Source organism: Spodoptera frugiperda, chromosome 6 (genome assembly GCF_023101765.2).
Source record: "Spodoptera frugiperda isolate SF20-4 chromosome 6, AGI-APGP_CSIRO_Sfru_2.0, whole genome shotgun sequence".
NCBI classification, from domain to species: Eukaryota; Metazoa; Arthropoda; class Insecta; order Lepidoptera; family Noctuidae; genus Spodoptera; species Spodoptera frugiperda.
This window is the reverse complement of record NC_064217.1, coordinates 8,943,229-9,015,317: the sequence shown is the minus strand read 5'-3', so window position 1 is coordinate 9,015,317 and position 72,089 is coordinate 8,943,229. Positions and strand designations below refer to the sequence as shown.

Sequence of the window (72,089 nt, the reverse complement as noted above, 5' to 3'; positions counted from 1 at the left end):
GTTTTGTTTAGTTTGATAAGTAGCTGTGTTGTACTTATTCATGCTGTATGTACGTAGTCGATCACGACTGTCAATTGGAAAATTCTTGGTGATCTTTGTTCTGTACATATGTGTCATTTAAATAACGTTTCACACCGTTTAGCTTTGCTTTTGAAGATATGCTAAACACTCAAAAAGAAGTCAACTAATGTAGCTTGTAGCTTCTTCATATTATAATATTCAAATTAAGATCTGTAAAAGGTGGTCTTATAATGAACAGCAGTCTTTGAGAAACAAATTGTATAAATACACATCAATTAAACAAAGTAACGGAGCTTATAGAATCTTCAGCTTTAAATACGTAACTTCTGTTCATCAACTCGTTTCTAATTAGTATTAAAATTACAGCATTAAATGGCTAACAAGACAATTAATTAGTCCCTTCAGAAACAACAAATTAGATCTAGATAAATTGTAGTAACAAATCAATATATTTCAAACGTGTTTATTAACGTCAATTTTGAGCAAGTTCGTGCGCGCACGCAACCAATTACTGCAGATTTTTCGTAACTGGACAAACTAGTGTGAACGGTGACCTATATTTTGTGGAGCGTCCCTTTTACTTTCAAATTGTTAAGGTTATAAGGATATTGTTTGATTTTATTGTATTTGTTGGAAAACAATCACATCATCAGCCTATAAGTGGTCACTGCCGACCAAAGGCCTCTTCTCACACGGTTTGAGCATGAATCACCACGCTTGCTCAATGCGGGTTGGCGATTTCAAACTTATAATTAAATATTATAAGCCCAGGTTTCCTCACGTTTGTCAGTGGTGTCTAAATAATCTTAGAAAGTACATATAACTCGGAAAATGTCACATTGGTACTTGCTGTTAGAAGTGGTGGTTTTGAACCCGGCCGCACTCTCATGCGTAAGAAGCAGGCGTCTTAAACCATCGGGCTAGATGGCAAACCTTCAGTTCATGCCAACAAATAGTAATTAAAATGCTCATCAAGTTACAAAAAATATTCGTGACAGTTGGAAATACGCTTTCTTTCATAACCCGGAAGAATTCAATGTGGAACAGAAAATGAGCTACCTGGTTGCTAATTTTAAACCCAAATCTCTTCCTTTTCCATCCTTTTTTCGAAAGCTAGACCACAACCTGAATTATTTTTAATTGTGCTTTTCAATTTAGAAGTTACTTTTAATTGTTTTATCAGACCGCAACAGAACGAAGAACGAACATCCCTGACTGACTGACAGACGATGACAGAAACCTTCTAAAATATTACACACATGAGACCTGCTTCCCACAAAATATATGTAAAATGTATGTGAAAACTGAAAACATAATACTCGCCGGCGGCTACGTACATTACGTACATTCGTGGAAGCTATTTGTTGGAGTCATTAGGCTAGTGATGCGCCTGATATTTAGTCGTCCGCGGCTCTTGCGACACCGGGTGACACGTTGGCGCCCGGTGACACTGTTGCTAAACTGAGATTAGTGAACACAGATCCTACTGATTTTTTTTTAAGAAGGCAATATTGAGGATGGCTACAATTATTATGGATGAGATTATAAAAGTTTTGTACCGTATGTCTTCTCGTGTTACCGATGTATGTTAATTATATAACCGATAAACACTTGATTTTTAACCGATTTAATTAAATTATGCACTTGATTTGACTGTTACCTAATCATTAGAAATACGTTGAAATTGTCTTCAATTGAATAAAATAAGAACAGTTACATAGCTTTTGGAGATTGAGCAATGCTTTCATTTGTAGTTTAAAAAAAGATGTTATCGACTTTATTCTGAAGTTCTACAAACTTCTAAGTCAACTTTAAACCAAAAGTTTAAGTTGACACAGTGCAACTCATCCCACAAGGCCTCCGCGGGCGGCGAGTTCGTGTGGTCGTGCCCGCAGCCAGATTAAACTATTGCATTGCACCTCACCGACATTTCGGTCGCCATGGTAACCGAAAACACACGACTTTCCGTCACCTCACCAGCAATCAAGATCCAACCCTAATCTAGAGACCATAAAGTTTATTTCGCTTTGTTTAAAGATTGTTGTAAGTAAGTTTTCTTCGTGAGTTTATGAAATAGGTCGGTGGTGCGGGTCCTGTCTGCTGATCGTACGAATTTATGCTCGCTTGCTACAATTGTTTAGGCGTGAAGAGTGCGAGCTTGTTATGGATTATTAACCTTATTAATCTATTAAGGATTATTATTTCATTCATTTACAAGTAAAAACCCTCTGAAAAACCTACCAATCTTCTTATAAATAGGTTAATAGAAAAATCTTTCCAAAAATTACGGATTAGAATTGAAAATCAAATCTCATGTCAATTATCACAACTACATATTCTGCTTAAATAACTACTACAACTAATAACAGTAACAAGAACGAACCAATACCTCAAATCATCGAATCAAACCAATTTCCAAATCTTAACTCCAGCAACAAAATTGCAAAAATATCTCAACCTTTTAAACCGAACAACATTGAATGGGGCATCCAATTATAATCGTGCGAGAACAAAGATGTACGCAGCGAGGATACAATAGAAGATCATCTTAGTATTCAACACCCTAACGGCTATAATTGAACGAATTTATTTATAACGCGAAAATTGTACTCTTGAGCATTTCGTCCGATTGTATGCAGGAGGGTTGGATAGTGTGTTGCAATTGTTTGTCGGTATAGAGAGGATGATACCTTCAAGGTGAGACGATTTACAATCTTCAGCAGACATAAATGTTCATAAAACTGTTCCAAATAACCATATTGAAGAAGAATCGAGGATATTCAAAAGGGGGAAGGAAGGTGTTTATGATATGACTAGGTGATTGATCGTCTTCGAAATGAAAGTACTGCCTCAAAATTTTATATTCTCATTTGTGGACTGGTATAGACTTATTACATGAAGCAAAATACCTGTCAGTACATTCCATTCATTTATACGGGAAACCTTAAGACAATTTCACAAAAAAATCATGCAAAACACCATAAAAATATCCAGGAACACAGTCCAAACCATCTCTAAGCACTTCCATTCGTGACCAAAGCCCGCTAATGTGTGTATTCGACGTAGTATGACCGCAATGAAGATAGCAATGCCACTATTAATTCATTGCCCCGCACTAAGAACACGCCGACACTCATTATCTGCGCTTGCGCTTCCTGCGTGCCCCTATAGGTAACGTGTTCGCACCCCGAAGTCTCACGGACTTAGGGAGATTGTATCAATATTACGGAATCCTTTAATTAATCATTAATTTAAATATTTGTGCTGCAAAAAGGTTTTCTGCATCATTTAACAAAGATTTTATTTCATTGTCGAAGAATGGAAAATTATCTGATACAAAAATTGCAACAATAATATTATGTATCACTTACTGCCTTGCCAAACTTAATTAATTTCATCAACGACAGTTCAAATCAATTTGTTGTTATTGAAGCATCATGTTTGAACCAATTATTCACCATTCATCATAACCCTCATAACAGAACTACTTTGCTCAAATAATTTCATATCATTAGCTAAAATATTAGCAAAAGAGGGAACATTTAGCTTCCCTACTCTTGAAGTGAAGCTCACCAACACATACGTATCTAAAGCAGACTTTGACGGACGATGGTGTGCCTGGATCACAGCGCTGGCGATTTAAAGCCGGATTCCTTGAAATGTATGACCACTTACCTGGTAAGGGTGACTGCATACAACACAAATTAGATTGGGAATAAGTAATTTTATGAGATAAGCATTGAATTGATAAAGAATGAACGAAGAATGAGACGAATTGAAAAGATCAAAATACGAAAAAGGAAGGAAGAATCTTAATATTTTAATGGATATTATTATAGAGATGGCTCGTAAGCTTTATATTGCGTTAGAATGCTGGCTATTTCTTCGGTCAGAAGATAAGCATTGCCATTCAACGTAGCAATACTGCCAGTCTTCTGAAACGTTCTTCAGTGACAGTGAATTTTCTTTATTTCAGTTTTAAGTTATAGTAAGTTGTTCATATTTATTTATTTTAGTTTTCGTTGCTTGTGAATACTTAATAAATCGACATTTTATATGAAGCAAATATTAGAATTTTGTGTAAATGATATTGCCCAAGCAAACTCACTTTGTTAGGACTCAAATCCCCATTCTTGATACTCAAATCTCTCCAAATCCACATTCCCTTTACACTCAGCCTTACAAGTATATTTAAATTAATATTTCGCATTAGAATCGTAATCACCAGCACCGTACATATTTATGGCTAGTATGGGAGTCGTGAGCGTCGACGGGGGCTAAGTGCGAACCATCATTGGCGCACTGATAGTGAGCCGGACTTTGGCTAAGTAGCTCCAGATCTGTTTTAATGTGCAAATGTTGTTAAGATTGTGTGTATAGAAGCTGGTAAGAAAGATAGTGGAGCCGAAAATGTTCTGTAGGATCGTGTGAATAAAGACTATGGATTGGATTAAGATATTCTAGAATGAAAAATGGCTAAGATAGTGGATTCATCAGATGAAGATAAATTACATTCTAAAACGAAAAAGTAATGACTGTATGAGGTTGTGATAGAGTCATGTAACAAACAAAGACAAAAGATATAGACCAATTGGTAGAAGTAGATGAAACTGGAGGCAATTGAAATGCACCTCAAATGCTTAATAGGCGAAAGAAGAAATGTGATGAGTATGATAGAATCCAACCTTCTACAATACCAAAATAAATAATTTCACGCATTGATACAAAGTCATCGTCATCATAGCTCCACACACAATAATATTACCGCTCATATTCAAACCAGCAATTTGAACACCGAAGCCAATTCACAAGCGAAATGAATAGCTCAAACATTGAATAATAACCCTGATTGATTTATCTGCCGCAAGATGGCGCACGTCGTGCGTGCTCCGGCGCCGGTCGGACATACGATAATTTTCAATAAACACGCCTCCATTAAATTACTCATCTTCTCCTAGAACTGAGATTATCGAAGGGTATCAGTGTCAAGGGAAAGTGGAAAGGATGTGCGTATGTGTATTTGCTTGCGATAATTTGTTCGTGTGCGCCTACGCGGGTAATCTTTCAATCAAAGGTTGGCGGAAGGTTCGATCTGTTTGGTCCGGGTCAAATTAAACGAGTTTCATCCTTGGAGTTAGTTTATTTGTACGTATAGGTTTATCAGTATTGGTTTTAAGTACCGTTAGTGATTTGTTGAAACAAGCAATGAAATGCAAATTTATTCTAATTTTGTCGTCTTGTTTAGTCTGCCCTTATGCCAATTTTAATATCATCAATTAGAACTAAAGTCGTCGGAGAATATCTAAAGTAGTAGCTATAGAGCAATATTGTCCAAATGTAACTAGGTACATACATTCATACAATCCAAGTTTACAAGACAATTTTGCAAACAAATTTTACAGTAATAATTAGTCAAATGGGTTTAAACAAGACGAATGGGCGCGCGGCGCGAGCGTGCGTCCACTCACGCGCAAGCTTGCGCGCATGCGCGACCTCCCACCCCTCGCGTCGCGATGCCAATTTGTTAGTTGCACATCTAGAACTTTCTACGGGGATTTGGCAAGCTGAATATGGTTTAGTAAGCGAACTCTGTGACACGTTTTCAGGTTATAAAACTGTTTTATGATGAGAAAACGAGACTTCATATGTAATATGTACAAGTTTACATACACGAGGAAAGATAATAAGTACATACTGCAATTTTGCACTGAGATCTGATAATGTATTTTGGAATTAATTGTAAAAAGTTTTGTCTTTCTCATGTATACTTTTTTCATTTTCTCCAGTATGCAGCATTTTTGAGTTAAACAAGTAAAAACTTTAAATGCAGCCACTATAATAATAAGTTAAGACTAAATTGCATTTCTTGTAAATATTTGCAATCCGTCCCAAACTACAACTAATATATCAAGTTATAAGTTTAGTATAATATCAGGTAATTCGCAAAATATTCCTGCGGTCTGTGGACATGTCAAGTTGATCCCAAAGCGTCAACTAAATCAAACAGGTCAGATATCTTGTCAAACTATTCAAACATCAATAAATATGAATCATTTCCGCTCCTTGAAAATTAAAGTAACGGCTATTTGAAAACAAAAAGCGATTGTGTACCCACACTTACAAGTTAATCACTATTTAATGGATGCAGATGCGTGGGCGCAGTGTTTGTGCGAACACGACGCGTGGTGGTCGACATTGTGGAGTTTACGCCCATGGACGTATACACGTATTACACGTCCTGGTATTATCGACTGACGAAGTTATTAATATTTTCTAATTACTAATTTATCTGCGTTATTGGTCAAGTAGTAGAACTTTATTTGGGGTTTCTCGGTTTTTCTTTAATAATGATAATAAAGCAAGATCCGCGACTCCCAGACCTACCTTAAAGTATAAAAGCTGATCATTTTTTACATAAATGCCCCCTATTTTGGTATAAGCAAACCCACAATTTTTTTTTTTTTTAATCGTTGCCCCACATTAGGATTTTCTCCTGTGTCGTGGGTGCGTTTACAAACATACAAGTTCACATACACATGACACCCAGACCCGAAACAACAATTTGTGGATTACACAAAGAGTTGCTCCGTGCGGGAATCGAACCCGCTACCCGTTGCGCGGCAGCCAGTTGCCCAGCCACCGCGCCAACCGTGCAGTCAATCAACAATAAAATAACCTGAGTCGCGGTGGCTTTGGTAGTTAAAATTGTGGTTCAAATTCGTCATAGCATAAAACTTAGTTTTCAGGAAGGTCTTGGAGTCACAAGCTCTTAGCCTATTAGACCGAGTCTAAAACACCTTTAAACCCAAAGGCGTCGACAAATGTGCAAAATACATATTATTATTATGTATATTATGTACATACTTTACTTAAAGAAATTAAAATTCAATTCCCAATATAGCACTCTGACTCTCACACTTTTCAGTTATAAATTAACGACCATTCTAATAAAATTAACGATTTATTTTACAAAAGTCGAGGATACCAGACCATAGCAGACAGTGTGTCTATGCTCATTTGTCCACAGTAATTACCTTGCACAAATTGTTCCAGTATAATTTATACCGACCGACTAGTGTTCACTGCATATAAATTAATCTAGAGAAAGTGTTTATACTTTATATTAACTGGTTTTTGATATTATACTATATTTGTTTACTATGTTCATATATTGGGAGGTATTTGTTGATCAATCAAGGAAACTTGTAACATTTGCAAGATTGTATAAATCATTTTTACAGAAAGAAAGAAAGAAAAGGAGAAAAATAAATTATTCGGGCATGATACACTAAAAACACAACAAAAGTAATAATTGTTAAAGTATAACATTTGAAATAAAAATATAAATAGCACAAACAGGTGGCAACACAACACGAAAAGGATTGCCACCTCAGTCTGAGCTAGGCACAGAAAGTACCCAGCACTGGTTTTCAGTTTGCACCCTTTGAACTACTATCCTTTCTTACTGCTATCTTTTCTTCGTATATCAAAGAAAGAATATTTTTAAGACTTCGTACACAATCTCACCACTTATTTTGGGACATACCTACATTAGCACATTGCGCATTTTCCCAAATAGAAAGTGCTAATTTTAGATACTTTCAGGCCTTGGACAAAATACTCAAAACAAAAATCATCTTTGGCTTCAAATATGTTACTTGGTGATGCAATAAAAGATTCACTATTTAAAACAGAAAATTTTAACAAAGAATAACTTTAGATTAAGCATTTTAAGAGAAATACGCTACAAAATTAATGAGTTTACGTAACAATACAATTCAAAAGAAAAGGTTATTACAAACCCACCGTTTAACCAAAGAAACAAAACTATAATTTTTACTAAACATTTCATTACCATCTGACATTTTTACTAATATTACTAAACTACTCCCACGCACTCATTGTTCCGTTCAATCATAAGTATGGCTCAATAATTACCACCTCTAGAAACCCTCACAAACAGAAACTCAACCTTAAATCATTTGCGATAAGATTCACAATTGAATGTCTTATAATTTCAGAACAGCAAAAGCAATATGGTCGAAATATTGCTAACATTTTGGAGTTGATTTGCAAATTTTGAAACTGTGACTCATGGGAAGTAGGCAGGGATTTATAAATAGATTCCTATAATAGATTTAATCGTCTAATTTATCACTTTATGGTGTAATACAATTACCATTGACTACTTAAGTGGATGTTAAGTAGGAAGATATGAATGTATTACCAGCTAACACTTAAACTACCTGATTTACTTGCGCCAATAAAGTTTTAGTATCGACAGTTTTATTGGTTTCCTGTCGAGTTATTGAATATTTGATCTAAATATTATAGTTGAATAAGACTGGTTTTTCAGTGCAGGTGGTGATGTGGTGGAATGCTGTTGGGTAGTGAGAAACGATTTACAATAAGGATTTACGCTAAGTTAAACAAAATCATCATGTACTGTTGATGTCCTAGACTCTCATTATTCAGGAGGGCAAAATCATCTAATGCCAAGGCCCTCCCACCTTGGTGTTAGGCCAGAGAGGGAGTGTCAGACTCTTACTGACTAAAATCCACCCGGTTCCTACTCCTGCTTTTCGACCGGAGCCTTGGTAACCCGTTAGGCAGTCTGCAGGTCCCAGTCATGTCCTAGATTAGATCTAAAATTTACAAGCTGTTCATTAGAAAACTAATAACATATTTAATATCATTTATTATTTTTACTATCTAAATCAATAAACTTTAATAATCATAAGTGACTTAAACTAGACAGTAACATTGCCCTAATTTTTACATTTAAAAAAATCCAAAATCATGCAAATCATAAATGTACAGTTAACAACAATAACGAGGGTTTAAATGCTATCGTTTTCACACACGGTGGTCAGATAACCGCAGTAACACTACCGTGCTTAGTTACTAATCGCATATTGCACGCACGCTTGCTTGCATACACATTTTGTGTCGATGATGTTACCTTTTTAGATTGTTTTCGGTTGACGGATTTGTAATTTCTTGTTCTACTTCTGGGCTGATAATTATAAATATGACAACAATGTGGGAGAGCCATGCTTTAGCACGAATGGGCCGGCTCGTCCGGAGTGATACCACGGCCTCACAGAAAACCAACGTGAAACAAGGCCTGCGTTGTATTTCGTTGTGTGAGTTAGGTTTCCGAAGGCCCAATCACACCCCCTTACCCTAAAATCAGTTCCAATTACTGTGCATTTATAAAAGTACCACATTAAACTACAACATTTATTGTCTTTTCATCAAGAATTAGCAACCGAATTTTATAATCTTGTACACTACCAACTGCACAATACAATTATTTACTTTTACTTCCCAAATTTGCAACAACGAAACTGAAAAACAATCAACCCAAACAAAACCAAATGTACCAACCAAACACATCCATTTCTCAGCGACTGTCCCGGTTGAGACAGAGACAGCGATGACCATCTGCTGTACCATCGGTGACCTTACGACGGTCATTTATAAACACGACCATGGGAACTTGGAGATAACACATCGCACGTACCACCACGATTAGAATACGGACGGTTTTGCTCGCAATTACGCTAATTTACCACTTACAGGAGCTGATTAGGTTTTTTATTTGAAGTTGAAGATGATTTCAAAGAGGTAGGGTGTGCTAATGTGTTTTGTGTTACTTTTATTTGCTTCGTGTTTTATTTCATGTATTGATATTCTGTAACTGTGTTTTGTACTTTTTTATATATTAAGTATTTGATATTGTTTTAGAAATAATACGGAGGAAGTTACACATAAAGTTACTTTCAGTGCATTTTACCTTACCTACACTATATTACTGAAGAATAATGTTATTGTCAAGTAATGAGCCTAGTCGTTAATTATGTTTGTTTAATAGATTTAAAGTATCTACTTAAAGTTTAAATTATGAAAAATAGACAAAGTATTATTTATTTTATTCTGCTGCTGAGTAAGACCCTGTCACAGGAGTATGACAGAGATGGGACATTACACTAAAACTATTAAAATTATTAAATAAGAAAGCAAAAAAAACTGCAATTTGTCCAAAGCTTACTACAATTAAATTACTTCGAACCAACTTTTAAACCACCAACAAACTTATCCTTATACATTGAAGTAGTGGTAGTAAAAATTGACAAGAGCGTGCGCCTGTGCATGACACGTGTTATCTCAATCGGGACGTGTGCGCGAGTGAGATGCCGATACGATCTGTTCTCATGCTCTCTGTACGCGTGTGTGCGGGCAAACATGTCACTTCCGAATAGACATATCCTTGTCATTTAAGGATTTTTCCTTACATTATAGCATGTAAAAAGAAATAAGGTAAACAGGTTAAAATTATTATATAACTTAGTAGTTGCAATTTCCTTCCATTAACTGCTAAGAACATTTTGTCGGGATAACTATTATAAGCTTCATGGTTATCGAATTTTTCATTTATACCACGATATCTGAAATTATATTTAAAGTGCAAAGCAGTAACTAGAAAGCTATATTTTATAATAACTATCGTGAGACATACTAAATTAATAAAAATCACGGTTAAATCACGTAAATTAATGGAAAAGAGCTCTACTAATTTCGAGTCACAGAGGGACTTTTCTTCATGAGCAACGTGCGCAAACGCGGCGACGTCGCGCAGCCTACTATAGTACTGTACTAATAGAGCATTTCTCTATTAATTTATGAGTAAACCGTGATTTTTAGTTAAACTAGAAAGCTAATTGATAAAAAGTTAACATGATAATGATACTTGAAACAACAAAAACCGAAAGCACTCCACAGTTATCCCTATTTCAAAGAATTAGAAAATACAAATCTTCCACTACACTGTTAAATAAAGACATCAAATCACTACCCACATAGAATCACTAGAAACACACTAACAATAAGGTATTCTTCAAAGACCTAAGCAGGATGACAATGTCCTACGGTGTATGACATCATTAAGTTGTTAGAACCATGTCGCGGTGACGGACAGACAAACAGCTTTCGATGTCAACCCACATGTTGGGTAACGTGACAATAGACCGCGGATGTGTGTGACCTAATGTATGAGAGCTGATGAAAAAATCGTTGACAGTTATATTAAAAGTTATGTACCTATTGTAGTAGATGTTAACTATAACTTGGAGAGCTTGGTCCAAGGAAAATTACCTATAGCAGTGTGGCCTCTGTGTCTGTATCTGCTACGATTGCCATGGTGATTGATCAGAGTCTTATCAAACTACCAATCGCTTCTGGATATTTATATATTAATACGTGATGCAAAAACTTTCGGAACCTTTTTACGATGCGCGGACGTAGGAGCATAAAATTTGATACACTTATAGTTTATGTGTAGGAGAAGTGAAAAATGCTATATTTTTCAAAAATAATGCTTATAAAGTACATTAAATCAATAAATAAAACATTACACACACTACCATGCATAGCATCTATATGACAAAATTAAAATTGACAGGCATTGCGATGATATTCTCACGTCTCATAAAAAGAGGTTTCTCATTGAAGGAGGTTTTTATTCAAGATCCGCCGGAATATATTAATTTGAATTTCAAAAACTAATAGAATTTGTTAAATAAAAATTATCCTTGAACGTATGGAAAGTGGTATTGTAAATTAAATCGTATATGGTCGAATTTCGACCACTAGGCGACCACTAGTAAACAGAAATATTTTAAACTGACATGGCATGCCTCATACATGCTAACAATATCATTAGAACACAACAGGATGTTTATTAATTTCTTTGAGTTTCATCAGTACATCCATGATCATGGCGTTGCAACAGTGCCGAAATATCGGAAACTCCCAGAAATTAATAAACATGAAATATCCCATTGCATTCTAATGATAAAACAGACACCTAAATTGAACCTTATTTTTTAGCATTCTGTGTTGTCCATGGATTTCTGTCACAAGTACGTCCCGCCTCTATGGATTAAATCTTCAGTAACCTCACTCACACAATAAACTGTACATCAAACAACAAACATTTTAGTGTTTTTTACATTTGCAATTAATTCGTGACCCTACAACACTATCATTGCATAAATTACTGATCAACTATGTAATAACTTACATATTCTTGGATGCATTATACAAATTCATGTCTATTTGAAGTATCGATATCTACTCGCATCCTTTTAGTTTTATCAGCATAAATTAAAGGCTTGTTGGTATTTAAGTCCATTCAATGCAGGCATCTTAGTTGGTATTTATAAGGTCTCTGAAAAATATTGTTGTTGCACATTAAGCAACCTAAATAGTATGATGACTACAAAATATTTTTTTTGTTCCTATCTTGTGACATCCGCGTAATTACATTTTTTTAACATAAAATGATTTTTAGAGTAATCTACATATCATCGAAATCATGCATCACATCTTTCGTATAAGTTTGAGTCTGATTCCCAGAGGTTTTTAATCACCATTATCATCTAAAGCTAGATCATGTATAGTATTATAATTATTTCATTTTTATATTTAGGGCAAGATAAGCCGTATATTAGTATGTACTAATTTTGTATTCTATAATGGGGCTGATATTTTTATTTTAGGAACAAAAACCCTCCGATTAAAATAAATACTTTAACAAATTATCGAAATCAACTACTTGAAACAGTCCGCAATTGGACTAAGGGCCTTCTCTACATCTTCCTTAATACATAACATCAATAAACCATTAACAAAATCAACAACAACAAACCTGTGTTACTACTACGAGTAAAACCAGGGGACCGCCAAACACCAATTCTCGTGAACACAATATGGACATTGTAGACAAAAATACTTTTCATACAATTGTCACATATCTACATAACAATGTAACATAACATTGACCTCCGTGTCCCGTATTGACCTCAGACCTCACATGGGTGACCTCGCAGTCAATGAGACGTGTGTTCCCTCCTAACCTTAGACCACAGACTAGCAACACCCCATACATTGATATCGACCTATTGGCATATCGTAAAACATTATCTAGGGAATACTTTTACACTGTGTCCAATAATATTGTGTTTAGGTTTGTATGAATGAGTTATGGATCTAGTTTGACCTGTGGCCCAAGATTTGCGTCAGTCCATGGAATAATTATGTCGTGTGTCTCTTGTTCCTAATAGTGTAGCGGAACTGGATGACGGTGATATATTTGATGCTGTTATGCTGTGGCGTTTAATTTGTGTATTATTTTTCCTGGTATATAAGAATATGTAGAACTGCCTGGTTGATGGAGAAACCACGAGGTTTGTAGTCCATGCACTATTTATGCCTCGTGTTTGACTTTTATCAATCCAGGGTATTAGGCGTACGGAGCTGCGGACTACCAAGCGGGTTTACCGGGGCTCCGGCTCGAAAAGTAGTAGGAGTAGGAACGAGGTGGTTTTTAGTCTGTAAAAGTCTGACACTCCCTCTTACCTTGCCCAAGGCAAGAGAAATAATTGGATGATTTTCCCCCCTTTAATAAAAGCAATAAGACAAGCAGTGAAATGGAAATAGTAAATGTTTGAAAGTAAAGAAAATCCACCAACAAAATACTCGAAACTTGCTAAGGGAAAGCGGAAAACAAATGTATGTTTTACGACAACTATTTTACTGCAGTGCTAAAGTTTAAACACTTACATTATGATTCTTAAATAAATACTTGAAATCGTTTAAGAAAAACAATTATAGAATTACATAAATATTTTGGAGATTAGAAACATTTAAATTTTGATGAGTAAATGCTAGACGTTAATACTTTCTTTAAAAAAAACGATGCTCTACTCCAGGATTTTCTCCTGTGTCGTAGAGTGCAATTAAAAACATACAACTGACATACAACATACACATGACACCCAGACCCGAAACAACAATTTGTGGTGACACAAAGAGACACAGTTCACCCATGTGGGAATTGAACCCGATCCACGTTGCGCGTCACCACGCTAACAGTGCAGCCTAATATATAATAAATAACAAAACATCGGATATTAATTACCTGGCTTATTTAATTTTGAAACTAGAGGATTGATTGTAAAGCTTCACATGCCATTTGTGTCACTGTATAAGTTGGTAGTCACCAAAGAACAGATAAAACTATTCCACCAATTCCATTTCTTATTGACACAAACATCAAATCCTAGGAAACGGAGAGTGGAAGCTGTACAAACCGCTATGTCAATAAATCACAATGCAATTCTTCAATCCGTTTCCTTATTCCGTCCCATCTTGGGCTGTGCAATAATATTATTATATTACGATAATAGGGAATAATAATCGGGTGGTGACCGCAGCACGCGGAATAATAAGCATTCACCTTGCACACAATAGCGGCCTGAAAATATATTATGTCATTGTGGGGATGGTGGCATCGTGGGTTAACTTCGGTTTGTGTTAAGCTTCGTAGCTTCGTTTAAGGTTATTGAGGAAGATGAAAAAAAATCAATTAATATTTTTGTTAGTGATAGTTATGATTGACATGAAACTTTTTTTTTGGGAAAACATGGACCATTTGTTAAGTGACGTTTTTGAGAGAATATAAATATGATTGTTAAATAATAAAATAATTTGAGTTGCAAATTTCAAACACAATATCAGTAATGAAAGCATTAGAAGTAAGATTGCAAACAATCTTCACCTTATTGTTAAATAACAAAAAAATAAAAATAAACTAGTACGTTAATCTCAGTTCACCAACGTGCAACCAGCCCACCATTTTTAAGCAGTGAAATGTTTATGTATGAAGGTGTCAAAACACTTCGTCGGACACAAATTGCCGACGACCCACTATGGGCATCTATTTGAATAGCTTTAGGTTCAGACCCCAATACAATAGCCACAGCCATGACCGCCTCTATTCTGGATCAGATAGTTCCTACTCTGATAGCCTTCTATGAAGATTTATTGGTAAACGGCTGCTTATTGAATTTTAATGGCACTAAATCTATTGTCCTATGCACCGCCATATTTGCACAAAGATTCCCTTGTAACTAGAATATTATTCATAACTATGAGAACGTTCAAAGGTCATAACGCTCATAGTTTCGTGAGACGAGTTTTAAAATGAATCGGATCGGATCCCGATCGACAATTTTGTGCTATTAGTCCGTGTAACAATGATAAATCTGTGGCCAGTCTTAAATGTCAACGGTCACTCGCTGTAGATGTACTGTTTGATCTCTTTATACATAAATTATTTGAAATGGTCCAGCCACGCCTCGGTGTCGAGATGTTGCAAAATGTTGCTTTTTTAAAGTTTATCATTTTGTTGGTCAATAGATTGACAATAGATTTTCTGATGCTTATAGGACAAATCATAGAAATTATTTCTTTAATAATTTTTCTGCTTAATGTTTTTAGTTATAGTAGCAATATTAGTAAGGACTTACTGTTGCAAAAAATCTTCTACAAAGATAAATAGACACATCATTACACAATCGCCAACAAAGACATGACACGGAACACGGAACCCAGTAACACATGAACAAGAACTCTAAATCCAACATCAAATCTCTCGTAAACAACTGATGGTTAGTGGTCACATCGAGGTATACAAAACCAGTTTATCATGGTCTAACTTTGAGTGATCTTTACTTATATGCAAGGGTCAGTTTATACTGGTGATGTGTAGCTTGATGTGTATCCGTGTGTAATTCTGGTAACATCTTAATATGGTAAGGGGCACAATTCCAATGATTGGGAATGTTGCATCCTTAGCACGATACCTTCGATATATGAGTAGCGCTCACTGCCATTACAGAGCTAACAAGCTTTCGTACAATTTAACCGCGGCTAAATTAACTATGCTGATCTAGAAATGTAAGGAGCTATGGAAGGTATGGAGTCGAAAATCGATGAAAAATTTTTACGTTTTTGTTTTTCATTCATAATTTATCATTGAGGAATAAACAAGACTCCAAACAGAGAAAGATGAATAGGAGATACAACAGAAATACACCTAATAATATTATTATTGTCTAATTAGTTTCTTCTCATTTCATGAGTAGAGAGTAGAGGTCAACTTAAGTAATAGCTAATTCCCCAAAAACTAGAGAAAGCAATGTCAAATATCATAAATTTTTATCAATATTAATATGCAACGTTACGCCATTTATCCCCGAAGGGGTAGGCAGAGGTGCACATTACGGCTCGTAATGCCGCTATACAATGTACACCCACTTTACACCATTTGTGTTATAAGTCCCATATACTGAGCACAATTCCAGACTCTATGTTACTACTGTGAAATTTTCGAAAAACCGAGAAAAGCCCAGTAATACAAATCTTCGATCATATTAACACAAGTACGCATAAGCTATGAACATCGAAATATCCTAACCATCATTACACTTACCAACTACCTAACAGTTACAGACAGACACAAGTATCCTTGTATTGTAATCTTGCGCCAAACAGCTCAGGTAGTGGAGATACAGCGATATTGTTCGGATGCTGCTATAGGTCAAGCGGCCAGCGCGGGCGCACAAATGTCACCGTCCCAGCCGGATGGGACGGTATTATGTGGAATTAAATGATTCTAAAGAGAGATATTTTCATAAATATTTAGGTATATTCTTCTTTTATGGGTGTAGAGTGGAGTTGAACCATTTTTTGTGTCTTGTAAAACTAAGCCTAAATATTAAGCTTTAGACTTGTAAATCTAGAACTTAACCCTTCGTATGTTTGGAACGTGGATCCACGCGAGACACAATGTGTTTTCTATTGTTGTCTTATATACGGCATACAAGAGGTTAATCCAGAAATAAAACTCCACAATTTCATTGTTGATTGGAGGCCCACTCCAATAACACGAAGATCTGTACTCTAATTACTGCCAACAAATATTGTCATTCTACCTGAAATAGCTGGAACTACGTTAGATTTGTCTAGACATAATGTCTATTCCAATCTATCAGAAATACCTACAATCACTGAGGCGACTAACTATTTTTTTACAACACTCATTGTTTTTAAACCAAAATATTCTTATTACATCCTCCACAAAAAAACGTTATTTCCTAAAACATCTTAGAACTTAAAGGTACTGATTGTGCAAGCGAGGCATCTTCTCAAAGGTCGCGAGTTGACCGATAACGACTGCGGCCTTCTGCGGCCCGAATCACTGGGCTTGCACCACGCCATGGGGTTACTATGGGAACACGCTCTCTCGAGCCGTGCTTCTCAATAGTTTTGACACGAAATGTGTGAGATTCCGTGCTTGTAATTGGAATCGAGACTTTTTGAAGGTAATTGTCGATTGTATTGTTTTGTTGTTCGATTTATTTTTGTTTAATGTAAGTTTTACGTGTGATTGTAATGTTTTCTGTACATGTATTTGAATAGTCAAACTTTTCTATGCTTTTAAAATCGTATAGTTAACTTTGAACAATATTTTGTGAATTTCAGTATAGCTACTGGATGTTTCAAAAACATCTCCGATCCGCTTCTCTCATTTAAACTCCGGTTCAACTGGACTCACTGCATTCAAAATCAGAATTAAAATTCCAGCTAATGATTTGCAACTAACAAATGCAACCACGTCCATACCAAGTAGATTCGTGCACAGTGTACAATTTACACTAATGCATAGTTTATGCTTAGGCCAAAATTTGATCAGCATACGCAGCAAATCATAACTCCTTTAAAACGTATAAACGGATGATGAATATTCATAGTGTTTACAACAAGACGAGTGGATTCGATTGTTAGGCGAAGACTACATGGTGTTAGTGTCCTTTACTTAGTCCTACATGAACCATATCTTTAGTTCGTGTTCAAAAATAGCTTGACTCTGGAAACAAGTAATTATCTAAGTAGTTACTTTGAATTGACTGAAAGAAAAAGTATGGTATTAAAAACCGGTAAATGAGCAAACTGATCACTTGATAGCAAGCAATCGCCGCCGTGGACACCCGAAACACCAAAGGCATTACAAGTGCGTTGCCGACCTTTTGGGGGTAACGAATTTAAAGGTTGTTGTGGAATCGGGGATTGGGAATAGATGGGATGTATTTGGACCTCTGGTAACCTCATTCAAACAACGAAACACAACAAAAGCGTTGTATCACGTCGGTTTTCTGAGTAACATTAATGACAACTTTTTTAATCAGTAAGTACTTTGGTCAAGCATTACAATTTAACGTTGTACTTTTGTCTAGAAAGCTATCAAATCTAGCCTTAACAAACCCTCTAATCCATTTCCCTCCCTACAAAACTGTCCTACAATTAGTTGGCCGGTGTATGTTCCCACCTTAAACGTTTGGCTCGGCTCGTCCTGCAGGACGGTCACGTGGGCGCGAGTCGTAAGGTCTGCGATTATGTACGCCCGCGATACAATGCCTGACTGACTATGTATGTTGCTCTACATCATTGTAAAATATTCGAACTTACAAACTTGTTTTAAGGATTGTTGTAAATTTTTATGTTTTCTAAAGCCGATAGGATTGTTTTAAACTAATCTTAATTTCGAGGGACCTACTAGAATGAACGAACGAATTAGTCGTTCTCACAAGATTGAGAACATTTATTTTTGGTGGGACTCTTTAAACACACAATGGAACGCTAATTGTTACGAATATTTCATACTTATTTAGCTTCTTCAACAGTCATAAATAAACTTCAGTTTAAACTACGAGTAAATTGACCCTACGATTGCTGAAAAAGTTCATTCAACTTGTAATAAAGAAGAAAAATATATTTCCAGTCCAAACTAATTATAATACCCCAACAATGATGTTGACAGAGCTACAGTAGTTTAACAGGCTCATATATTTATCCAACCAACATTAGAAAAAATATTTGTAATAACCATCGTGAGACATACTAAATTAACTAAAAATCACGGTGTACTAACGTATATTAAATAATCAGATATGAAGCAGCGTGCGCAGACGTGGCGACTCGAAACTAGTAAAGCGTTTCTCCATTAATATACGTGAGCATTCAAAATAAAGCTAATCCCGCTATACCCCAAGTAGAGCCACATCACAACCCGAACAACACTCGCCAGAGTCCGCGCTATAATTGATACAGGCCGCTAAAAACCAATAGCAAGCCCACAAATGATTTAGTGGCGGCTAATGTGCATGTACAGTGACTTTATTAACATTTATTATGGTAATGATTGCTTGAATAATGTTTTAATATGCGCGCTTGCTTGACAGGCTGCGTGGGGTGAAGTCCGGATGACCTGGCTTGCTGAGAGGTTATGTTTTGTCTTCCTGTGGTCGTGACCCTGATTTGATTTGGAGGTTGATGTTGTTGGTGGTGGGGGGAGGCTGAAATTAAGCTATTGTACTGGTGAGTTATGTATCACTATCGTTTGTAGTGTCGTAGTGTGATTTGTATTTAAATATTGCTTTAAAAATATTTTCTGTTTTGCAGAATGCTCGAGTGAAGATAACATTTCAAGAACTACAATTTATTATTGGAGTTTTTAGGAATATCGGAATTAAATGTAGCCCGTAACTCTGTATCAATTTTCTGAAATACCGTATATACTCCTCTCTGCATCACCCAAAGGTCAGACTGGAAGATAATGCCAATGGCATTAAGTCCGCGTAAAGTACGATTGTGCATAAAGCATAATAAATGTAATAAATACATATGCTTTCCTATGATATCAATTACAGACAAATTGACAAATAGAAAACTACTGACCACTTACACGTGTGCCTTCGTCGTCAACCACCAGACGTCTGATAAAAATAAGCCCTAACTAACACACAAAAACACGCGTCAATTCTCTTGCAATCCCACCACCCACCACACAACATTACTAAACACAGTTTACCAAACCTCACAATACATCAATTACAACTAAATAGCTGTTGACACATCTGGAAGTGGTCACATTATCGGAAATTATACAAATTGTTTGGCACTGACCACCTTATTTCTTGAAGGGAACGATAAACATTGATCACTCGGATTTACAACAGGGCTGGCCTCGGATCGTGGCATTGTCTGAATTCCAGCATTAATGCTAGTGATGATTACAGTGTAAAGGTGCTAGTAACGTGATCTATTGGACGATGTAGTAAATAAACATCGATGATTTGACTAAATGTTTGTGGCATTGGTTTTTTGTTTTCGATCTGATTTTGGAGCAGTAGGAGTTACATAAGGTTATACAGATCATAACATATATCAAAAAATAAATACAAGGAAAAAGGTAACTTGTTAGGATTTCAGGTAAGAAAGTTAAAAACAGAATTCCATATACATACAACACAAATAATTCAGCACAGATTTTAAAAGCCCTAAATGACAGAAATATCATTATGAAAAGCGTTGGGTTTATGTTCATAATAATGGCATGTATAATATAAAGATAATACTAGAAATAGCAAACTAACCAAAAGAAAGGAATTAAAAAGCGGCTTTTAGCTGGAAGGAATTAAAAAAAGCGGCGTATCTTGAAAAATCCAAAATTCAGTTTCTTCTTCTTCATCTTAGGTACTTACTTATGGTATTCCTAAACAACACTAACTCACAAACATATCTAAACATATTATTGTAAGCTGGCAATCCTCTTAATTCTGAATGATAATTCATTCATGCAACATTGTGGTGGGTTGCACAACCAACAATTAGTATATACTTGTGTCCCGACTCTGCTTACATTTACACTGAGTATAAATAATGAATTGGTCGCACTGGTACATTCGTAATATCGCTTTGTTTACTTCACTACCCACTGGCTACTGAAGTTTATTAAGTTATGGAGTGTGATAATACTTATAAATAAAAATTAACGTAAAACTTTGTTAAATCGTTTGACGAGGAACTCGACTAGTTTCAATCCATGCTAGAGGCTCATATAAAAAACTTTGTGTTGAAAAAATTTTACAAATAATGGCATTTACTTCTTAGCTTTGCTAAACTTAACTTATACTAAAAACAATACATTTCCACTCAAGGACACAACGTTGCGCTTCTGGTTTCCAAAACAAAAAGAGAGAAAGAAATATAGATACATCCTAATATTTCACCTCTTTTTCACCAGTTAAGTAGATAATTATTTCTATAAAACCCTCTCATCAAACGCATAACACAAATCTATTAAACACAATGGTCAAGAGTTTCAAAACACAAAAACAAAACTTAAAAAACATCAATTTTAAACCAAACTAAACAAACTAAGAACTAGATGAAAACCTTATCTCTATCTGAAGCGATCTAAAGGATTCAGTAAGGAGTGTGGGGACACACGGAGTGAATTTCAAACAAAGCCTGCTAGAGGTACGTGGACTTGTGAACTCGCTGGAGTAGTTGTGAAGTTTGTGGCTTAAAGAACTTTTCAATCAGACCCGTATGTGGGGTCGCGGCGGTGTGAGCGGCCTAGTCACTGCCCGCTGCCGTCCTGTGGAGTGGAGATGGCTTCTCTGTATTCTGTTTTTATTTTACTCTAGTATGTTTTGCCATATATTATGTAACGTTAGACCTTTTATCATCGAAGGGGTAGGCAGAGCCACGTAATGCCGCTATAAAATGTACACCTACTTTTCACCATTTGCTTTATATGTCCCATGTAATAGGGAGTGAGCCTATTTTACACGTATATACTGAGCACAATTCCAGACTCCGTGCCGCTACTGAGAAATTTTCAAAAATCCAAAAAAAAACTCAGTAATTCTTTGCCCAAACAACTAATTACTGAGCCGAACCCGAACAACTTGGGCAAAAACCAATACAATAGTGTTATACTGATCATAAAGGTCATGATATTAGCTTTAAAATCAAACTCCATACTTACCCACCCTCTTCAAACTAGCAGTAACTGAGATCTTAAGTCGAAAAACTTGGTCCTGAGCGAAGGAAGACCAAGATAACTGAGTTTATTATCTACCGACACACGTCGGGTCACGCTTTGTTACCACACTTGGACAATACCCGTATGTAGACACCAGCACCTCAAACTATACCAAAATAGGGATGATGACGGGGTATGAAAATTAAAAAACTATTTAGTCCGTCAGTTGGGTAATGAAAAAATATTAGACACGTATTTTTTTATTTTGTCATATAAGATAACAATACTTAGATAAAACGAATCAAAATTAAAAAATAGGAGCAAATATGTACGTCGTTTCTACGTATTAAATGTACATATTACAAGGAACGTTATGCGATATTTTAAATCAATATATCTTCAAAAGTATTTGTTTCCGTAAGAAAATAAAAAATACGTGTCTAATAATTTAAAATAATGTACAAGACGGATATTATAAGCTGTCATTGGTTTTTCAACCTTATTTGTGATGTAACTAGGAAGTTTTTATTTTAATCATACTAGCTAGTTACTAAGAAAGATTTTCACTTCTCTACTTATTACAAAGCTGATTTGTTGCTCCGATATTCCCAACCAATTTAAAAAACTAATTTACTGTTCCACTTTTTCTAAATAATCCTATGACCCAGTTTGTAGGGAAGATATTCGCTATAGTTATTTTATGATAGAGAAAATTAAAATGACAATGGACATATTGGAAAAGAGAATAGTATAAGATAGTTTATGTTCTGCAATCTGGAAATGGTATGTCACATACATTTTTGGTTCAGTCTCAAAGTATAACAATTATTTTCAAGGTTAGAGTGAATAGGTACTACATGTCTGTGTGTATAAGTCTGTGTGTTCCATCTTCGGCCACATCTTCGCTTCACCGTTCTGGCAGAAAGTGGGTTGGTGGCCAAACGCAGACTTATCAACGCTAAAAAATAATTTCAACAAATTAAAAATTTAGTACTTAGTAGTAGTTGTAGTTTTTTTTCCTCCTCCCAGCGAACAACAAACAAGACAAAAATAATAATGTTTAAGGAAAAATTTCAGAACAATTCTTCAGCAACAAAGAACATTTTGATTCTCATGTAAAGGCCGAAAACCCAAAATTTCCCGAACAGAAATAACTGTTGATCATAAATGCATCAACGATGAAGTTATCAGCAAATATTTAGCATCGGCCTGCAACTGGATTCCGGCTATTTATCGTCCGACAAAAATACATGCACATTTCGGCCGATGTTAATGCACTTTGCACTGCGAACAGTGGGTGGACATTACTTATTTGGTATTTTTTAAAACATTCTATCTGAAAGTGTGGAAAATTTGGAATATAGGATCACAGTTTGTTTTTATTATTTTTTTCACGCATATTCGACTTTTGACTCGTATGCGAAGTTACAAAATTGGATTAATATTTGTAAGGTTTAATTAATGTTAAAAATATTTATCAAATGCGTTGTACCATAATCGATTGACGCAGAGTAAACAGTAAATCATGGACAGCGTTCACTGCCAATTTGTGGGTCTCTTCCACATAAGTTAATTTCCCATAACCTCGAAACTAAGGTGTTGTAATGTAGGTGGGTGAAGTTGATTTGACGCTGATTAAAAAGTTTAGGTTCATCAGAGAGCGCTATTGCCGGGTGCAAGAACAGATCTTTTTGAAATATATTATAAAATTCTTATATGATACCCAAGAGCCACAAAAATGCATTCTTCTCTGTACCTACTTGTCGTCCTATATCTACGAGTATATTAAAATGTATATTATTATGTACACTCAATAAAATTTCTCTAAAAACCACTTTCCAATAACTCTCACCCTGTATAGAGCTGCAGTGCAGGCGCGGTCATCTGGCCGGGTGCCAACAAAAAACGGCGCGTACGCAAATATCTACTGTTTGTCCGTCTGACCGGCCGCCGGTCACTGCGGCCAACAAACCCACCAGTATTCGGATTACTCATACAGCTACTCTACTTCAGGACTTAGTATAAGATTATAGAATGGGAATTTAATTTAAAATCAATATATAGGTATAAAGACTGCGACAGTATAATTTGATGTATACCTATACAAGGGCTGTGATTGTCTAATTTAATGTATTTAGACGTTAATACTCTAGTGCCTTGATACTTGATAACTATCGATACAGGTATTTGCAAAATCATAGCACATTCGAACATCTAAACTACAAAACTTGACTGCACAATTGGTGCGGTGGCTGGGCAACCGGCTCCCGTGCAACGTGAAGCGGGTTCGATTCCCGCACGGAGTCACTCTTTGTGTGACCCATAATATGTATATGAACTGTGAGGGACTCCCAGTGTGGGGCAACATGTTTTTATAAAAAATAAGAAGTTGAACCAAGCTGAACCTCAAGAGCTACTGATTAGCACATAGTAAGACTACGTAATTTAATATAACCTTATCAAATGACTACACTGTCTTCTATAGTCTTATCAAGACAGAAGAAGAAGGAGAAAGTCCACCTAGATTAAAAAATAATCGGTTAGTACAAGACTATTAAGTGTAGTTACCATGTGTTTAGTTTGCACTCTTTGTGTTGTACCGCCGCAAGTGAAACGAAACGCTTCGCTCACGTCTCTTTTAATAGCCTTTTATTAGTTTTTATTCTGTCTGAAACGTCTAAATTGAGAATTTCAGTCGCAGTGATTTTTCTGTTGAATTGTACCTACGTAGAACGGTTACTTAAGTTATTGCATCGGTAATTAATATAAAAATGTATGTTATAATTATTATTGTTACTAGTTAATGTTACTAAGTATTGCTGGGCTTTTTTCAGTTTTTGATAATTTCTCAGTGGTAGCACGGAGTCTGGAATTGTGCCCAGTATATGGAAACGTGAAAAAAGCCCTGTAATACTTTGCCCGACCCAGGAGTCGAACCCGAGACCCCTTGTCTAGCAGTCGCATTTGCCACCAAGTGGTCGCAAATGCGAAATGCGACATAGGTCAAGTGACCTAGGAGGATAATATTTATACGTAAGTATCAATAGAAATGCATTTAAAGAGACGCATTATTGAAAGAATAATATAATATTATACTAAAAAACCGTCATTACAATTTCAAACCTTCAGGTTGGTTACGATAATGATGTTACATGTCAGTTGTCTATTTTCAGATCCATTAAATAAATTAATATTCTTAAAAATCTTGTGGATCTTTCAAAAACAGCAACCGATCTTATTTACCTCACTACATGGCAACTGTCAGACTAAAATTCTTAGATTGTGTAACTACTTACAATATCATATGTCCGGTAACTGTAGTATTAGTCTCAAAGAGCCATCAGACCACCACATATGGGGACCAGTAGGACTGATGACCGGAGCTGCAGACGGCCGGGTTACTGGGGCTCCGACTCAAAAAGCAGGAGTAGGAACGGAGTGGTTTTTAGTCAGTGTCTGACACTCCCTCTCGCCTCGCCTAAGGCGAGACAAGTCATTGGATGGTTTGCTTCCTTAAAAAAACTGTAGTGTTACTGGCATTACTATCACATTAATAGCACACAGGACTAGTTCACACATACACACCAAAATTATTATAATAGAAATCTTTTTCTATAGATATTTAGTAAAAATAACCGTTGCAACAATGACAAAGCATTACTTCACTTTGCCCAATGACAGCCACAAATGTCACGGACGCGAAGATTATGATCAAACGCAATATTTTCTATAATAAAGTAAAACGGTCAATACGAATCAATGACGCGATGATTTTGCATAATTTTATTGATCCAAATCAGCGTGGATCATTCGTCATTCGGTCAATAATGCGTATTAAAAGTTGTCATTTTTTGCTAGTGATGTGTGTCGGTCGATATCGAGTTTTCAATATTACGAGTATTTGTGACTTATACGGATTTTATAGAAACTAACCAAAAGTTAAATATAGATAGTTTTATTTGTATTTCACAATTTATTCAATCATTTCTTCAGTTTTACTAGTTCTTCACCATGCAAGTTATGCTACTGAAAGGTAATGTACTTAGAATATTATGTAAATTAAGTTATGTTTAAACATACTAGGTATTGATATTTTTTTACCCTGCTCTATAACTCTACAAATACATTTCTAACAACATTTTTTACACCAACCACTCTATTTATCGACAAGCTCTCATATCGCCCACGCCCCTCACTAGCGTAGTGTTGTGCAAATCTCAGTGTTGACCGATGGTGCGTGGCAAATGAGTCGATCGATCATTGCCTCTACACTATTGTAATGCACCTACCAGGTGCAAAACCTCATTGCAAACTTACCAATGTATGTAGCATATCAAGTTATACCTTACTTTATTAGATTTTCAGCCTTATTTCGTTTAGTTATAAAGTTGAAATTTAAATGCAGATGTTTGATAATCAAGGGTAGGTTGATATGCTGATGTCTTCGTAATGGTAATGTTTTTTAAGTATTTTTGTAAACACGTGCGAGCTTGTAACTACTGTGAAATTGATTCATGAATAAAAAAAAACTACACGCAAAAGTTAAACACCCCAAAAATGTCCAAAAGTAAAAGAAACAAGCTTCTTAACTTTCAAATCAAACAGACGCGCCCTGTACAATGTTGACCAAACTTCACATGACCCAAATCACCGCTAACACGGGCCCCCTGTTTATAACCAATAAAAATCACCCACAAGTCCGGTCCGGATATCAACTTTTCTCACCCTAAAAATTTAACAATACCAACTTTTCCTTCCAACGAAAAACAAACAAAAATAACCCTTATATGTGTAAAGTTAAAGTCCTAAGCAACTGCACGTGTATGGTGGCTTTATTCATCTCAATTTCAAGTGATTTGCTCCATATGTCGAGAACAAGTGAACTGGCTTCTTAACTCGCTGGACACCCCAAATTGAGGGTTTTTCGAGGGGAAATCGTCGGGTTTATTGGAATTTCCTATGGGTTTTCACACGTGGTAAGTGCCTTAGGGTAGAGATTATGATCGGCCGTCAAAATATGTTTGGGTTCAACACCTCGAATGAGTGGTGCGGAAATCTAAAGAAATTGACATGATGGGATCCAATTGAATAAAATCAGGACAAGCCTACTCAAGTGATCGCAACTGAAATTTTTGGGAATTAAGTTATCTAATGGTGTGGTTCTTTGGGTTTAGACTAGTATTATAATGCATTGTTGGTGTATTGTAAAGTAAGTAATTGTTAGGTAGCTTTGTAGATTGGATACTTGAGTATCCAATATCCAGAAATTCGGTCACTATTCAAAAGGATTTAGTCTTATTTCATGTATCATAATATAACTGAAGAAAAGTTGGTGTAAATATGTATACATATACCTCTTCTTACATTTATGAAGCAAAATAGAAGTGTGAAAAAGGGTACAACTCCAAAACTATAAAGCTAATCTCACACTCAAACATTTTCCTTCATACAAAAAATATTTGGCGTAACATTATAGCCGTCAATAATTCATTCCATCCTCACATCAGCACCCCCTGGCGGGCGGAAGCGGCTCAATTGGGCGGAAAGGCGGCTTGACCGCAGAGGTCGAGTGACCCTTCCCTTGCGCCTTTCAATCATAAGACCTTTTATAAGGGCGGCCTTTGAGGAGCTCCTTTGAAGAATTTGGAGAACTTTTGTACAATTATGTGGTTCTCAGAATTGGCTCGTGTAGGTTACAGGTCGGGTGTGTATCTTTGAAACTTAATTAATCCCATTTCGTGAAGTTACAATTAACTCTTGGCAGAAACCAGGGCAATTGAGACCTGTTTGTAGCTTATAATTGTGTAATTAATCCAATTTCGGTACAGGGAATAAAACAATGAAAAATGAGCGATAAAATTTAATACAAACTTCAAAAAAATATACTTCACTACACAAAAACATCATAACTATAAATGCACCACGAATTTTCACTGTCACCTCACACGATCGTAGCTTGTACTTCATAAATTTATTGGTTATAAGATTTCAATCCTGTATATGTCTTCCGCCATTACATTAAACTGGCTCTCGAACCATGCGGCCATCGGTAATGTTGGAAAAGGTACTGATTGTGATAAATTCCTTTGAATATCTATACATTCAAAGGAAAAGAAAGAGGAAAAAAATGGAGAGCAATATTCATCTTCAATTTGATGCAAGTCTCATGGAAGGACGTCTCAGGTTACACAAAGGCCACTTTGACAACTGTCTGTAGCACTAACAACACGGTGACGAAGAACAGTATTGTCGGCGGTATTGTCTTGCCTGCCTTGCCATTGGCGGCGGTCAGCGTGCGGGGTGCTATCACAGGCATCGCAAACGCCTGGTTATTGCATCGGTTTAACTGCAAATTGAGAAATATATTAGAAAATACAGAAGCCTAATCTTGTTTGCTAATCAATCCTAAATGAGATTTTTTCAGCAAACAACCACTTTAAGAATCACTAACAGGTTAGGGAACTAACCTAACATACAGCAAAAATTATTGAAACATCAATTTTGTATGTATAAATAAGTTTTATATACCTCGCAGCAAGTAGTCTCCGGTGAGCCAACACAGCCAGAGCGGCACCCTCGCACCACCGCCTCGTACGAGTTGCCTTTTGATATAACAGACGTAAAGCATTTGTCGTCCACACTGTGGCATGTGATCGTGTGCACTCTGAAAATAAGAAAAACTTAACTGAGTTGTTAACAACAGAAATAGGATTTGCAGGCTAGGAATTAGCGCTACCTTTCTCCGAAGCGGTTAAAGTTCGGATGTCTCTTACTGAAGACAACAGGAGTGTACTTAGGCCTGAGAAATTTTCAATTTCGTTGGTATATTTTAATGAATAAATGAGCTCTAAATGGATATTGCTGTTAAACAATAATACTTTTATTGTATCTGCAACTAGACACAATGATTAGAAGCCTGCATAGTGGAACTGTTAGAGATTTCGCCTATTCAGATGAAAGTGAATAGGCGAAATTATTCAAATGACTGTGACTCCCCTGGTGTTGATTGCTTACCATCAGGTGACCCGTCTGCTCGTTTGCCCCCTATTCCAAATAAAGAGTAATGGTTTTTATCTAATTTTGTACCTATTGCTGAACACATTCGGTAATTAATTAAGATCTCTTGCTTTTCCAAAGAAAATCGTGACTAAGTATGACATTTGTTTATTATATTACACCTTTTGGGTAATATTATTGTCAAACTTTTAAAGTTTCTTTTTTAGAATTTCAAAATGGACATCAACAGGGAAATTTTTACAGAGTATCAATCGTGTTCAGTTAAGAAACGACAAAATACCTGTATTTAGTGGGATCCAAGCACGCTCTCAATGGCGTCTCGGCTTTGTAAGCGCACACATAGCATTCGAGGGGCCGTTTTTTTATAGTTCTAGTGACAGTGAGTGCTTTAGGTGTCGGTACGATAGGTGGCGGTCGCCGTACCACTGTCACTCTCTCTCCTTTGTCTGCTGCAGCTGCAGACTCGTCTTCTTCGTCATCTTCATCATCCTCATCCTCCTCTTCACCTTCTTCATTTCTACTGCTTGAAGTCGAACTTTTTAAACTTTTATTTGATATAATCGTTATATCGGTTTTATTGGGTTGGAATATGGAAGGTAAGGAAGTATAGCGTTACATTTCTTACAGTCAGTTTCAATTTTTGAATAATCATTAGTTACATCTACGTGATACGTTGAGAAATGGAAATTAAGCGCAACATTAGCTTTCAAATTTTATCGGGAGTTTGAGAGAGATTTGTGAAACTGACCGCAAGTCAGTCGAGGCACGACTGTAATCTTATGGACTACAACACATGAGAAGAGACATAAGAAGTTAAAAAGCAAATAAACATGTCATTAATAATAAAAGCAATTATGGACCTAAACTAGTGCTGATAGCTCGGATAAAAAATGGCTTTTATTTTATCACGGCCACTTTTATAGTCTGTTCATGTCAACATGACAACGACATGACTTTCCTCATCGGATGCCATGAGCCACATCAATATGGTACGTTTCATTGATTTTTTAAGACTCAGTATAGAAGGGGATACTCACTCTTCATCGAAGTCTTCAGTTTTCGCTGGTAGAAGGAGCAGCATTGCCAACGCAATGCAATACCTCCACCGAACCATTTCACCACTTAAATCACCAGCTGGCCAAAACTAAACATCCACTAAACATTGGATTTGACATTTTCCTTTTTTTAATAACCAAAAAATAATATAATTATTGTGAGATGTGAAGTGACCAAGAATTTTGTAATTGACAGCTCACGACATGAGATTTTCGTGTTTGGAATTTTTTCTTTGTTTTTTTCTGGCGTTGTTTGAAGTTTCTTGATTTTGCCTCTTTATGTTTCCATAGATTTATTCTTGCTGTGGTAAATACTAAAGAGTGAAACAATATTAAAGAGGATGGTCATAAATATACAAATCTATCTTAAAATATTTAAAAATTACTAAATTGTATACTACCTGCATCTGAATAAAATATGCATTGAGCATGCTAGAACTAAAAGCATGACAATATGATGTCAGCAAGTAAAGGCAACCATTAACCGTTCTTGATATGTTAAATTCTTATCACAATACGTTACCAAAATCATGAAACAATGTGTAAAATAGTATTTTTTCACACTTTACTATAGGTAGCGGCAGTGCTACTCCTGCCGCCCTTCACATTTCCCCTAATAACAGAATGAACTCGGTTGCGCCATCTGTTGCCAAAAAGTTGAACTAGCTACTCGCGGAGAGGTGGCGCTGTACTAAATTAATAACACTTGTGAAGCTGCGTGAAGAAAATAATAATATGTTTAAAATAAAATATTTTCTTTAAAATATTTTTATTCATGTGACGTTAATATACCAGAAATCTATTTAATGTTCTTTCTCTTGGAAGATTTTTGATGTGTGGCATAAGGAGTAGTTTTTAACTAATCCGAACTCCTATAACAGTAGCTTACCCTTGTAAGCTACTGTAAGTAATAAGTACTTACCTAGGCAACATTTTTATAATTTAATGAATACCTGTATTAGAACCTTCATTATTCACAAGTCTTTTTTGAATTTGACTGGACGGTTTTCGTAGTGACTAGGGAACCGGCCAAGTAACGTGTAGCGGGCTCAATTCCCGCACGAAGCAACTCTTTGAATGATTCACAAATTATTATTTTGGGTCTGGATGTCACGTGTGTGTGAACTTGTATGTTTGTAAACGCACCCACGACAGGAGAAAATCCTAGCGTGAGGATAATGACTTGATTTTTTAAATAGAATCAGTGAAACTTTTACCCTTTTTAATTTATTTCCGTTTGCGTAATAATATTATAATTTTTTATACAATACATTATTTAATTTACTCTAATATAACTTCAAAATCTGATTTATATTGTCTTGTTGCCGTCGTCTACTTCTACGCTGTTACTTGTACTCTTATCACCCCTTGATTGTTTCGAAGCCAATTGTAAGACTTACTACAATATTATATTTTTTAGTTTCAGCATAGATAGCATTAATTGGTTCCCAAAGACTTCGAATACTGTTTTATCTGCTACTAACTCTTTACGTACATTAATAATTGAAGAAAGTAATGCAATGTCGTTTTTAAATATTTACCACAAAAAACTAAACCAGCAGTGGAAGAAAACATCATGAATAAGCTGAAAATATTTGAATTATAAGTCTGTAATCGCCAATCCAATTTGAACAAGCGTGATGGATGACCAATAATTTTATCTCCGTATGAGAAAAAGCCTAGATATATAGCCTAAGCAGAAATAGGTACAGTTTATGGGCGCATATCGACATCGATACTAAGTAGTGTAGTATTGATTGCTAGTATAGAGTATAGGTTACTGACGCTCGTCCCACAATTTCCTATGAATCCACTGGACATATTGGTAGACTTCTGAATGAGTTTCAATCACAAAACTTTAATTCTTGTTGTGATTCGTAAATTTTTAATAGAAAAATATGTTTTTTAGAATATAAGAAATATAATTATTAAGGCGAATTATGTTAAAAATGTATTTTATTTTGTACCGGAAGCTTATGATTGATTTGTTCTTATATTAATTGATTTGTGCCGGAAGTTGTAACAATAATGAAATTTTAATTTATATTGGAAGTGCACATTAATTATTTAATTTTATTTTGAAAATATTTATACCGTTTATTTAGTTTTATTTTAAATAGTTTATTAAAATGTATTTGGATAATTTTAAAGGAAGTTGTGTCAAAATAAAGTAAGTGTATTGTTACGGCTGCTTTCCTGTTGGGTAGATTGTAAGTTCGAGGCAGTTGAGTTTGTGATGTCTAAGCGTCAACATCCAGCAAGTGATCGTCTTAATAAAAGTGTTGATTCGCAAACAACTGATTTTATTTCAAATCAGAAGTGGGATAAAACCCACGAGCTATGGCTGAAAGAAACTGTAAGTAATTTTTGAGAATTATTTTATTCTACTAGAAGAAATGTTATTTCTGTTGCTATAAGATTTCTTCTTATTTTTATTTACACTATACATACACATATTTCACACCCATTGCTCTCCGGAGTCACAGGCACCCCTTGTGGGCACTTTACACTAGTGATCTGTGAAATAGCGATGATTCTGTTAAATGCTTGCACCATATTTTGGTCGGGGCAACTCTCCGATAATATTGGTGCGGCGTTTGGCTGATTCATTATTATTATTAAGTTACGGTAGTATTGCTATTATGAGTTACTAATTAAGTTAATAGTAGTGGTTGATATGAACATATGCAGTGTTTTGGGTCAGGGCAACTCTCCCACGAAAGTGGTTTAGTATTTTAGCTTGTGAAGGTATATTATAGATATTATATTATGCAAGATGAGCTTTGTAGGAACGGTAACCCATGTAGGTGTGCTCTTAAAGATAATAATAGATTAGCAGTGAACATGCAGTCATGTAGGTGAATTATTAGCCGTGTAGGTGAGCTATGCATCCGTTGACAGCCATGTAGGTGAGCAAGAGATATCATGTAGGTGAGTTGTTAGCCATGTAGGTGAGCTATGCATACGATAACTGCCATGTAGGTGCGCAAGAAGTCAATCATTGAAGTGAATTGGTAGCCATGTAGGTGAGCCATGTATATGTTAACAGCCATGTAGGCGAGCAAGAAGTTAAGTCGAGTAGAGATAGTAGGTTACAGAGTAACGTATGGGCGTAACAAAATGTTAGCATGATGATGATCACATGCTAAGAGAGCTTTATTGAAACCTAGGAGAGCTAGCGTAGAACTGGGCTTGATGACAAACTGTTTGTTTGATAAGCATAAATATTTAAATCAATCAGCTAGCCTTTAATAAGTTTGGGGCTTGGTGTCAGGTATAAGTGTTGTCTCGAATACCTAACAACATTACCTGAGTAAAGTCAACTGGTCGTCCAGCTTACTTTTGGCTTTGATATTGACGTATTTGTTGAAAGTTCCTTATCTAACAAACTCTTTGATTCAGATTTATTTCTATTGAGCAATCAAAATATTTATGTGCATCTAAAGTTTGACTATCTTTCTGCATGTATGTGTAGACCAAGGTAAAAGGATATAAAGTGCTCGAAAAATTCATTTTAGCTGGTCGGGCCGAAGGGACTACCCCAGAGCGACCTAGTCGGCGACGCCGTAGAAGATCATCAAGTGACTCCGAATCCCCTGTGCAACCCGCAAAGGTCAAACGATCATCAGGAGGTCTGACAGCCGGTGACCTAATGAAGATCATCACGGCGCTACAGGATAGCTCGAGTAAGAACATGAATAATACAAATGTTGTCCCAGAATTTGACCCCAATAATAGGTCTCAAGATGTTGAGCGATGGTTGAGAAAAGTAAATGAATGTGCTGCTATTTACAAATGGGATGAGAAACAGACTATTCACTATTCGTTGCAGAAGTTGGCTGGTTTAGCTAAGAAATGGTACGAGTCTCTTCCAACGCTCAACTTCTCGTGGCAAGAATGGCAATGTAAAATGAAAAAGGCTTTCCCGAGTGAAGAAAACTTTGGAAAGCTATTAGAGGAAATGTTGAACCGCAAATCTCGTTCTGACGAAACACTTAGAGACTATTTTTATGATAAGTTGTCATTATTAAGTAGGTGTGAGATAAGTGGTCGCAAAGCAGTTGACTGTATAATTTATGGAATTGCTGATGTTTCTGTGCGTAATGGAGCACAAGCTCTCAAATGTAGCGAACCAGAGGATTTGTTGAATTACTTGGCTTCGCAGCAAATTAATCAAACAAAAGAAAATTCACGTCATCCTTCCTCCTCTAACAATAATAGCATTTTCCGAAGACGTGATTTTCGTACTGGTTTTAACGGACAAAATAGAAATTTGCCAACAAACAGAGGAAATGATATTACATGTTTTAACTGTCAAGAACGCGGACACTCTTACATAAATTGCACAAAACCTCTAGTAAAATGCGTTAAATGTGGCAGGATAGGGCACAACTTTGATAATTGCTATAAAAAACCTCTTCTTTCACATAACAATAACAACCAAAGTGAACAGCCTACTGACAAAAAGGTTTTAAAAATAGCCTCCTCCGCGAATTTGAACGTTGACATTCTAGAGACTTGCCCAGTTGACAATCAAAAGGCCTCGGCAATAGACCTTCGACCGATCCGCTCAGCTAGTCAAGTTCCAACTGATGTTAATAGTAAATATTTTAAAAATATTTGTGTAAACGACCAACAATATGATGCATTTATTGATTTTGGAAGTGATTGTAGCCTTGTTAAATCTTCAGTTGCCAAATCACTTGACCTAACCAAAAGTTGCGATGGCTTGCCTATAATAAGGGGATTTGGGAATTCCGTTATTAAACCGGATTTTCGGTCAACAATTACAGTAAGAATAGATGAAGTAGAGACTAAGCTGGATGTCTTGGCTGTTGATGATGCCTTTTTGCCAGCGTCATTGTTAATAGGTCAGAACTTTACAGAGCTTCCCTCTGTAATGGTTAAGAAAGATAGCGAGTCATTGTTTTTCTACTTTAAAACACCCGAAAAATTGGCTCATGGTTCCACAATAAAATTATTTGTTAAGAAGGATACAATTATTACGAAAGGGGGTTTAGTTGAAGTGTATTGCAAAGAACCTTACTCAGGCGATATTTATATTGATGGTGATACAAGGACGAGTCCCAATCAGGAATATCATTTACACCAGGGATGTTATAAAATCAGTGACAAGACCGCTATTATTTTTGTTACTTCACTTACTACTGCTCCCTTAATATATAAAGCGGATACTTTAATAGCTCGGGTGAATCCTATAGTGGAGACCAGAATATTTGCTATAAATACTCAAAATCAATGTTCGGAACTACCACCCTTAGATAAATCGGAAATAAAGGCTGGACAAAATATCGATCTAGAAACAATCGAAAGACTGCATAAAATCTTAAACAAATATAGGTCTTGTTTTGCTCAAAATCTCGGAGAGTTAGGCTGTGCTAAAAATACACAAATGAACATAGAACTCGATGACAAAACTCCTATAGTATACAGACCTTACAGGTTATCTTATCACGAAAGGCAAAAAGTTAGGGAAATTGTAGATGACCTATTGAATAATGATATTGTCCAAGAATCTGTGTCCAACTACGCTAGTCCTATTTTAATAGTTAAAAAGAAAAATGGTGAATCTCGATTGTGTGTAGATTATCGTGCCCTGAATAATAAGACCATTAAAGATAAATACCCCTTACCATTAATTGATGACCAGATTTCGAATTTGAGTGGTAATAACTTCTTCACCACCCTAGACCTAGCCTCGGGTTATTACCAAATACCAATGTCGGAGGAAAGCCGTCACATCACGGCATTTGTCACTCCAGATGGCCACTATGAATTCAAACGTATGCCGTTTGGATTGGCAAATGCGCCAGCGGTATTTCAAAAAATGATTAACAGACTATTAGGACAGCGTAGATTTGATTCGGTGCTTGCTTACATGGATGACTTGCTTATTCCATCAGCTACTATTGACCAGGGTTTCCAAAAATTAGAGGAGATTTTGAAGTTAATTCAAGATGCGGGCCTTACTTTGAAATTGTCGAAGTGTCGATTTTTTGATAGAGAGATAGAGTACTTGGGTTACGAAGTTTCGGCCGATGGTATAAGGCCTAGTCAAAGAAAAATTGCAGCGGTAAGAGATTTTCCCATGCCAACAAATATCCACGAACTTCGGCAGTTTCTTGGTCTGGCTAGTTATTTTAGGAGATTTGTTAAAGGATTCGGAGAAATAGCTAGATCTCTGACAAAGTTGTTAAAAAAGGATGTTCCGTGGCAATGGACAGTAGATCAAGATAATTCATTTAAATCTTTAAAATCACGTCTTATCGAACGACCCTTGTTGGCCCTTTATGATCCAAATCTTGAAACAGAGTTGCACACAGATGCCAGTTCCTTGGGGTTGGGTGGTATTCTTATGCAATGGCAGTCCAGCCCCAGGGTACTTAAGCCAGTAGCATATTTTAGCAGACAAACCACTGCAGAAGAAAAATTCTTTCATTCATATGAATTGGAAACTCTGGCAGTGGTTTGCTCTTTAAAGAAATTCCGTCCTTATCTCTTAGGCCTAAAATTTTCTGTGTACACCGACTGTAATGCTTTGAGGACCACATTAACTAAAAGAGACCTGATTCCACGCATAGCACGCTGGTGGCTTCAAATCAGCGACTTTGATTTTAATATTGAATATCGTCCAGGTTGCCGTATGTTACACGTCGATGCTCTTAGTAGAAATCCACCGCCCAACGATTCAACCGATTCTGTAAAAACTTTGAACATTACCTCTGGCAATTGGATAATTACTTTGCAAATTGCTGATCCCGAATTACAACGTATCATGAGAATTCTTAAACCTAACATGGAAGAGGAAAACACAGAAATTAAGAAAAATTATGCAGTCAAAAATCATACTTTGTATAGAAAGGTCGGTGACGATTTGCGATTGGTGGTTCCTAAAAGTGCTAGGTGGCAAATTTGCAAATCCAATCATGATGACATTGGTCATTTTGGATTTGCAAAAACCGTTGAACGTATACAGAGTCAATATTGGTTCCCCAAATTAAGACGTTTTGTCAAGAAATATGTTGCTGCTTGTATCGAATGCGCATATAATAAAGATAATACTAGTAGGACACGAAAAGGGTTTATTTATCCAATTCCCAAAATTGAAAAGCCATTCCACACTTTACATTTGGATCATTTAGGACCTTTTGTAAGAAGTAAAACTGGAAATTGTTACATCTTAACAATAGTTGATGCTTTCACAAAGTACATTTTCGCGAGACCAGTCAAAGACACTAAAACTAAAAATGTCGTTAGAGTTTTGAAACATTTATTTGAAGATTTTGGGGTCCCAACTAGAATAATTTCGGACCGGGGAACCGCATTTACGTCCGGACCGTTTAAAGAGTTTTGTTGTAGTAATGGAATTAAACATGTGCTCAACGCAGTTGCTTGTCCCAGGGCTAATGGTCAGGCAGAACGTTTTAACCAAACTATATTGACATCCTTATCATCTCAAAACTTTGGTAAAGACGAACGTACTTGGGATGAGCAACTGGGCAAAGTACAATGGGGTATCAACAATACAATTAACGCCACAACAAAAAAGTGTCCATCGGAATTGTTATTTGGTACGAAGCTAAGCAACACCTCTGACAACATGTTAATGGTTGAGGATGAGGAAACTTCTCAACTGACTGATAGCAATACCATTGTAGGTGAACATGAGACTTCCGCGATAGAAATCGATCAGAGTGCTACTGATAGTAACCATGAAGTAAGCGATTCTTCAGCTCTTAAAGAAATTAGACGTGAAGCATCTTTAAATATTAGCGAAAGCCAAAAACGAATGAAAAATTCCCATGATTCGAAGAGGTCTGCTGCTAAGTTATATTCCGTAGGTGATTTAGTTAAAGTTGCTAAAACCAATTTTTACAATGATGGCAAGAGTAAAAAGTTAATGCCAAAATTTATCGGACCGTATAAAATATCGAAATCTCTAGGTAATGATCGCTACGAGATAGTCAACGTGCCAGGTTTTAATAGTAAACGTTATAAATCAGTTGTAGCCGCTGATAGGATACGACCTTGGATACATGTCAAGGCATACGAACTAAACAAATCTTCTGGTTCCGAATCTAGTTCATCTTCAGACTCTGATAGCTCTGCTAACAGAGACTGCTAAAACAAATAATGTTTATATTAAAAATTTCTTGTATTTTTAATTTTTATATTTAAGCATACAGTATTTTTCAACCGTATCTTAGTATTGTATTGTAATATATAAATATATAGGTTCTTAATTAGGTATAAAAGTAACCAATCTTAAGATACTGGCCACGAGTGTTGTGATTTTTAAGTGCTCCGGAGGAAGCACTTTATGTGGATGGCCGAGTGTTGTGATTCGTAAATTTTTAATAGAAAAATATGTTTTTTATGTTTTTTTTAGAATATAAGAAATATAATTATTAAGGCGAATTATGTTAAATATGTATTTTATTTTGTACCGGAAGCTTATGATTGATTTGTTCTTATATTTGATTTGTGCCGGAAGTTGTAACAAGAATGAAATTTTAATTTATATTGGAAGTGCACATTAATTATTTAATTTTATTTTGAAAATATTTATACCGTTTATTTAGTTTTATTTTAAATAGTTTAGTAAAATGTATTTGGATAATTTTAAAGGAAGTTGTGTAAAAATAAAGTAAGTGTATTGTTACGGCTGCTTTCCTGTTGGGTAGATTGTAAGTTCGAGGCAGTTGAGTTTGTGATGTCTAAGCGTCAACATCCAGCAAGTGATCGTCTTAATAAAAGTGTTGATTCTCAAACAAGTGATTTTATTTCATTCTGTAGTGTTCAATAATTCAATTCAAAATTACGTCTAGGAAAGACTTATTATATAAAACGAAATTGTCAAAAAATATAAGTATTATTGCTGTCTGAGAGCTTCCATTCTTTGGTAACAGATGCGGATTCGAAAGAGTTGTTTTAATTGCAAATGTAAATGTGAATATGGTTGTGTGGTTCAATGTTCCTATCAAAGAGATCTAGTATCTGCCACCGGCATGGCGGCAGGCACAAGCGGCCCGTCCTAATAACCTTTCCATCTGCGGTGCGCCATGAATAAGTGAACAGCAAGCCTTAATGTAACTCTTTCATGAACGCACACACGTGCGGCCTCCCTTTGCGTGGTGCACGCTGCAGCGCTGAGCTTATCGGCCGCACAAAGCACCGCGCCGGGCAACCGCAATCCCCCACCGAGCCCCGAATACACGACCTCATTAAAAAATGAAACCTCACAAACATGCCATAAGCCCACAAAAACCCCCCAAGACTCGTCAAAGCGAAAAACGCTACCTACCGGAGAGTAGCGGAACTACGCCACTCGCGGAACCAACCTCTGTACTTTTTTAATTAGCCTCATACACTGAGTGAATGCGTGAAATACGTTAGATTTTTTTTTCTCATACGCGGTTAGTTTGGTAGCTTTGAGTAAAGTATGTTAATTCACAAGTAGCCTGCTCTCGGTGCTTTTTGAACTGTTTAAAAAAAGGGTTCTGTGGATAAGGCTTATTTGATAACTTTGAGCTTTGAGGGGTTAATTAGCGAGAGAGAGAATTGTATGGTTAAACTATAAGTGTGATTACGATGAAGGTATCGGATGGTAGTGTAAGGCGGGCAGGTGACGCGATGAAGCGAGCGTGGAAGCGTCGCGAAGCTCGGGGAAGTCTGAAACTTCTTTTATCTCAGTCTAGGTTCGCTCAAAAAGTGCAAACTCTGTACAAAGTTCACTTTCGCCTTGTGAACTAATTTTTCGCTCGGTGTCAAGTTCATGGCTGGGAGGCGGGGCGCTGGCGGGGGCGCGGGGCGCGGGCGCGCTATGATAAAATAAAATATTCATTATGATTGCTCAACGCGGCAATGTTCGCGAGAGCACGGGTACTCCGGTTGGAGCGTCTTGGCCACTGAAGACGTTACGTTTTGTTTTCATGTTTGGGAGAATGTTTGTATGTATTGTAGTTTATTGGTCTATTGTGTAAGTATATGTAATTAAAAATTCTTTTTGATTTCGAATTATAGTTTCCAATAAGAATATTTTACCTCAGTCTTATAAGAGCAGGTAAAGCTACCCCAATTGCTTTAATCAGAATAAAATATGTGTACTTATTCTGAATTCCAATTGGAAATATTTTTTATTTTTTCATTCCATTATTTATGAATGAATGAAAAAACTGAATGAATATTAAAATCTAACTTTAGCTTAATAATTAAATGGTTTAAAACCATATCACACAATTAACTCTTTTATGATAAAGATATAACCTCCTTCTCTTGATGCAAGATAAATGTAATATACGGAGCGCCAAAATTAACGAACCAACAGCAACGGCCAATACAAATTCCCCGAACAATCTAAAAACGACTTCAAAACTGACGTAAAAATCGTCCCGGACCTGCCTCAAATGAAAGTAGATCGCGTCGGGTGACTGGCCGAGTTTTTCTCCCGTTTTTCCCTTAATTAGTCAGTTAATCCGGGGGGAGGGGGGAGACTCATTAACGTTCGACACTCGATTCTTAGTCCCCAACACTTGTTGAGTCCCGTTTTTATGATAAATACGATCCACGGATACAAGAATGAATGAACATTTTTTGTTTAGAAGACTTTTTGAATTTGTTTATGAAATTGTAATTCGCTGGCTGTTTTGCGGTTTATTGTAATTTGATGTTGATTGTGTTTCGAGTTCCTTTTTATTGGTGTTGCTTGAAAGATTTTTGTTGTTTTAATGTGAATAGTTAAGTTTTGTGGGCGTTAATCAGACAGGTTTTGGGACATGTTTTAGATAAGTGAAATCGGAATGGAGGGACTGTTGTGTTTAGTGGAATTTTTGTTGTGAATGTGTGTCGAATGTAACTGCAGTTTTACTTAGTAATGCTTCAATGTCATCGGTTACTGTATTGTAGTCACATATTGCTTATATAGAAGACCCTTTACACAATATTAGCCTTAGAATAGGCTGCACAACGTCATCACGCTGCCCATGATGGAGAGTCTCTCTGTGACTTGAAACTAGTAGAGCTTTTCTCCATTAATATACGTGAGTAAACCGCGATTTTTATTTATTATCTTAGACATGTGTAACATCTCATTCGTAATAACGCTTTCAAGATCTAAAACACGTTGTGTATGTATGTTAAATTACTGCCTTAAATACAAGCAAGCAATTATTTCCCAAAATGCAATGTGTATAAACCTCACCCTTTGCAACGTCTAACTAAACATTTCCTAATTTTGAATCTTCAGCAACGTAGTAACTAGCGTTGGCAAATGAGACTCACACGCTGAAACCGACCAATCTAACATGAGCTATCACTGCCTTCAACATTCCCCTAATGGTTTAGTAAAATATATAGGTTAAGGGGGGTTGGGAGGTCTTGTTCGGGTGGTGTTGTCATGTACATAGTACATGGTGCTGTCAGCTTAACATCCAACTTATTAGACGTTTCGGAAATTCGGTTTCGCCCCGCAAGCACCACGGGCTATGCTAACGGTAGGGAGGGGGTGAGCTGTAGATCGATATCGGTATTGGTGAAAATGTTACGTAATTTATAGCAAATGTTCTTAAGGAAAATTCACATTGTTTTTAAGTTTGTAACTTCTATACTGAGAGCATAGGAATGAGGTTTACAATAAGTGCATTGCTAGTAATGTTTTTCATGGTAAAAACAGGTGTGTATTATGTTTGATAGAGAGCTTTCAAATTTATACATAGATAGACACCAATTAATTGCTTGCTTTGGACAAATCCCCAACCTAGGAATTGCGCCGATATTGTCACAATAATTCAATAAGATTTTTTCTTCACCGTCAAAATGACTTTCAGTCTCTCAAACATTCCATTACCTCTCAAAAACATCTCGCACCGATAGAATCCCCAATTCTATCGATAACATCCCATCCCTAGTTGATATCCAGTTGGTAATGCAAACGTTTGTAACCCGTCGGTCCGCGCCCCGCCCGGAGCAAATACGTTGGGTAAATAACCCTCCAACATATACTATGTTAAAGCTGTATGCTACAACATACGATTTTGTACCAGCTTTATATGTTATACTTGTGTATAACGGTTGAGATTTTGTAAGACAACTCTGTTTGATTTTTCTGCTAAGGTGTGATGTGAAACTTTGTTGTGGCTGTTGAGGGTTAAGGGAAGTTGTTTTGATATTTCACTTTATGCATGTGACGTGAAACGTCTATTTTTCTTTGTGGACAGATTAGAAGTTATGTTCATACAACTGAACAACTGTCCTATCCTAAATTCAATGGTTTTTTTACAGTTATTACCTGTTATAAATATCAATCAATCTTTATACCATTATTTGTTACAAGTACCTTAAAAACTAAACCTTATTTTTCCTTTAGACACACAACTAAATGACTACACAGTGATACATTTAACTTGATTTAAAAACTTAACCTTATTTTTCCTTTATTAAACACACAACTAAATTACTACACAATGATACATTTAACTTGATTTAATTATCATCCTCACCAAAGACCTCTTATACAAACTACACATTCACACACACAAACCCAATAAATCTTCTATAGCAGTTTATCCTGAAACCAGCTATTTAGTATACACATTCCAATTTCCATGTGTGAGGTTCGCAGACTTGGATTCAGCTCGTCACAGCCTCCGGTGGACGGAATGCGAAACGGCTGGCTGTTTGTTTGTGGGTGGATGGCTCTGGCGAAATTCCGCCTTTGTTGCTTACCCACCCGCGCGGAACTGGTGCCGGGGATAAGTGGGAGCGGGGTAAGGCTCTAGACTCTAATCTCTGTAGCATGTAATATTTTTTTTTTGTAATAAGTTCTAGTTTTTGTTTAATTATAACTAATTGTAAAACAAGGGCACGGAATCGAGTCCGTGGAGATTAATTTATATTATATATTTAAAAAAAGGCTCTAGCCTTACTCTAACTGCTATTCTATCCTCTAAGATATCCTCTAGGATAGAGGAGCAGTTAGAGTATTCAAGTAAAATATCCTAATACCGTCTCAGATTCGGTTCAAGGTCGGGCAATGTATAATTGCAGTTTTTGTCAGTTTTCAAGAAATTCTCAGTAATCTGTTGAGTTTTGCCAATAAAATAACTCCAATATTGGTAGGCCTTGTTGTAATTACAAAGCAATTTAGCAAGCAATCAATAAGTACTAGTAAAAATCACTTTTAATGGGCTTGCAATACAACTGTAACTCCTTTGGTAGTGCAGGTATCTATAGAGAGGATTGATGGCTTACCATCAGGCGATCCTTCTGCTCGCTTGTTCAATATTACAGTCCATCGTCAGATACTCGTTATGAATACTTTATAATAACTTTGTTGTGAAAGCACTTCTGCTTACCTCTTCAAGGATTAAAAGGAGTGATTACATCTCTTTTAAATTTTCCGCGTCCTCTCACACCTTGAACCACATCAAGAGTTAGAATTTGGTGGGCAATAGGTACATACGAGGCTTTGTTACCCTTACATAATGTATTCAGCGGACTTGTCTGCTAGCTGTACATAACCACTTATATACTACGTGCCAACTTACTATGTGTGTGGTTCGCCTTATGTATTCATTTATTTCTTTGTTCTATTTTATGTATGATAAGTTTGTTGCTGCATATTAATTTTGTTTGTCGTGCAGTGATAGTGTAGATTTGTCATCAAGCCTTTTTTGGCGTGGGTCGTAAATGGTAACTAAGGGACTACATATTGGACAGAGACAGGGCAGAAGTATTCTCTGATACACCTAAACCTTTTAAATTGATGGATGTTGATGAAATATTTAAAATGTTCGTCTCACTGACTAAAGTACCTAGGTAAGTTGAATGTAAGTATGGTGTGACTCCATAAATCCTTGTAGGGCTCGGTGATCCGGAGCTGCGGACTACCTAGCGGGTTTACCGGGGCACCGGCCTGAAAAGCAGGACCTACTCCTGCTTTTCGGGGTAGTTTTTGAGTCAGCTAGAGTCTGATGATATCCCCCACCAAAAAAAAAGTCTCGGTGACCGAATAAATCACGACATTTCTTAACTAACCTAACCTACAAAGTTTTGATTTTCTATGTGTGTATATGTTATTATTAAAAAAAAACAATATAAATAAAACATCAACTCTTCACATCATCTAACCATTTTAGAGCCGCTTTGAAACTATAATTTTCATATTAATTTGCGCCAAACAGTCTCCCCCACTATTTGGTTACATCAAAGGCACGCCAAATTTACTCCAGGCCCGTCATGTCAATAGTTTAGAGGTTACATGTAATTTCTGTCAGCTGACAAACTCAGGGTATTGTTTGGGGTTCATAGTTAACATTTTTAAATATTAATGGGTGTTAGTTTTCGGTGGAACAAGAAGATTTTTTTAGCGTTGTTAAGTCTGTGTTTGACCACCAACCCGTTTTCCGCCCGAACATTGAAGCAAAGATAGATAGATTACATGAAAACTGGAATGACATAAATAAAACTCTTTTTTTAAAAACAAACTTGAATTAATTACGTAATTAGCATTTTAATTACCGGAGGCAGAATTGCACATTTTTAAGCAGTTATGTTATAAGGAGAGAGCCTATTACCACTATCGGATTCAATTGCAGACTTTTGGAAACCTACTAAAAGTCCTTGTAACTCAACCAAACCTTACCCACTTAGATAATAGAATCCAAGACACATACTCAGCATTCGCATTTGCAAAGTTACTTATATATAATCGAGAAGTTACAACAAATAAGTTACATATTCCTCCCTCAATTACAATACAATTCTAAAACCACTCGACAATTCGACAAGTACCTACACAGCAATTGAAAACCTCTAGCGCTTACAATAATAGCGACAGTACTGAACTGTGACCCACAAAGTGAATTCGAATTGCACTCGCAACTTCTACTTGCAACTTGCGTATGTGACTGACGAATGAAGCGATTGTAGACTTCAGCTAGAACTAGTATGTACTTACCTATCACTATCGTTGTTGAATTGGTTGGTTTGATTGGATTTACATCTTTCCCTCTTTCGTAATAGAGTCGGCTTTGTAACTATTTAACCGACTTCAAAAAATAAGGAGGTTCGCAGTTTGACCTGTATGGCTGAACCGATTTTAAAGTGGTTTTCAACGTAGACTTTGGAGGAGGTTTTAGGTAAGTTATACGACTTCAACAAAGAGAGATTTGCACTTTAACTAAAATACCATTGAATGATTATAACTGTCTTGATTTTTTTTCATTACAATAATTAAAACGAAGTATGTAGAAGATTTTAAAAAACACGGTACTGTTTTTCGTCCATTACTTACATCGTAACATTTTCCTAAGTACCAAGAACATAAATTATTATAAAACCAACACACAAATCTAGTATTGATTAATCACCGTTCCAAATAAACACATCCCCGTACAGTATATAAACGTTAACAGCACACATAACGCTATGTGAAGTACCAACTAAATTGAGCACACGTAAGGGGAGGCAGGGGTGAAATGGAAGCGTACCGAACTTGCTTAGATAATGTGCATACATTAAACTAAGACTAAACTAACGCGCAGAGTATCTTGATGAAGAAACTCCGTGGTTCGCCCGCGGTCTAATTATAGGGGAGATTGGGCAAAAACTGCCTCTTTGATGTGTGGGGGATGTACGGAAATTTAATTAAGACGTCTAAAGGATCGAAGTTTGCTTGGAAAAGATTAGTGGATATTGAAGTTTGGTAATTGGAAACTATAGGGTTTTAGGTGTAGGCGGACTATGTGGATGTGAAGGGTTTGTTTGTTTACGTGGGTTTTAAAAAAGCAGACTGCATTGTGACTTCTCTTCACGGTCGTAGATTGAGTTTGAGTTAGAAATATAGAAGAAGATAGAAGATAGAAGAAAATTTTGATGATGTAACATAATTATAATGAGAGAGACAGAACGTTTGCTGGAATATTATTTTTTTTTGCAACGTAACTCTTTCACACTTCAATATCTTAAATAACTAGACGAGGCCGACAGCACTACTGGACTACTCTGAGAAGAAATGCCGAAACAAACTCAGAAGTCATAGTCTCTTTTAAAGTCCAGACAAATCAAATAAAGATGTGAGAGAAATGTAATATAAATCATAAATACGACTCCTTTTAAGTAGATTACGAACACGTTCAGACATTATTAAAAATATTTGCAAACTATTGAAGATGTCGACATGCCAATACAACCCTTACCAGTTACCATACGTCAAATTTATTTATTTCAAATAGACCAGGAAAGCATTTTTGAACGTCAAAGCAAATATAATAATATTAATAACGTCTGTCGGTCAGTTTTCTAGTGAAGCTATTTGCTCGTTCTAAAGTGTAGATTCTTCTACGTAGGTACTTCAAATAAATACCATATTAAAAAAAAATCTTAAATAACACCCATACTTTAGTAAACACGTGCCTTTTACGGGATATCCGGGTACGTCGGTAGCCAGCGTATTTACCCGGGTTGATCCGGATTATGCTCGCTAAGTCTGTTCGCCATGCATTGACGAGAACCAGGCCACTGAGATTTTAAATTTTAAAATCTGTAAATATTGGCTCGTGTAAAATTCAATTACATAAGCTTAATGTTTTTCTAATAAGACTAGATTCCAATTAGAACATAAAAGGTTTATACAAGATGTGTGGGTAATTTGCTGTTATCTTGGCTGATGGTTAATTTTATTATTAGAAGTAATTTTCCATATGAAATGTGTCAAACTATATAGTTTTTTTTACGTATATACTAAGTAAAACTTGTACTTAATAACTTTACTTAAGTTACATTATCTTTACTAATATACGAGTATAAAGTTAAGGATTTTGTTTGTTTGAACGCGCTAATTTCTGTAGGTACTAGTTTGATTCGAAAAACAATTTTTGTGTTAGATAGTCCATTTATCGAGGAAGGATAATTATATTATAGGCTATAAAACATCACACTACGATCAATAAGAGCCGAACAGTGCGGGAATAACCGCGCGGGAGTTGCTAGTTTCTAATAAGACACAAGTCATGTATCTTTCTATAAAAAGTATGTACTAATGTGCAAAATTCCATTTTAAATAATTAATTATTACTGGTACCTATTACAAAACTATTTAAATAGATCTTTAAGGGAAAAGCTCTACTAGTTTCTATAGCACAGCGACGTCGCCGCGTCTGCAAGAGTCGGCTGCGCGACGTTGCCCTCTGTAACTCGCAACTATTAGAGCTTTTCTCCATTAACCATGATCTTTTAGTTACTTTAGTATGTCTCACCACAAAAAAGACCTCTAGTACCTACATATGTACCAAATAAATATTTATCACAAATAAGAAAATCTTGCCAGACATGTAACCAACACAAAACATATTTACATATTTACTCACACAGAAGAATCACACCAACGAATAATTTCGACAAACATTTATAGACGTTACTCAACTCGACATATTCAATATGTTATCTTATTGTGGCACAGAATCTTTTGTATAAACAAACAACAATACATATTATAATATATAGAAGCTTGTCACTAAAATGTACATAGTATTTATCAATCATGTTTCAGTATTATTCATCTTCTGTCTAGTAGACACTAGTACCTGATATCTAATGGAATGTCGATTCCTTTCACAAATATTGTTTGTTATATTGCTAAAATGTTTACTTAAGAGATATATGTAAAATATGTTCTAGATTTTTGTTCTGTCATAAGAATGAATGTAAGGTTTTTTTTAATGGTTTAGACCACACACTTTATGTTACTAATGCCATATAGTGTACACCCACTTTTCACAATTTATGTTGTAAGTCCCTTGTAATAGGTGGTGAGCCTATTGCCATATACCTACATTTCCAGACTCCATGCTACTAAATGAGAAATTTTCGAAAAAGTTTGTTTGTTTAGATGTTTGTCCGTCGACACTGAAACTACTGGACGCATTTTGATTAAAGGTATATAAACAGGGTATGAGCTGACTTGAGTGAAAGGAAAGGAAAATTGCCCACTGACAGAAGCAAAGTCAATAATAAATAAAATATCGCTTAAATAGGTAGGTACGAAAGAAAGCGCTCTAAATTTTATCTTGCTAGCAAATATGTTAAGCAAAATAAGAGATATAACATACCTGATTTCAAATAGGAACGAGTACGCTCTATCAATAATTTATTTCCCTTCTTAACCTGAATAGTATAAGTCAGGTCATTCACCGGTATGGAATGATTACTGCTTCCTTCATATTCGATATTAATTTATTCAGATAAAGGTACATTAACCTTTTTGAGCACGTATTTTGCCAATATCTTTACCTACTATTGATTTACACTTGCTAGTAAAGGTTGTTTATCTTATATGTACCAAATAATAGACAACTAAGATGTTAATTTACAATAATCAATAATGTAAAAATGTCGTGTTCATGAACGAAGTGTTTATCTTCAGGATTTTCTTAAAACTTAAGTTTAAGTGCTTTTGAATTAAATATTGGTTATAGAACCTTTACTAGCAACAAATTATGTATTGTTTACTATAAAGTAAGTTATCATAGATTGCGAGCTATAAAGAAAAAGAGAAATTGTTGATTTTAATCTAAGTCTTGATGCACAGATTCAGATGCACATTACGACACGTAAAGCCACTGTAGAATGTACACCCATCACTTCACCCGACTTCTTAATAATCATGATCACTGCTGAATAGGCCTCCCTTAATGACTTCCAGATTTATCAATATATTTTATTAAATAGCAACATCTCAACTATGAATAGTAAAGCTTAAATCATAACCCTCTAATTACGGGGCCCCGTGGTTTACGTCGCAGCAGAAGTTGGACAGTTATCGCCCGAAACAGGTGAGTTATAACTAGTTACATGAACACTACGTTACGTGGGGTACAATGGTGACAGCTTGGATGCATTGCTATAGTTTTTGGCACGTCGGCGTTTTAGGGTTAACGTGTGTTGGTGTTGTGGTGTTTATTTAATTTATGATGGATCATGGTAGGGTAGGTACTTAAATATTATGTATACGTGGAGATTAAAATATAATATAATTTATTTTTCTAATCATCAAGGTTACATCACGTATCCTTAATTAATAACGATTTTGTTACGAAAACAATAGCCAAGGACTGTATTGAGTAAACATTAAATAACTCTGAGTATGGCACCAAAAAATTCAGCACAATTTTTTTTTGAATAGTGGACAAACGTGCATTTGGGTCACCTGTAGTATTTTACTATTATATTTCGAATGTAGTCCGACTAATTATATTTTTATTACTTTCATTTCTTCCACTTATCAAGTATGTCAAAAAATATTAAAAGAACATTACACTTACAAAAATTAAAACCCTTAACCCCAAAACAACCTTTAGACACAACAAATTAAATCCACAGACAAAACAAACGCAGCATTAGTCATTGGCACATCAAACCAGCTACACTATACTAAAAACAAATAAACAAACATCTCAGGCTACGATCACATGTCTCCCACAAGACAAATAGGTACGCCTTACCCCTTACCCCTCACCCCATGTTACCCCTCCCCCCTCTTTACCCCGTCCATCTTGAAACGCTGACAGTTGGTATTCACCTGCGGGGTACAGAATAGGAGCTCGACAGTAATTCTCTGAAATGTTTCTGTGTCTTGTATTTAAGGTACAATTTAGCACCTTATTGTTTAAGTAATAAAGACGTGATTGGATGTTCTGTTTTGGGTTTTGGAGATTGAAACTACTGATTTTTTAAGAGTTATGTATTTAATTAATTCTGTATTAGCGTTGTAGTGTAGTATTTCACGTTTTTATTATCTATAGATTTTAATTATGTCGTTTTGGGTAGATATTTATTATTTATCACGGGCGCTGTATTCATATTATTATATTGTTTATTACCAACAACGTACATAATAAAAAATCGACACACGACACGACTCCACTTAGACAAATACTAAACTGAGTTCTTAATGACACAGTAGTTGAGTAAACAATATTTCAACTCCTAATTAGAAAAACAGTTGTTTACCAAAAATCTAGTTAGATTAAATAAAATAGTCTAATAAGATTTATTAGTGCGCACACAGTGACATCTGTTATCGAATAGACTTGATATTGGAAATCGAATTGAGTTTCGTTTTGATCACGATAGATGGCATAAGCTTACTATTGATTTTAATGGCACTCGTAGACTTTTTTTGACTCGATAGAATTGAATTAATTTCATATGTTAATGAGATGTTTTAGTAAAATCAAAATTGAATTTACTATAAATAACCAGTGCTTTGCTTTATACTTTTTCTACGTTTCATCTGCTACGGTGCTACGGCGTAGCACTTTTGTAATTTTTACGAGCTTTGTTAAGAAAATACTTACATTTTTTTATAATTTATAATTTATATAAAACGTTGCCCCACACTAGGATTTTCTCCTGTGTCGTGGGTACATTTACAAACATACATACACATGACACCCAGACCTGAAACAACAATTTGTGGATCACACAAAGTGTTACTCCGTGCGGGAATCAAACCCGCCACCAGTTACGTGGCAGCCGGTTGCCCAGCCACCGCGTCTAACGTGTAGCCAAATAACTTAAATTTCAAGAAAGATATTATCATTTAACCTTTTACTACTCTATATCCAGTAACTACCTCTTACTTTCACATATTCAAAAAAGCGAACACAAAAAATATTCCAGTACGTACATACTACTCGTAAACATTTCAATATATCTACATAAATCTGTTAGTCGATGCGTTCACATCTCTAAGTCCTAGAGTGACTCCCCGCAGTCTAGAGGTTTTCCATCAGCGGTGATTGATAAGCTGCGCACCGTGAGATTGTCGTTACGTGGTCGTCTCGTGACGTCTTAGTAAGGATAAGACTGTGGATTTGTTTTTAAGTGCTGAGGAATAGTTTTGGTATGTTATTTAGTAGTGGGTAATTTTTTTGTTTATGTTTTTATTAGGTGGTATTAACGTAGGCTTATGTGTTTATTATGTTCTTTTTGTATAATTATTAAGTTCTCGTATATAATAGAAATTGTAGAAGCTAGGAACTTTTTATCGAAGTTTTGTTTTATGTCGCATAAGTATGAATTATATGGAGTGATTACTTGACCTGTAGCTGTAATGTTATGTTATTTTGTTATAATTATCACAATACATTTGTGTTAAGATTATAATACCAACTGACTTGATGCTTATTGTGTCATTATGTATATTGCTGTGACGGGTTTCATGTTAAAATGAATCTGTTAATGTAATATCTATGTACCTACACATGAATGCAAGAAATTATTTGAATTTTGAGTTTGAAGTTTTATATTTATCATACTCGTATATCTGGTGTTACCCTTCATCAAAACACTAACTAATACATCTTAGATTTACTACAATACAAACAAACCATTCTTTAACAATCCCTATTCCCAAATGTCTTAAATAAATTCGGCACGAAGCAGTCCACACGAGGAATAGCACACGTATCCACTAAAGCTTACCTCTAACATTATTGATGACTAAAACAACCCTCCCACGGAGGGACGCAAGGACCCAAATGCGAAGTGGGGTCAAACGCTAACGTTTACTTGCTGTTCCAAAGTCCAAGATCTTCACATTAAAACACAATTCAAACTCAACCCTATACTTCCCAAATAGAGTTGAAATTCAAATGTGCGCTCCTGTCTTTAAAGTCCCAAGTCGACGCTAAACTAAGAGGGTGTAAGAAGGTTAACCCCCCAGGTGGCTGGGCAATTTTACCACGTTAGGCTGTGACGGTCGCCTGTAATTTTGGGCCTAATGCGACTATTCCTATTTCAAGTTACCCCTCAAGCTTAAGTATGGGCCTGACGCGAGAGATAAGGCTCCCTATATACCGAGAAAGACGTACTTTGATAGGTGTAGTGAACAGTTAAATGGCACGTAAGTGTGCGTAGATGTGAGTAGATAAGCGTTCGTGTTTTTGGATACGAGTACTTGTATGTTGTGTTGAAGTTTTCGTGTGGAGTATTTAAGATGATTTTTTTTGTTCTTTACTTAGTTGCAAATTCTAGTTTATCTCTAAACAGTAACACATTTCACACTCATGTAAAAGCAAATTCAATAAATATATGACAGTTCCCATTAAAACTAATAAATAAGATTAGGTTATTCCGAGTTTAATTTAATCCAAGCAATAACACTTTTAATTTAATCCAACAAAAACCATGTATATTTATATAAAAAACAGCAAGAATGGCCCTTAAACATGTCTCACTCAATTCTTCTACAGCGACGTACATAATAAAATTGGCAATTCTCATTCCAATTACAAATTAATTCTTGTTTAACAAAATCCCTGGCCGGTTGAATGGTTGCATACTTTGACTTTCGAACAAAAATACGCACAACTTTCGCTAAACCTCTTGACATCTTTTGAAACCTTGAAAACTTTTACTTTACCGATAAGTTCCTTATAATGAAGTATTTACCTACCTGCCCTATTTTCAGTGAGTGGACTGAGAGGTCGATCGTTCGTAACCTCTACTTATCGTAAATCCGTGTGGTCTGATTTCGAGAATGAGGTTGAGAAATTTATTTGATTGAGCTATTTTTTATTAATGATCGTGTTGTAGTGTTTTTTTTTTAAGTCTTATACACAGGAGTTTTACGGAACTACAGATCTACTTAGTATTAATTTTAGAAATCATTTAGAAATTTATTTAAAAATCAATTGATGTTCGTTAGCACTGATTTTGCTAATTATGGTCTTGAATTATTTGTGGGAAAGGTTTAAAAGGTGAGTAAAAATTAGGTTGAAGCGGTACGTAGTTTGCCGGGTCAGCTAGTTTATTTATAAAATCTCTATCGTAATATGACAACTCTTAACATAATATAGTGCGCAAAAAAAAATACGTACAGAATAGAAAAGTACAATAATTATATACCTGGTCCTTTAACCAAATCTAAATACATAAGCATTAACAAAACCCCCAACTATATTTATTTACCCATTCACATACGAACTAACCCACCGAACGCCGCGCTAATCCTAAACAAAAATGAAGTTTCACAAATAGATGGCACCCGGCGTGAATATAAATCGGCGTTGTAAAACTTTGTGGGGGTTAATTAATTGCGTTCGGATTACGTAGCCACGTAGACGGGTTGTTTTGTACCCCTTTGTGCCAGAACTTTGGCTCATAGTAACGCGACAGCTTTCGTAGTTGTAGGTAAGCAGTAATGATGTTTTGAAGAACTTTACAGGTGGGTGAGGTGAGAGTCATACTGTGTTAGGCGCACTGAAAATAGAAAAAAAAGCTTAAATATATGTTAATACGTATTCTCTATAAATATAACCAATCTAGATTACCTACATCAAACTAAAAGTTGAATAACTAACAATGAAACCGAGATAAACGAAACGAAAAAGAAATATAAAAATCCTTTTCCCTCAGAGAATTATATTTCGCCATTGTTATCAATCCACCTGGCCCACACAACAATCACCACACCTCAATGTCTGACAAAAACCAAAAATTAAACAACGTCCTTTGTTGGCGAAAACGCTAAATTGAGGAAATTTCCATCCATTCTCCAGCCAGGCGTCATCCGCGCCTAAACCCCGCTTCAATTTCAATAGCACCCCCTACATACTCCCTACACCCTTTAGGACGCCCCCACACCTATCGCTGTCTCTGTTTAGCTTTGGCTTATCTTCTGAGAGGGAGAGAGATGGAGCTACCTACAGGGCCGGTCCGAAAGTTAGACATATATTATTGTATTATACGATCGTAGGTGGTGCGGGGTGAAGATTGATGCCACGGCGCGGCGGGGGGGTAGTTTCGGCAACCCTATGGCTACGTAACGAAATTTGCGTCACGCACGCCTGTGTGCGTCGGGGTATAACATGGCCTCATATTTCACGTGGAGGAAATTAGATGGAGGAATTAATTTTCAAGTTTTCAATATAGAGAGGAAAAATTGGCTTTGCCCGTATGTATGTGCTTAGGGCTTCGTCACCAAATTAAAGACAGGTGAGGCTTCTCAGTTCTAATTCAGCGTATGGAGTCGCATTGAGTTTATTTTTTTGGATTTTGGTGGTTTAATTTCGCGTGTTCTGTTTGGGTGCCGTCCTTTATTATGGCATCCGTTCAATATAAATGATCCTATTGAGATGAGCATTGTAGGTACATACAATAAGGTATGATATAAAATTATGTTAATATAGATGACTAAAAAAAAAACTTAGTAAGTAGTTGTAACTTTAGTCACTAATTCGCTACTTAGGTATATGTTCGTATTTTTTGTAATATGTACACATGCATGGACAAAAGCTTATAAAAATCCTTAGTTATCCATTTCAACCAGACAAATACACACTAGTAGAAACCCAAAGAAAAATTCTATGTATTGTTAACTGCAATTAAAATGTTACACTTTAAAAAGTATGAAAAGAATAAAAAGCGGTCATTGACCTCTCTCCTATGCGTGTAGAATGTTTGAGAAAAAAGTTTTATCGTCCGTCCTTTTTGTCCCTTTAGAGATGTGATTGATGGACATTCCTACATCTTTAATATTCGTTTTAAATGATTTTATATGTACTTACTTATTCGTAAATAAATTCATTATTTGCTGAGGATCCTGTTAGGATGATGACACATTTAACTGACTGTTTATTTCTAAATGAGAACAAGAAAGTAATAGTTATTAATTCTTTAGTTTACGCTTTGGATTCTTGACCGCTATATAATCACGTAAAATTTACCAAAACTGTCGTTCTTCAAAATTATACCTTAAGGTATTGAGCAATAACACACCATAACCATTGTGCCTATTCACTTTATACTGAAGAATTAAAATCGAATTAAAATCAACCTTTTTCGCTAATATTTGCATACGAAAATACCTATCCCAAAACAATTCCATTTATATTTGCGACCACGCAAAATACATTTGGATATAAAAAATAGCTTTAAAGTTAGGTACCAAACATAGGTAGCCTAGGTAGTCTAGTCTAGACCATTCCATTTTCTCCCTATCTGGAGTATTGAATGGCTGCATTTATGTACCTCGTGGACTAAGTCACATTTCGAATACAATCGTAATGCTGTGCACAAATGGAAAAAAATAATATTTTTTTTCTATATACCTAAGGTAATTAAGGTAAATGTGCATTTAGTATTCAAAAATACATGTTATGTAACTTTGTTCTTATTTTATCATTAAAAAATCATATCAGGATTAATATGTATAAAAAAAATATAAATATTTTTTGACCCGTTAACTACCTATGTTATGCGACAAATGATGAAACTGTTTAAAATTTTATTTTAATGTAATTATTTTTAGGTTATTTTGTATGGACAAATGACCCTCTCACGCTTTATTTTGGTTAACAGTATACTTAATTATGTGCATAAAGAAATGCCTATACTAATTTTCGTCTCAAAAACCAGAGTAAAACTTATCAGCTAATAGTATTAACTAGGAAACCGCAATACAATAATTACGCTCACAAAACATAAGCAATCATCTACACTTTAAAAACCAATCTTCTAAATATAACCTAACAAAGTCGGAAACAAAAAATAGGGCAAACATTTAGCTGAAAGGGCGATAATTTAAAGATGAACAAAAATGATATCGTTGAGTTCAAAGTCAGGAAACTCCATTGTACTAATTACGTGGCAGACGGCGCGCTTTCACTCTCGCCGGCGGGTCGTTTTAATTATTTTTTTTTTCAACGTCTCGACGTCTGGCGGGAACTCCAGGAAAAATTGACGATGGTATTACGGTGGACGCCATCTTTGTTTTTTGCGCGCCAATTTTTTTGTTTTTTATTTTTGTTTTTTTTTGTTTAGTGTTTGATTGCGCGGTTTGCAGTCGGTGTAATGGTTCGGTTATTAAAATTCCTTTTCGTATTAAAGATTAAACTTAATTAGAAAACCTAGTCTTCTTCTTTCTTTTGCAATATTTAGGTACAAATTGTGATTGGTACTTAAGGATAATGTCAACGACGAGGTATTATGAAATGATTAATTACGTACTGTATGTAAAGCGTAGGCTTTACACAATTAATAACTACATATATGGTCTATGCGTGAATGAAAACATTAATGAATATTTTTGGCAATAAATACGCATCTTCCGCGGCAGATCCCCTAGTTTCTCACGTTCGCTGCTCGCGAACTTCGCTCGCTCAATCTTTGATACTTTCTTCTTGCATTTTTTAGCTCGCCTTATTAATGAAAAGTAGGTTACTAACTTGGTACGCTTTAAGAATGAAAGTTACGGCCACGTTGCCGTAGGTCGATGAACTTTTCCAACAGCTGTCTTTTGTTTTTGTCATTCAAGACTTCGATTTGCGGAGGTGTTTTGGTAATGGATCGTTTACTCTGTACAGACGGTGATAACAGTGTTAATAAAAGCGGTATAATCAAATTAACGTTGACTAAATTCATGAACGACTTGCTTTTAATTGTTAAGATACAACTAATATATTTTTGCTTTTTAAGTGAATTTATTTAATGTACTAGCTTCACTTCGTTGGTTATACTCGTATGTATGTATAACAAAACAAAATAAAATATAGTCTCTAGTCTGCTATAATCAAAATCCCATCTTTCTAAATAAAAAAAAAAAAACATAACTTATCTGAGTCCGTTTCCAACAATGCTAAGCTATGCTAGTTGTGATTTGTGCCAAATGCATCCAGCACCGTAGCATAGCACATCTCTGGTGGAAAAGCACCCATGATTAACCAAAAACTTCATGAAATATCTACCTGAAAATAGTTACAGTAACAATGCATCTGCCTTCCTAGTCTCCTAGTGTATTGATTCTGCATTTTTCAGCGAGTTTACAGTAGCTTGCAGTGCTGAACTGCTGACCTGTATACGCCTGTAAATTATTTATTTCAGTACAATGCCGTTTCAGTACTATTTCTGGGGCTCTATCTTGTTAGAGGAAGCAAAGTTTCAGTGATACTTTTATCGATTGATATTTTAGTTTGAACCCTATTTATATTATGTCAAGATTGATTTTGGCTAAAGAAAGCAGTAATTACAAAAGCAACTTTATAAGTTTATTGTTTACTAGCTTCTGCCAGCGGCTTCGCCCGCGTTTCTGTGGGATAAAAAGCATATTATCACGCAAGTCAGCTTATACTCTACTTGTATACAAAATTTCATTAAAATCGGTTCAATAGTTTCAGCGTGAATGACGGACAAACATCCAAACAAACAAACTTTGTGATACTGACTTTTGCTACGCTTATATCCGTCTCAATAGGGTATGCAAAATTTCAAATAGATTAACTAAACACCTAAAGCAGAAAAGAAAACGAATTTTGGAACGAGCACCTAGCTTCACTGACGAACAGACCAACAGAATATTATTTATTTCTTTATTTGTTGACGTTTCAAAAGTACCTATGTATATTTGTATAGGTGCATGTATATAGAGATTTGAGTATATAAAGAGTTGAAGTCAAAGTCAATTATACTTTGACTTCAACAAATCTTTCGTTTCTATAAACTAAATACATAACCTATCGCTACACCCACAAAAACAATATATCAAAACCTAATCACTATGCAAAAAAATATCTCACGTACAATCAAAATACGTACAAACTCACAGACCGCACCACTACACTGACATCATTAATTATCTATTAAAAATTAATCCCTTTATACGTCACAACCCATTCGACGTGAGAGGACATGGGATTACCTGGACTAAAACCCATAAAAAATATGACAAACAAACAGTAGCATAATGGTTACCCTGAATACAAGGTGGGTACGGTTTTGAGGGTTATAAAAAAAATTGTTGAATGAATGCACCGAGAGTTGTTGTTCGTTTTATCTTTTTTTTTTTGGCTGTTCCATGTGTATGAAACTAGGAAGTTGAGACTAAGATCCAAATGGATGAAATCTCCTTCTTTACTTAGTACAAATTGTTTTGAATTAATTAATATTTAAAGAGTAGTTTTTGTATTGTTCCTTTTCAGCTTTATAGGTAAAAATTGATCGAAATTCAAGTACTCAATACTTCCACGTATAAGTAGTGGGCCAATAATAAGTACAAAAATGTTTCAAGTATCCGTATAACTTTTCACACAATGTACTTTCAAAAAAGAGCCGATAAAATATGCGAAGATATTTTTTCAAATAATTCTACCACGTCCACTTTGTGTAATTTTTCCGTTAACCCTCAAACACCACCCCACAACTCTAGACCCTAAAGAAGTCCTTCACACACGCCTCGGGCGACGTGTCGGCCAAATCTTCCTGAGAATGCATGCATAATAATCATCTTATAAAAATCTCCAATACATTTCTACTCGTATTACGTTCATAAAAAAAAAACGTTCTGGGTCACCCTTCCACTACCTGAGGGTGACATTTTTTATTCACACTTCCGTCAAAAACGCATATGCAAAAAGGACTGTTATTTTCTTTGATAGAGTATCGGAAATAATAATTATATGCATAATAGAACGGATTAAAGGCCCCGGATTTTGTGTGTGTGACGGTTTTTTCAACGTCCCCATCACCCGTCACCTTGGCAGTGTCAGATGTTTTAAACTTTTTACTCTGTGATTTAATAATATGCATTTGTGCAAGCTGAATGTAGCCGATATTCCAACTAATTGATAAGCTGATCCTTTGATACTTCGACAGGGTTACATTTATATTGAAATGCTTTTGTTAACAACACATATTATGCAAATTATTTCCTACTATTACAGATACAGCTGTATAATAATGAGCGTTTATATTTAAAAGCATGTATTTCTGACGGTTAACCCTCGAACGCTGTAGGTGTGAATCTGACATGCCGTACATTTTATAAAACACTTGAACGCAGTACTCGAGCCCCGCCAAGGCGCGGTTCCAACAATGCAACCCGGCCGGTATCTCGGCATGCCACCTCTTAACTCCAATCAAGTAATTACTGCCCTACGGTCGAATACACCCTCGGCCCTTCAAATATTCAAAATGGCTGCCTGTTCTCCTTTCAATTTATGCAAGCGATTAAAATCTGTTGGACCCAAAACGACGTACCTAATATTACAGTTATACATTTGCAGTTTTATTGCTAAACTAAGACTGGATTCAATATAAAGTACTATTATTATTACTGAATAACTAATGTTACTACAATCCATAAAAACATTACACCCTTGACACACCGCATATCCCGAATAACAATAGGATGCAGATTCTGATTCTCTAAAGATAAATAATACATTTTGATTTATAATAGAAGTAAAAAAATACTCTTCATTTATCGAGAATGCATAAATAGACCCTATTATTCGATATCGGGAAGTGCAAAATATGGGTGTAACTTTTTTATATCCGTTCAATACGTGTCAGTGAACGGGTTGACTTACGAGGGATGATTTTTTTACTACCTACTATCAAACGGATGGTGCATTCAAAATAGTTCAAAAATATTTTACGGATGCATTCAATGGTGATTTGATTTATTCCAATGACATGCAGATGTAAGAGTCCTCGTTAGATTTATTTGACTGCTGTTTATTCATTGATCTTGCGTTACGCATGATCGGTCATGTCGATTGGCAGTTAGTGTTCTATTATTCGTTGTTATTTAAAACGAGGGTGAAAGTCAAAGTAAATTTTGGAATAACCACCCGCATATCTGTACCGTTTCTCTGTCCAAACTAAAAATAAAATGTAGCTGTTAAATGTGCGAATTTTGTATGCGAATCCGAAGCTTAGAAACGCAAATGCAGTATTATCTAAATCCGGGTCTGATAAAGCCCCTAATCTACATAATAAAAAGAAGCGTCCGGAAACACAAATGCAGTGATAATGCCACAATGGTCGGAGAGACCGCGCCGCGGCACCGGAAGGGTTGCTATTGTCTGTACATACAGCTCCAAATTAATGAGCGCCTGCAAAAAATGTTGCACAATCGCGACATACGATCTTTTATTATGTTTCTCAAAGTTTCTCAGGTATGTTGTGAACCCAGAGCTTTCAACGGTTGCCGACTGAAGGCGACCTTGCGTTATAAAGGGTTAAATGAAAATTTACGACGAAGAAAGGTGTTAAATGATAAAAGGTTAGAGATCTTATCAAATTTATTTTTTTAATAGATAATTAGATTTCTCATTTGAAACACTTATTTTTTTTAAATAATAATTACATAAAATTAAGTAATAATTTTAAAAATAATATCTCATTGTATTATTTAAGTTTTCAAATAAAACTCGAAATAAAACTTATAATAAAAAAATCAATTCACTCTAACAATTCGACACCACAAACTTTGACATTCGCAGTTCAAATCACAGCTACCTACTGATCTAATTTCCATGCGTACGCGCCGAGGTAGCGAAGGGGTTAGATTTATTCACAGTTTCAATAGAGCTTGCATTTATTAACTTTTGCGTTGAACCAAGATTAGTGTGTATTTGACGTTTGTTGTGAATAGTTGTTTTTACGTGATAGTGACGTGAAGTGTTCTTGAAGTGTAAGGTTATTACAGACGGTGACAAGTGCAAAAGGTGTATAGGACTAACATGGTCTTAAACTATCTTTAAAATATTATTTAGTATTTATGTCGTAGATAAAGGTAAAGGTACAGCCAACTGTAAGATGAAGATATAAGAGTTTATTCATTACCAATTCACACAACTTTTTTTTTTTTTGCGCAATAATTATGTAAGTATCTCAGGTAAAGCTTAGTCATAAAGTTAAATATCATTGAGTCTAACTGCCGTATTCAGAGTCATTTAATGGCTACTTAACTTAAGGAATAGTTTAAGTAATCATTAAATATTTCTGAAGTGCGGCAATAAATACAAAATGTAAAATTACATTTCTTAATCTGTCTGTTAAAAAAACACGCATAATTATATATAAAAACACGCATAATTATACACAACTTAAGCCAATACATTATACAGTTAAACTAAGATTAAACTACTTCACATGATGTAATTACGTATATAAATAAAACACAAGAGGACAAACATAGTGTCTCACGTAGATCTGCAATCCGACATACAACGGGTTAAAAACTACCAATCAACTTAAATATTACGCAACACAAATCCAAACAACGCAACATAAACTTTAATATTGCGCAACAAAATTTGACAGTTGCCATTCACATGGCGCCGGCGCCGCTACCTACTGATCTAATTTCCATGCGTGCGCGCAGAGGTAGCGAAAGGGTTGAATCTATTCACAGTTTCTATAGAGCTTGCATTTATTAACTTTTGCATTGAACTAAGATTAGTTCGCTTTTTACATTTGGTGTGTTAAGTTGTTTATCGTGTTAGTGATGTGTCTTAAGTATTTGTTAGTAATTTAATTTATGTATTATTTTGTATTACGTCTTACGGAGTAGTGGACTATATTATGTAAGTGTGTAATGGTATTATCAGCATCTTAACTTGTCATTCACTACAGACCATAGGTGCCTGTGTATGATAATATATCTACATAATTATATATAGTTGTAACTGTATCTACCTACGTACTATTTGTATTTGACCATACTTTGACCGGTGAAGGAAAGACCGCGAGGAAACCTGGACTTGTAATTACTAATTATAAGTTTGAAATCGTCAACCTGCATTGAGTAAGCGACCACGCTTAATGCTTAATGCTCAAACCTTTTCCATGTAAGAAGAGGCCTTTGGTCAATAGTAGCCCCTTATAGGCTGATGATGTGATATATACTTTGACCAATCATAAAGCCAAACTTAGAGCTACCAGTTCAGTAATATACCAAATATTATCTTTTCAAAATATGTTCTTATATTGCCTTTACATCTATAAACAATTACAACAGCTTACCTACTCTACACATACGACGCCATTTTCCCTTTCAACTCGAAAATCGCTTACAAACATCCACGCAAACCCATAAAAGGTTATTTACGATAAATATTGGCCAAATAACCGTTGCGACCCCATAAAGGTCTGTTCTCCTTAGCCTTCGGCATATCAGTTTTTAGCACAACCCTCTAACGACTGCCTTATCCCCAAATAGCCGTGAGCTCTCAATGGATGCCGTGACGTCATAAAACTCAAACTCCGCCATTATATTTTACTTATATGTATATGACATATAAGTGAGGATCGCTGCTCCATTTTATGGGGTTATGCGATGTCGTCAGAGATTAGAGTTGGTACAGTAAATAGGTGTTAAGTTTTTGAACTATAGTCGTGGCCGTAGTAGTATAAGAATAGAGATCGCGAATGCTTAGAATTTTTGAGGTTGAAGCCATAATATGTGGGATATAAAGACTAAACATAGAAGTAATTTTCAGTTTTTTTTTTTCATTCTGTGTGTAAGAAAACCTTCAAGCCATAGAATCATTATTGCAAGGAGTAAAAACAAATATAACATCACAAGTTAAATATAGTGTATATAGTAACAAAACTGACAATAATGTGTTTATTCTATAATTCGATTATTTTTTGAAGTCAATATTTCAACATTATATATTTTATTAAAGAAACAAGATTTGTTTTGGATAATTACAAAACAAGATGATGATGATGACAGAACGGCTCTACTAGTTTCGAGTCAGAGAGGGACTTTTCATCATGAGCAACGTGCGCGGACGCTAGTAGAGATTTTTTCCATTAATGTATTAACCGTGGTTTTAGTTAAAACAAGATACATATGTATGTTATTTAATATTATGCAGATTAAAATAATATACAATTGCATCCTTCTAGTCACACATAACCTACAAATATTCCCCAAACTATAATCTAACAATGTAGCTGAACAAACTGACGCTTCTGAAATTAATAACGTGTAGGAGCTACACGTATTGTGCTGTTCGGTACATAAACCGTATCTGAAGGCTTAGGACGCCATTTCGCCGGGGCACTTCCTGTTAACATAAATCCACCCCTATTTTGGAGCGAACACAAATGCTGAGGGAAAACTGTGCAGTTGACTTGTTTTTGGATTTTTTGGTAATTCGATTTTTAATGTTAATAGTTAAAATATATTTGTTTTTAGAGTGAAAATGTTGATCGAACGAGTTATAAATATGACTTAAAACAATTCTTAAGAATGTATTGTTAACTAATGCATATTAAATTTACAATAATTCGTATTTGACTCTAAAACTCAAAACTTTTAAAGAAATTTTCTTAAAAACAAAACCTCAAGTTGAAACTGCGTAACAAGGATACACAAATTCAAATTAGCGTCTCCATACCACTCTATGTTCGGTACAGCCCAGCGCATAAACCAAACAAGTGCGTCCCGAGATGATGTTCGGCCGAAATATCCAATAACCATAGTTTTACGGGGGTCCCTTCGTATAGAAAATCGATCATTACCCTCCCCCCTCCCCGTTACCCTGGCTTACCCCTGATGGATTACGCCGTCATCCCGCGTGATGGAATAAAAAGAAAACATTAGACTCACCAGTTTCCTCGAGGGAAAGCCTTCCTCTAAGATATTTTTATTTTCCAGAAGGGGCACGTCAGACCTGATTTTTGTTTAGACATTAATCTTTAATGTGTTGTGTGTGTTTTTATGGGATGTGGATGCTGGTTGTCGTGAAGCGGACTGTTATGTGTAATTTATGTGGGTCTAAAGGTTTCTATGTAGGCATTTTTTGCTCAATTGTAACTGATCTGAAGAATTCCTTACGTTTTAGACTAGTTAAGTAAACGTTGTGCAATCTAAGAATTTGCGTTAACTATCACAGTTATACTTTTATAAGTAATTAATGTGAAGTAAGAAGTATATGATGCCTAAACAAGAACAAGATACTCGTTGCTTACGACCTTCTAAGACGCGAAATCCATGTCTGATTTTAATTAACCAAATATTACATTTACAAGATCTCTACAGTTATATTAGACCACCAAAATGCTAAATACCATTTAAAACTTTCTTTCCTTTCTTTCAAATTAAATAACATTACCATAGAATAAACCAACCTGCGTCTCTCAAAAGGACAATTTATCAAAAACGATTCGCGAACGAAATACACAAATATCTCACAAAAACATTCAGCCGTTTCGAAATCGAATGTCCGACGTAAATACATAGTACTGTATATACCCGGAGGCGGGGTGTCACCCCAGATACAGGGTGATTTACCTCGGGTCTCGGAGACCCTTATCGGGACTCGTTATGACCATGTGAGGGTGAAGTTATTGTACGGTTACGGAGGGAGGGAGGGCACGGAGGTACGCTCCAAGACGAGCACTTTGAAGGGACATAATATGTTATTATTTTTAGAGTGCACGATGTGATGTTTGCTTTCGATTTTCTTTATCTTTTAAGGGCGTGTGTGGTATGTACGTTATAATGAGATGTTTTACGTTGAGTGCTCCTGTCTTGTTTAAAAAATATCGGCATTTTTCCGAACATCATGTAGATGCCTTTTATCTTGCGATTGCTCTTATTGGTTTGTTAAACACTGTCATTATTTATAACGGAGTCAGACAGTCTATCGATGTGTGTAAATTAACGTAGGTGCCATAGAACTTATCCATATGAATTCGTCTTGCCAACGAAAGAAAAACTGTAATTCAGTTAAATCCAATCTATCTCTAATTGCAGTACTCACAGACATTTAATGATTACTTATCGCTAAGGAATGGGTTAAGTAACCATTAAATTACTCTGATTACTTCGGTAAGAATAGATCAAGATAAACTAGAAGATAAATTAAATCTTCTTAAATTTTTTGACTGCAAGGTTGGTGCGGTGGCTGGGTAATTGGCTGCCACGTTACGTGTAGCGGGTTCGATTCCCGCACGGAACAATTCTTTGTGTGACCCACAATGTAGGACAACGTTTTAAAAAAAACTGTTAAAGTGACTAACGAGTCGTTTTCCTGTAGTATGCTTAAATGAACCAAACAAACTAGGTAAATATTTTAATATGTTTACTGTATTTTGTCACTGGATACTAATTCTCTTTTAGTGTTAAAATCCCACGTGGCCAAACAGACCAAGGACAGACACATAAATTAAATAATTTTGTACCAAAACTGTTGTTAACTAATAAGTCTAAAATGTTTAAAATATTACTTACTAGTTCTGCCTGCGATTATGTCCGTTTTGTAGTTAAAAGCTTTTATCCTAACTTACAATTTAAATATATAACAGTTACGTGAGTAAGTCGATAAAATAATAACTAATTTAGTATGTCTCACAAAAGTTATAATAAAAAAGTACAATATTGACAACTTTCAATTCAAATCCCTGAATTACTTTACATTTTTGTCAAAAATTCAATACTTAGAATAAACGTCAAATATCTATTCTATGCAAAGATTTGGGATTAACATCGATTAATAAATTCAATTGTTACGAAATATCGCATTACATTATTAGATTAGCAACTAACCATAAGAACCGTGGAATTTCCCAAAATAAAAATGATCTCTATGCCTTTCACCCAGATCCGTCCAGCTTTTATAAAATTATTAACCAATAGACATCCAAACTTTTACATCAAGAATATTAGTATATACTACAGTTTTATACATAAACACAAGTCCCAACTACACAACAAGGCAGACGAAACAAAATTTATGAGAAGGGACATTCGTACACGCGACATAAATTTCTAATATTACCTATATTGAAACGGCTGGATTGTAAAATTTAATTTTGCATGCAGAATGTCATCGGTAGGGGTCGTTTTATTTTGTAGGCGTATATAATTTTATTGCGAGGACCAATGGTTCGGGAAACATGACGGGAATTTCTTATTTATTGTTCTCATATTTAGGAATAAATATAATGTCTTTGTCTAAGGTTTTGGCTTTTAGATAATTATGTTTTATTACGTACATGTAAGTTAGGGATACTAAGAGCTTTGTTGTTTTGTCAAATAATTGGTTTATTTCTATATTATTACTTTTAACTTATTTGGAGTTAAATGCCAGTTTATAACGATAAAATATTATAGGTAGGTAATTATGATTAACGTTTTTTGTTATGTTTTTGAACTGAACCAATTAAAGGTGTAAATAAAAATCGTAAATACATGGAACTTTGACGACTTGATTTACAATTTCTAGATAGCCGCTATGTATCAGATAATTTTGAATTAAGAACGTACTTACTTAATTGGTATGGACTATCTGTCACAATAATTAATCGGGCACATAATATATGAAGGTGGTGAAATAGACGCTTACTCAAGTAGATATTTAATGTCATGTTATTTATTTTATTAGATAACGCAATAAAAAACTCTTAGCCATTTATAAATTAATGTACTTAGCCATTTTTATTATTAAAAAGAAACAAGCAATATTATTACCAGCAACTATACATTCGAAATTACACTTTAAGTAATTGAGTAATAAACTCAAATTCAACTGAAACTTCACCCCGACGGAGTCACGTCTGGTCACTACTGTTACCTCAAATCTAAAGTTAGATTTCCTAGGAGACCTAACTTTAGGTTCTACTATATTTTTTATAGTAGTATAAATAAAAACTTACTTTAATATAGTGGTGTCCTAAAATAAATTGAGAGTCATTTTTATATTTAGATAGAAGACTACAATTTAATATTCATTCAATTTACTTTTGAGAAGGTAATTGTTAGTTAATTACTTTTTGAAAAAAAAAACATATCCAATTGATTAAAATGTTAATTCTACTAATTGTTTCGCCAAATAAATACAAACATATTTCGTACTATTATATTATGAATTTATAAATACTTACCGACGCACTCAGAGTCATTTAATGATTACTTAAACTATTCCTTAATAACGATTTTGTTCAACAATTACTGAGGACTGCGTTAAGAAACCAATGACTCTGAGTACGTCGGTTAATATAAAAAGAAAGAAAAAGACATTAATCTAAACAATTAATACAATTATGTTTGTGGGGGAGCTAAAACAGTGTTCTGGTCGTGTTAAAAGGCAAACTAATACAATTTTTCCCGCGTTCGCTCCCCCGCCTAATTACAAGCCATTTTATTAATAAAGTAGATCGTTACAATTAGGGCGATACCATTTAATTTTTCACATCAATACCTTTAATTAAATTATTCATATTTACCGTTACATTTATTACCAAGTTGTAAAAAACCATTGACACATTTTTGTAAAGAAATAAATCAATCCCAAAAAGGTGACATATTTGTTTCAAATTCACAGATCATAAATTAAAACCGGCGGTCGGTGTTGCCCACTGAAAATATTTAACCATCAAATGGTCGCGTGGGCTCGGGTCAACCATTCACCAAAATATATTTGAATAACGAATGATATACGGTTTGTTTATTGGCGGGCCTGTTCCTTTTTTAAAGTTTCATTATTCGGAGTTGACCGACGCGCGTTCGGGTCGCCGTCGGTCATTGAAAAGGGGACTGATTGGCCGAATGACCCTCGTGTCCGCTACATTATATACAAAATCTTTTAATATTTTCGCAGCTTGGCTTGGCTCAGACCGGTTTACAGACTAAGGGTGAAATTTTATTGAAAATTTAACGTTTAATTTATAATTTCGAACGCACGTGTGTCTTTTTAAAGGTGAAAAGGTTACAAGTTCAAGCGAGTGCGTTTCTTTAAGATCGTTAAGTTAGCTTAACGTGCATGAATAAGGGAATTTGGTCTTTATTGACATTTGAACATGAGCAATTTTTCTTAACACATATGAACATTAACTATAAATGCTTTGTACGTTTCATAAAGGTTATTTTTCAACCCACACGATATAAAGTAAGATTGAAATTAAATTCAAACGTTATTATTTTGTCGGAAATTTGAGCTACGTCCCTCCGAGAGGGTCCCGAGGGATGAAAAACGAGGAAACTTTCCCTCTCTGCGTTACTTTGTTTACTTTTGCACTAGTTATGTAAAAATGTGGGGTTCGAAACAATTTCTTAGGCGTGACGTGGAAAAAACTTTAATGTCGTGGTTATTTTCATGCTTTATCGTTTTTATATGGGTTTTATAATGTATCTAGTAGTGTTATAGAAATAATTATATGTTTAGCACATAAAACTACATAATATGATAAATATTTTTACATTTCAACATTTATTTCCAATGCTAAAAAGCTTCTTATGTATTATATGTATAAATCAAAATAGTAAAGGTGTGCTGTATTTATCTCAGAAAATAGAATTTACCTATAAATATTTTTAATTTTCCAAAGTACGCTTACCTAGTAACCATAAAAATTCAAAAGACGCAAAATTTTTAACCTAAATCATGTAGTTCTACATCATTAGGAGTGGGAGCAAATACATAATTTCTACGTATAAAATTAGTCTAAAAGTGACGTCACGCGATATTTCAAATCAACATATCTTCGAAAGTATTTGTTTCGAATTTTGAATGAATAGTTTGAATATTTTAAAATCACAAGATGGACATTAGAATAAAAATAAGTCATCTACCCTATTGTCCACCTATGACATAAATTCATCTTCATAAGAATACTAGCGACCCACCCCAATTTCACATGGGTGCAATGATGATGTAATATGCATATACATATTGTACATATAAACCTTCCTCTCGAATCACTCTATCCATTAAAAAAATCCGTTGCGTAAAGATTTAAACATACAAAGGTACATATGCACAGAGAAAGCGACTCTGTTTTATACTAAAGGGACATAGAGACAGAGAAAGCAACTTTGTTTTATACTTAAGAGCTAAACAAAAAATTTTATTACAGATCTATAGATAAAGTAGACATGTCAAGCATCTTATATGCCTCCCAGTACACAGAGTAGTGAGCAATTAAATGCCGGCTACTTAGTATTCTGTAGACATCCACTGGCCATTAGTATGCAGGCCCTGTGATCTCGTAATTAGCACATACGCCCCATAGAGCGGTGACGTTTACTGTATATGTATGTAGGTACTCAGGGGCCTATGGTGATAATGTTGTTTTGTTTTTGCTTTAAGTTCTGAAATAATAATAAAAATAAATGATAAAGTTTTTTAATATACTTCACAATTATGTTCTTAACGCTATATCACAAATTGTTTAAATTTTAGCGTACCGTTAGCCCCCAAACTAGAATAATCCTGTATCTTGGAGACTCCTGTACCCGCCTTTTTAATAGGTAACCATACACTAAAATGACAACATGTAGTACAATGTTTCCGACCAAAATTTTGTTCATTTAAAATTACTACAATTAATTGTACCTAGGCGTATTTTAACACGTTAAAAGTAAACCACATTTTATACAAACAAACAATTCACACTAATGCTGTTCATATACCAAATCATAAGAATAAACGAGTATAAATAAAAACAAAAAAAGTCTTTATTTCTAGCACTAGCACTAAGAGCAGTCATTGCAAACAATCCGAGAATATTTGTTTTATTTTCATGAAAGTCTAGCCTTCAGACAATGCCAGGTGCGAGTGCGGTGCCAAGAACCTATAAAACAAACAATATTTCTAATAAAGCTCTGTAAAACGTTGAATTAACGTTAAAAATCTTATGCATTTTACAAACGATGCACGTCAAAAAAGCTGAAATGATATTATTTTCAATTCATTGAAATATTGTTAGTCTAAGTTTAGCATAGTATCAGAATGGAAGATTTTTTTTTTATTGTAAATTGTGTGCAATCGTGATATATTATGCATGTATTATAAATACACATATCATCATTTTCGTCTTGAATCACTCTTTTCATTAAAAAAAACCGCATCAAAATCCGTTGCGTAGTTTTAAAGATTTAAGCATATAAAGGGACATAGGGACAGAGATAGGGACTTTGTTTTATACTATGTAGTAATGAGAAACAAAACAAAAAGGCAACGTGTTTTTCTCAAATATTAACCTAACTATAAACTAACACTAAATAAGCCTAACCAGAGAGACGTAAAAACAGTATAAACAACAGCCATATAATTGTTGCTCTAAATAAAAAAGTAAAACTTCCATTGTTGAAAAACATAAAAATAGTCTTCAAACTTTTAGACGAAGTTAAACTCTTGTGTTGAAAGAACGTTCGTACTTCAGAAGGTTCTAAAGTTCTAAGAGAACTCGCTTTTACACATTTTTTGCCCTTTTTTCAGCTCTTATTTGTAATGAAGTACGTAAGTGTGACCTGACCTCTGGAAATCAGAGGCACACATGTATGGACCTCTATACGACGACACGGCACGCCCTTTCGTTGAACTCATGTGTGCCAGTCTTTATTGAATTTGAATTTGGAGCTTTCTAGTTCTTTTTTTTCTACGCTGCCTTAGATGTTAGAGGTTTCATTTTGATTAAATAAAGTACTGGCTGTTTCCATTATTTTTTTTTAAGAATTCGTAATTTAAAAGTTGTTTGAAGTTGGTTGTGTTGTAGCTACTAGCAATATTTTTATGAATGAAAAGTTTACTCTAGTTTCAGTTAATAATAACAAGAATATTATTGAAGATAATAATTTGGTTTTGTACCTAATCAAAGCGATATAAATATTTGACAGACAAAATGATAAAGTATGAGTGTAATAACAAATGCGAAAAAACTTTTTATTGAAAACATACTTACCTACCTACCTAAGACGGGAAATTTTCTAACAATATGAAAAACACGGTGTCCGTAACGAATAAGGAAAACTCTGTCGAAAATGCGTAGGTACATAATATTCGGACCCCAACGCACACATTCGCGAAACACATAGTAATCCTCGCACACATGCTAGCGTTCACATACGCGGCGTATGTGCCCACGTGTGCGCGGGAGGGACACGTGTAGGAAGGAGACGGAGGTATTGTGATGTAGGTGTGCAAGAAAGGGATGGGTGTTGCAGGACGAGCGATACAACAAATCAATACGAGCGGTGGTGACCGGTAGCCTGTGTCACTACCCCCCTCCGCCCGGCCTCCCCGCCCCTCAGACCGCACGCCTCCACCTACATTGTCAACTGCCACAGAGTAATTTAGACCTCCCAAAATTGTTATGGTACTGTTGTTATGTGCTTTTTACCACAATATGTTTGTCTTGTATCGTCTTCTCGCGTTACTTATGCATATTGCTTTGCGTGAGTCGTTTGTGTTAACATGGCATGGTTCCAATGTTTAACACCTAAACTTTGTTTTTGTTCATGTTGATACTGTTTTGATTCTGTTTATTCGTTCTCTGTCTTTAATCTATTGTGTGAATAAATATTCATCATGACTTGTCATCATTGTTTTGCTTAATAGTTCGTATTTCGCAAATCGCTATAAATAGTAGTACTTACTATAGGCCTCTTTTTTCTGTGTAGTTTCTAAGCATAATAATGTAATGTCTATTGCATAATTAATAGACAATATTAATCCAATATTAATTTTGTACGACTAGCCATACATTTTAAAAGGAGTATTATAATAAGTCTCATTCTTATTATTCTAACTTAGGTACTGACATTAGTTTCTCCTTTAGTAGACCCCATTTTGCTAACGATATTGTATACTTTGTAAAAAAGAGCCCTGAGCACTGTTATTTTAACTATTATTAGACAGGCAGAATCTAAACAAGAGATAGAGTAAACATGCTCCTATTTTATATTAAGCTCTTCTAAAAATACAACACAACTCAAACATGCTTTTCAAAATAAAGTAAATTAAAACATACTTTTGTTTTTTTTACTTTCACATTCAAACCAATCAAATCCAATACATATTTCATACTTACGTCCCTAAAATCTAAATAAAAAAAATGTGTGAAAAATATCACAAAAAAATGCAAGATATTTTTTCTGTGTCTCTTCTAAAAGAATTTGTTACTCTGTGACTCAAAATCCGCTTGACCGCGCGTATGGAAGGCGGCAAGACTCCGACCGAACAAACTTGATACTTTTCAAACTTTTGCTATAAATTAATTTGATATTGATACGATTGTATTATACGGGTTTTAACAACAAATTCGCAAGGTGTTAGATAAGACTTTTATTTTGATTATTGATAATAAATATTACTATGACTTAGGTATAATTTCAGACGAAAAAGTGAATACAGACGTGAAAAAATGGAATACGAATTTATCACACAAAGACTTATTATAATAGGGGAAACGTCGACTATTTTACTTTAAACTATAGAGCAAAAAAACAAAAAATTCACGCAAAAAATAAAACGAAAAATCTCAAATCATCGTAACAACACATTCTAAACACGACCCCACGCAATGGACAGTCTTAAGGGGATCTTTTTTATCAAACTTTCAGAGGGTACATTCCGCTGAGTAACAGTTCTGTAATTCACTACCCTTCGCCTTACGGAGGGCCCATACGGAGGGACGATAAACTGTAAAACCACGGG

The 72,089-nt window shown here is 35.3% G+C and overlaps 1 protein-coding gene across 7 annotated transcripts; it reads right to left on the bottom strand.

The window, feature by feature from the left end:
* Nucleotides 1-27,605: 27,605 nt before the first annotated feature.
* On the bottom strand, nt 27,606-30,090 carry LOC118267965 (lisH domain-containing protein ARMC9). 7 transcript variants are annotated; one of them, XM_035582224.2, is made up of 5 exons: nt 29,815-30,090; nt 29,058-29,321; nt 28,497-28,559; nt 28,289-28,424; nt 27,606-28,106 (listed from the first exon to the last, which is right to left on the bottom strand). In XM_035582224.2, exons 1-5 carry the CDS (start codon nt 29,889-29,891, stop codon nt 27,945-27,947), a joined length of 702 nt encoding a protein of 233 aa, XP_035438117.1. In that variant the 5' UTR covers nt 29,892-30,090; the 3' UTR covers nt 27,606-27,944. The 7 variants fall into 7 exon arrangements, with proteins under 7 accessions (XP_035438117.1, XP_035438118.1, XP_050550088.1 ...); XM_035582225.2 differs by having other exon boundaries at nt 29,058-29,312; XM_050694131.1 differs by having other exon boundaries at nt 29,058-29,300.
* Between the last annotated feature and the right edge of the window lie 41,999 nt (nt 30,091-72,089).

Bases quoted from the DNA above. Each gene is read 5' to 3' on its own strand.
- LOC118267965 (XM_035582224.2), bottom strand. From the start codon at position 29,891: ATGGTTCGGTGGAGGTATTGCATTGCGTTGGCAATGCTGCTCCTTCTA. The intron at 29,322-29,814 runs GTGAGTATCCCC...ATCAAATAAAAG, and splicing joins ACTGAAGACTTCGATGAAGA to TTTAAAAAGTTCGACTTCAA. The intron at 28,107-28,288 runs GTATATAAAACT...CTCAATTTGCAG, and splicing joins CGGAGACTACTTGCTGCGAG to TTAAACCGATGCAATAACCA.